The sequence below is a fragment of the Pseudophryne corroboree genome, chromosome 2 (genome assembly GCF_028390025.1).
Source record: "Pseudophryne corroboree isolate aPseCor3 chromosome 2, aPseCor3.hap2, whole genome shotgun sequence".
NCBI classification, from domain to species: Eukaryota; Metazoa; Chordata; class Amphibia; order Anura; family Myobatrachidae; genus Pseudophryne; species Pseudophryne corroboree.
The window spans coordinates 596527525-596599613 of NC_086445.1; positions in this window are offsets into that span (position 1 = coordinate 596527525).

The window sequence follows — 72089 nt, forward strand, 5'->3', positions numbered from 1 at the left end:
TGCTGCGTGTGCATGAGCCCTGCCGTGCGTGCGCATACTCTCAGTTGCGTGCACCCGCAGGCGCACGGTATGCGCATTTACGGTAGAGTTTATGTGCGTCTAGCGGGCGACTCAATCGTAACATATTTTAGTCATATAATGTATTTTGTAGATTATGGTCCCTTTGATAGAAACTGAAAGTTTAGTTAATATAGCATGTTCGGGGACAGAGAGATCCCTCTTTGTTTGATACGAAGGGTCAGACAGGGGTTACACAGTGGTGTTTAGTATCCATCGGAAGAGAATATAATTAGCAATATTCCGGTGTTGGTTTGAAGCGGATTACTCGCTCGTGCGTATAGTTATGGACATAAGAAGTTTATGGACATTTACTATATTTGCACTTTATTACCCATGCGGCGGGAAACCCAGTTTCCCTCCCACCTGAGCAGTTTGAAATAGTCACAGCCCACCTGTATGAACCAACATATGACCTTTTGTTATAATACAGAGACGAATTCCTGTGTCCAATGAACAATAAGAATGTAGGGACCATTGTACTGTACTATGTGTAAGTGTATATAAAGACAAGCCGATCTGGGCCAGCTCTCTACTCTCTTCAACGGTTCTCATTGCTGATATTCGGGAGCTGGATATCCAGAAAGGCGCTCGCGATTGTTTCCACTTGTGCGTAAGTTCTCTGCAACCATATTGTCTCTTATTTAATGTTATAAGCCATTCTCTCTCTCCTTCCCCTCCTTTAAATGTAATTGTATCTTTATTGTATTTTATGTGTAGTTATCCGGTTAGGTATTTTATGTTATCTTGGTAGTGTATAACTTGTATTGTATTATTCTTTTGCAATTGAACGTTCATTCATTTCCTTAAAAGGCGTTAGACCCTTAGACCGGTATTTGAGTGTTTATTATATTGCTAAGGGGTTCTCAGAGCGTCACATACGCTCATACAGCTTTTAAACTAACAAGGTTACACTGTGTTGCATTTACACCTTATCACTGCACAAGGGTTTACAGTATAAGTATATTGTTTATGGTATAGTTATAAAGGTTTAACTCTTTGAGCGTCAGCGCCGCTTGTGATCTCCTCGTGGTCTCGAGCGTCGCTACGCTGATAGCGTATCATTACGTTAGTCGGCAGCCTATAGCGTGCTTGCCTGTACGCTCTAAGCCGTGAGCGAACGTGCCGCTTGTGCGTCTCGTCCACGGCTAAGCGTTCGTTACGCTACGTGCGTACTCTTACGGTATTCCATACGCCAATTGCGTACTGTGTTCTTTAACCTTTTAGAGTGTTTTATACAAGGTATAGAATAGGCATTGTCAATGTTTACCCTCCAATGTCGACTCAGTGAAATTTATCGCTGACTGTAAATTAGACGAAGAGGTACCCCTTACGGATGCGTACAACCAAGATAATGTAAAAAGAATCAATCTGCAATTAGGAGTATATTTCCCAACTATTGTCGAGTGGAACAAAATTTTCTCCATTAGACAAAAAGAAGGTGAAATGGCAGCGGAATATTTCCATCGAGCACTGCAGGAAATATCTAGATACACTGGGATCACGGACATCAAAACAAATGTACATCATAGGGAGGTAGCTGTGTCCGTATTAATGGACGGCTTAAAAGACACACTAAGAATCAGGGTACAGACCTCTCTACCTAACTGGAGAGGTATCTCGGTGGCTGCATTAAGAGAGTCCGCTATCGAGCATGACCGTAATATCCAAAGAACCAGGGAAGCACAGGGAGAGCGGTTGATGGTGATGAGCATCCAAGCACTAGAGGAGGCATCAAATCGACCAAAACCCCAGGCCCCTGGCACATGGAGGAAGCCAAGGGTTTGTTATCTTTGTAAAAGAGAAGGGCATTATGCCAGCAACTGTAACAGCCCACATAAAGTCAGACCCCCTAGACAAGAACACGAGCAGAGTCATGATACACAAAATTGTAATCAGGGATCATATAAGAAGAATTTTGGGCCGCACCTCTAATTTGCAGCCAGTAAATCAGTAGCCTTGATAGTAAGCCTGAGGTTACAGCTAATGATATTGGGAGGTCAGTTCCTTGTAGACACAGGAACGGCCGAGTAAACTTTGTAATTTATCTGTAAATGTTTCTTTTTCCCCATCTCTGACGTTCATCGGCAGAACTCAAACATCACATAGCTACTTGGTCTTTGCAGAAGTCTACCTAACCCCAGTGTGACCTACCGATATCGGTGTGTCCTGGCCAGGCACAAAAGGGTGGAGTGTGGAAATATTGGTGGGGGAGACTGCGCAAAGATACCAATGGATGTGATGGTGTGACAGCCTGATGGTGAACGGAAGATCTGACAATGTTTTTTGTTTGTTGTTTTATGTAACATATATATGAATTGTTCTCTCTCTCGTTTGTTTTTTTTTTTTTCCTCTTCTCTCTCAATGTTCTCATGCTTTACAGATGGTATGTCACACATCAGTTAGACAAATGGTAATGCAAGATTTTTGCAAGATTTTTGCTCCTTACAGAAAGATCGCAGATTTGGAAGGAATATTGTATCACCGGAATGTTTGTTTGGAAGATTGAGAGACAGCACCTTTAAGATGCCAAATCCTGGCATTTTTGGGCCCAAATCCCAGGATCCCGCCGATCCCGGGATTGGCCTCCCTAGTTATAACTGTTACTCCATTTGTCCTGAAATATGCACCACTTGCCACTCACTATGTTTTTTTTATAGACCTAGGGCCAAATGTAAGAGAGTGAGAGTTTCAGAAAGTGAGAGATTTGGTAAGGTTTTTCATTTTTTTTTAAAGTGCCAATCATTTACACTGCAAAACCAGGTTGATCTTGCTGTGTAAATGATTGCCACTAAAAAAAACTGCAAAACCTTACCAAATCTCTCACTTTTTGTAACTCTCACTCTATTACAATTGGCCCACAGTGTTACAACATACTGTGCATTAAAAACATAAAGTATAACCTCATTCAATAAATAATAGTAGTGTGCATCTATCTGCACACACACCACAGTGATCTGACTTTACCAAGGTCAAATCTTTCAACTTCTGACAGCCAGAAGCCGAGGGCTGGGTGTTGTACATGCTGGTGTTAGCTTTGATGGTACTTAATGCATACCTCCCAACTTTCTAAATATTGAAAGAGGGACGCACGCGCGGCGAAGCTGCACGCGCTCCCGAAAAGAGCTGTGGCTTATTGGAAAAGGGGTGTGGCTTCGCGGGAGGACCCGCAATTGCGAGCCACGCCCCGTTTTGGTCACTGAGGGGCAGGGCCGCCATCAAGGGGGGGTGCCCTGTGTACAGTTGTCCCGGGCCCCTGCCACTCTGACAGTGTGGAGGGCCCAGGCTGCTCAAATAGCCAGCCGGTCTCTATTCCCGGCGGCGGCTGCCGCCGGGGGGGAACGGACCGCGGCTGCTACCACCCCTACATATCCAACACCATTGAGACTGTCTGAGGCTGCTGCCGCTCCCTTTCTGCTGAGGCTCTGAGGCTCTTTCTGCTCTGCCCACCGCTGCCCACTGCAGATCAAGTGTGTGTGTGTGTGTGTGTGTGTGTGTGTGTGTGTGTGTGTGTGTGTGTGTGTGTGTGTGTGTGTGTGTGTGAAGGGGGGGTGCCCTGCCTATTTTGTCAGTCCCGGGCCCCACAATTTCTGGTGGCAGCCCTGCTGAGGGGGCATGCCCAGCGCTCCGTGAGCTGCTGGCATGCCCCCTCTCCTCCTGTCTCAAGTGAATTGACGCTTACATAGGACTATGGGGGTAATTCAGAGTTGATTGCAGCAGCAAGTTTGTTAGCAGTTGGGCAAAACCATGGGGGTAATTCAGAGTTGATCGCAGCAGAATTTTTGAGAGCAATTGGGCAAAACCATGTGCACTGCAGGGGAGGCAGATATAACATGTGCAGAAAGAGTTAGATTTGGGTGGGTTATTTTATTTCTGTGCAGGGTAAATACTGGCTGCTTTATTTTTACACTGCAAATTAGATTGCAGATTGAACACACCCTACCCAAATCTAACTCTCTCTGCACATGTTATATCTGCCTCCCCTGCAGTGCACATGGTTTTGCCCAATTGCTAACAAAAATCCTGCTGCGATCAACTTGGAATTACCCCCCATGTGCACTGCAGGTGTGGCAAAGATAACATGTGCAGAGAGAGTTAGATTTGGGTGGGTTATTTTGTTTCTGTGCAGGGTAAAATGGCTGCTGTATTTTTAAACTGCAATTTAGATTTCAGTTTGAACACACCCCACCCAAATCTAACTCTCTCTGCACATGTTATATCTGCCCCCCCCCCCCCCCCCCCCTGCAGTGCACATGGTTTTGCCCAACTGCTAACAAATTTTTTGCTGCGATCAACTCTGAATTAGGTCCTATGGGGGTTATTCAGGTTACATCCAATAACCCCGTCCTCAGCGGCAGTGAGCATGCGCAGGTACCGGGTCATAGCCAGTGCAAACACCTCTGCCTAATTGACAGACAGAGGCGTTCACAGGGTGATCGGGGGGTGGCAACAGAGCATTGCAGGGAAACCAGAGGCAAATCGGCACCGTTTTTTGGGGGCGACTGTGATGTCACATGCAGCCACTGTGACGGGAAAAATGGTGGCTGACCACCTGCATACTCAACCTAGCTGCGGCTGCAGGGAGTCATCTACAATTGCAGCTGATGACCGCCATTTAGCATACTGGGCGGCCTTGCCCTGCGATGGGCAGCCCCAGCATGCAATTTGTACTGAATATACGGAGAGCAGAATTTGCAATCAGTACTGAATATATCCCTATGTGTGTAACTATAGTGGGTGCAAGCAGTGCCTGATCAACCAATAGGCTGATCAGGCTGCAACCTGGAGTGCTGGATCCTGGGGGAGGGGGTGCAGCGGGTGCGTGACATCATGCACATAGATGTGCACCTGGACCCCGCTTTATCTGCTTTTACTAATACCGGTCGCGATGCCACGCTTGGTCCGGGGCGGCACAGTGGGCGCGGACGTCATGTGTATCATGATGTCACATGCATAGGCGTGCGCACGGACCCCTGCGCTGCATCTGCATGATTGGACTTATACGGCAGGATCACAGGATTTATACGGCAGGGTCACTGTAATTATACGCCAGTACCACTGTAATTATATGGCAGGATTACTGGAATTATACGGCAGGATCACTGGAATTAAATGACAAAATCACTGGAATTATACGTCCAAATCACTGGAATTAAATGGCAAAATCACTGGAATTATACTGCAAAATCACTGTAATAATACTGCAAAATCACTGAATTTATACGTCCAAATCACTAGAATTATAAGGCAAAATCACTGGAATTATACTTCAAAATCACTGGAATTATACTGCAAAATCACTGGAATAATACGTCCAAATCACTGGAATGAAATGGCAAAATCACTGGAATTATACGTCCAAATCACTGGAATTAATTGGCAAAATGGAGGTTGAGGGCTTCCATCGTCATGTGAAGCTGAACCACTAGTCATGAACATAGGCCAGGGCCTTAGCCGTACCTTGCCACTCCGTGTCGTAAATAGCATATTGGCAAGTTTACGTTTCTCCTCAGACCATTGAAATTTATTTTTTGGGGTCTTTTTACTGAACTTTGGCTCTTTGAATTTTACATGCCCTCTACTATCACATTGGGCATCAGCCTTGGCAGACGACGTTGATGGCATTTCATCATCTGTGCCATGACTAGTGGCAGCAGCTTCAGCACTAGGAGGAAGTGGTTCTTGATCTTTCCCTATTTTATCCTCCAAATTTTTGTTATCCATTATTTTTCTGGAGCTGTATAACACAATATGCGGCACAGGAGAGCGTACCCCTACACCTCACAGGGCAAGCCCTGTAAAAATTAATAACCCCTTTATTTGGAGTAAACAATATACAGCACAGGACAGCACCACTGAACATATATGGCAGCACCACTGGACTGGATTTATACGGAATTATATGGATTTATATGGAATCATACGGCAGGATAGCTGGAATTATACGGCAGTATCACGGGAATTATATGGCAATATCACTGGAATGATACGGCAATATCACAGGAATTATACAGCAATATCACAGGAATTATACGACAGTATTCCGAGAATTATACGCCAATATCACAGGAATTTATATGCCAGTATCACGGGAATTATATGGCAATATCACTAGAATTATACGCCAATATCACAGGAATTATATGCCAGTATCACAGGAATTATACAGCAATATCACAGGAATTATACGCCAATATAACTAGTATTATACGCCAGTAACACTGGATATATGGGGCAGCAGAGGACACCACCACTGTGACTGGTCACTGGACTGATGCTGCACAAGAGAGACACTACCCCTGGTCTGATGCAAGACAACACAGCAAAACTGCAAGGGACTTATACAACAGCCAGCAGCACTGGGGACATATAGCAGCAGAGGACACCAACACTGTGACTGGCTGGACTAATGCAGCACAAGACAGCACTAGAATCGCCACCCCACTTTCCCGCCCCCACACAGACACTGAGGACGGAGACACGTTCTCTCACTACACTCTCCGAGACTGGAGTGAAAATGGTCGCGACACGCGGCCATTTATATGGAATCCAAATCCTGCGAGAATCCGACAGCGGGATGATGACGTTTTGCCTTGTCAAAGTCGAAAAATATCATGCTGCACGTTGCCATATATTAACCCCATGCGCTTGCCCGCTGCACATGCACATTCTCTCCCGTGCGTGCGCCTATTCGCAGTTGCGTGACGGCGCCTCCACGGTCGTGCGCTCAGGCGCGTGGTATGTGCATTTACGGTAGAGTTTGTGTGCGTCTGGTGGGCGACTCGATCGTTACATAGTTAATCAGAATAGTATGTTTTATAGGTAATGGTCCCCTTAATAATAACTGTAAGTTTGTTTAGTATAACTGGTTCATGAACAAAGGAATTCCTCTTTGCATAATACGAAGGGTCAGACAGGGTCTGAGCGGTGGTGTTTGGTACCTAACCGAAGAGTATTTTATTAGAAACAATCCGGTGCTGGTTAGGTAGAGATTAATCGCTCCTGCGTATAGTTATGTCTATAAGTAGTTTCTGGACATTTACTGTATTTGCGGTTCATTATCCATGTGGTGGAAATCCTGAGATTCCCTCCCACCTGAGAAGTCTGGAATAGTCACAGCCCACCTGTTCAAACAAACCTATGACCTTTTGTTGTAATGTGAAGACAGATTCCTGTGTCCAATGAACAATGAGATTGTAGGGCCCTTTGTAGTATACTGTATGCAGGGTATATAAGAAACAGCCAGGCTGGGCCAGCTTAGTCTACTCTCCACAAAAGGTTTTCATCACTGACTAACTTGAGAGCTGGTGACCAGGACTGCGCAGCGATCATTCCCCAGTGTGTAAGTTTCTCTCTGTGACCACCTTATTCTCTGACTGTATTTTGCCACGTTCTCTCTCTCTCTCTCTCTCTCTCTGTTATTGTTAAGGATTAAGACGCTATTGTATATTTATGTGTAGTTATTCTGTTAGATATTGATGTTAGTCTGTAGTGTATAAGATGTTAACTGTATTTTCCCTTTTTACATAACTAAATCTCGTTAGTAAAGGTGTTGGAACCTCAGCAAGGTGTCTGTGTTTCTCTAGCTAGTACAAAGGGTTTCTAAGTATCTCAATCACTCAAACAGCTTGCTTAAATATCCAGGTTAACCAGTGGTATATCATTACAGTATCTCAATACTAAGACTTACAGTATAATCATACTCTGTGTTTAAGGTTTAAAAGGTTATTATCTGTGTGTACGCTCGCTGTGTGTATTCCATACACTCAGCGCAGCGTTTGTACGTGACTTGCGTGCCACGTGCGAGGTCTTTATACGCAAATAGCGTATGAAGTGCATAGCACGTGCACGTGGTTTAGCGGCCATTACGGCTTGAAGGTATTAGTAAATAGCTTGTGTTAAAAGGTAGAAAACTGACTCTATCAATTGGAGGCTCATAGTCCGGTCCACCTCATATCCGCAGTCAGGCGGAAAAAAAAGCAGACTTTATCGATCACCAAAGGGTGGGTAGGTAGTATCTTGTAGTGCTGATCAGATGAGAGTCTGCGTCTGATTCTCTTGGTTTGTAGGGATGCTGGTGGAATCCGAAGAAGGTAAGAACATTAAGCTATTGTCTTTTTAAATCTGGTTTTAATTTCTATTTGGTGCCAACTGCACACGCAGATTGGATTGCTTGTCCGTTTAAATAGGTTTAAAAGTATTTTTGGTCACTCTGCATGGCTTGATAGTTTTATTTTTAGCTCAGGCCTAGAATAACTTTAGGGGCTGGCATGATGATTTTCTTTGTGACAAAAGAAGCCGCATGGTCTGTCCTCCATTTTGTGTAAACCTCATGGATGTGGAAGGGGGAGGAGCAGCGGCCATTTTGGGAAGGTCAAAAAAAATTTCTGAATGGCTGATTTTCAGTTGACTCTGGAAATAATCAGCCATCCATTGTCAAAAAGAAATCACCATTTAATGAGTTTTTAATGCATTTACTTAATCCATATCATAGTCAATCATAAGTGGTTCAGATAGAGTTTAATATAAGTTAATAGTAAAATGAATATTTGATTTAGGAAATACACAAATAAAACAAAGTTGGTGGTTTTTTTTTTCTCTTTCTCCCTTCTAGAGCCTGTTTAACTCTGCTACTTGTGAGATGGGCCATTGAAATGCAAATGAACCTGTGTAACTGGGTTTTGGTTTTTTTTTTCTCTCCCAGCAGTGAAAGAAATCGCCTTCACAGATAGTTAAAAAGCACATTCATATGCAAATTAGAAGCACTGAATAGGGTCTCATAGATGTAATATCTATATGTGCGTGCTTACATCAATGTATGTTATTAGATTAATTTAGAATTGCATTTTCATCTGTGTATTTTCACATATCTCACTTTCCTGTTTGCCATTTATAATTGATAACGTGCTGAGAAAGATTTGTTGCTATTGGTAGTTAAAAGTAAAAATAATACGTAAGGGAGTAATTTGTAAAACACGCACACGGCTTTGTCTAAGATACAAGGGAGGGCTGTGTGGTGCTCGGTAGATGATTACAGTTAAAAATCATTTGCATTGATATAAACGTGTTACTTGTGTTACTGTGGACGTGTCTGGCCTGTGTACACGTGTCCCTACAAGGGGCGGGACAAGCGTACGCGACGCAAGGGCTTACACACGTAGCGTATATTACGCAACGGAGCGTATGGGTACGCCCACATAATACAAATCACACGATAGTATTGTTTTAGTAGGCGATACGGAAGCAACACGATAATAGCACAAATTGATTTCAGTTTCCAAAATTTAGTTTAAATACCTTACTTTACTGTAATACCTCTGGGGAGAGCTATCAGATTACGGGAAATTATTTTTTTTTTTTCTGATCAGAAAACTATAGAATGATAGTGGGTTGAAAACGGTATGAGTGTATTGAACTCCTCTTGGTGAAGTCTTGGTGAAATCTTGGTGAAGTCTTGGTGAAATCTTGGTGAAGTAAATCTTGGTGAAGTAAGTCTTGGTGAATCACGGTCTAGGTGAATACGTGATGAGCACGGTCTAGGTGAAAACGTGCGTGCACGGTCTTGGTGAACAAGTGCGACGAAGTGTGATAAAGTTTTCGTGGTATTACGCTCCGGCTGTTTTGGAGCACAGTAGGGAGACTCCAATGACCCTACCATTTATAGGCAACAAGTGTCTATAAGTGGTACGATTGGACCGCACGGTTGTATGTGTGACCAATAACGCAACGTGATATGAGGTCGTATATTTAAATTGCCCTCATGCGTGTTGTAGGGAGCACATGCAAGCGTGATTTGTGTAAAATATAAAGGTAAGGAATTTTCGCTGGTAGGGCCTGCAACGATTGCGTGGGTCTGCTAAAAGGGGCGGATTCGTTGTACTCGGAGCAGAAGAAGCTGGTGGAAGAGCTTGGAAAACTTCCACCGTAGACTTCTGTGTTTGGTGCATTTTAGGAAGTTTTTCTGTGTTAAAAAGGTCCACAATGGAAGCCAAGTGCACAACACAGGGACGTTTAGCAGTCAGGGTTCAGACTGAAGAGGCTTGCAGACCCCGAGGGTCTGCTCGGTTAGTAATGTGGGGGAAGTATGGTCCCCACACTGAGACCTTTTGTGATGAATGGACACGAATGACTGTGGGGGATAAAGCACCATTTCCTGGGATAGGTAGTTTTGACTCAGAGGTATTGCATAATTTAAGGAGAAGGATCTGTCTCATAAAATCCGGGAAGCAACTGATTAGACATTATGATTGTTTACAGATATGGCAACAAGAAGGTGAGATACAAAGGGAATTAGCTTACACAGCTGACTCTCACGTTGGTAAGAAAAATATGGCAACAAGAGAGAAAGTGGTTACAGAGAATGGCACACTGGTGTATGATAAACATGCACTTAGCAACTGTATTGATGATAAGAATAATTGTAACAAATGTAATAATGATAAAAGTAAAACTGTTAAATGTACAACTGTTAACCCGTGCAAGTTGCACCCCATGTTAAACTTCCCTCAGGATTACAAGCAAGAAAGTGAGCCCAGCACGATGTCGGCACCTTTTCCACCAGCCATCATACAAGACATCCAGGTGGACGCGACCCAATCGGTAAAGGCAGTAGTCGAACCCCCTAATGGAGGGTCAGGTGAGGTCGTGTCCACAGGTACGTACGGTGTTATATATCACGCACAAACAAATGTACCTCATATTGTAGAGCCAACACAAGATGATGTAGTTGAACTTAACCCTGTCAGGGTGATCACAGTCCCAAATGGACAGACTGACGCTCAGGGAGTCACTCCCGTCAGAGACATTGCTATGCATTGTCCCTGGTCCCGGATGGAATTGAGGACAATTATGTCTGAATTTCCTGATCCCAGGAGAGATCTAGCCGCATGTCAGAGGTTTATTAAAGAATTAGGTAACGCCGCAGAACCCACAAACAAAGATTGGCGGACATTGCTGAGGGCATGTTGTCAAAGTCAGAAAAATATCACGCTACACACTGCCATATATGCACCTCATGCGAGTGCCTGCTGCGTGTGCATGAGCCCTGCCGTGCGTGCGCATACTCTCAGTTGCGTGCACCCGCAGGCGCACGGTATGCGCATTTACGGTAGAGTTTATGTGCGTCTAGCGGGCGACTCAATCGTAACATATTTTAGTCATATAATGTATTTTGTAGATTATGGTCCCTTTGATAGAAACTGAAAGTTTAGTTAATATAGCATGTTCGGGGACAGAGAGATCCCTCTTTGTTTGATACGAAGGGTCAGACAGGGGTTACACAGTGGTGTTTAGTATCCATCGGAAGAGAATATAATTAGCAATATTCCGGTGTTGGTTTGAAGCGGATTACTCGCTCGTGCGTATAGTTATGGACATAAGAAGTTTATGGACATTTACTATATTTGCACTTTATTACCCATGCGGCGGGAAACCCAGTTTCCCTCCCACCTGAGCAGTTTGAAATAGTCACAGCCCACCTGTATGAACCAACATATGACCTTTTGTTATAATACAGAGACGAATTCCTGTGTCCAATGAACAATAAGAATGTAGGGACCATTGTACTGTACTATGTGTAAGTGTATATAAAGACAAGCCGATCTGGGCCAGCTCTCTACTCTCTTCAACGGTTCTCATTGCTGATATTCGGGAGCTGGATATCCAGAAAGGCGCTCGCGATTGTTTCCACTTGTGCGTAAGTTCTCTGCAACCATATTGTCTCTTATTTAATGTTATAAGCCATTCTCTCTCTCCTTCCCCTCCTTTAAATGTAATTGTATCTTTATTGTATTTTATGTGTAGTTATCCGGTTAGGTATTTTATGTTATCTTGGTAGTGTATAACTTGTATTGTATTATTCTTTTGCAATTGAACGTTCATTCATTTCCTTAAAAGGCGTTAGACCCTTAGACCGGTATTTGAGTGTTTATTATATTGCTAAGGGGTTCTCAGAGCGTCACATACGCTCATAGAGCTTTTAAACTAACAAGGTTACACTGTGTTGCATTTACACCTTATCACTGCACAAGGGTTTACAGTATAAGTATATTGTTTATGGTATAGTTATAAAGGTTTAACTCTTTGAGCGTCAGCGCCGCTTGTGATCTCCTCGTGGTCTCGAGCGTCGCTACGCTGATAGCGTATCATTACGTTAGTCGGCAGCCTATAGCGTGCTTGCCTGTACGCTCTAAGCCGTGAGCGAACGTGCCGCTTGTGCGTCTCGTCCACGGCTAAGCGTTCGTTACGCTACGTGCGTACTCTTACGGTATTCCATACGCCAATTGCGTACTGTGTTCTTTAACCTTTTAGAGTGTTTTATACAAGGTATAGAATAGGCATTGTCAATGTTTACCCTCCAATGTCGACTCAGTGAAATTTATCGCTGACTGTAAATTAGACGAAGAGGTACCCCTTACGGATGCGTACAACCAAGATAATGTAAAAAGAATCAATCTGCAATTAGGAGTATATTTCCCAACTATTGTCGAGTGGAACAAAATTTTCTCCATTAGACAAAAAGAAGGTGAAATGGCAGCGGAATATTTCCATCGAGCACTGCAGGAAATATCTAGATACACTGGGATCACGGACATCAAAACAAATGTACATCATAGGGAGGTAGCTGTGTCCGTATTAATGGACGGCTTAAAAGACACACTAAGAATCAGGGTACAGACCTCTCTACCTAACTGGAGAGGTATCTCGGTGGCTGCATTAAGAGAGTCCGCTATCGAGCATGACCGTAATATCCAAAGAACCAGGGAAGCACAGGGAGAGCGGTTGATGGTGATGAGCATCCAAGCACTAGAGGAGGCATCAAATCGACCAAAACCCCAGGCCCCTGGCACATGGAGGAAGCCAAGGGTTTGTTATCTTTGTAAAAGAGAAGGGCATTATGCCAGCAACTGTAACAGCCCACATAAAGTCAGACCCCCTAGACAAGAACACGAGCAGAGTCATGATACACAAAATTGTAATCAGGGATCATATAAGAAGAATTTTGGGCCGCACCTCTAATTTGCAGCCAGTAAATCAGTAGCCTTGATAGTAAGCCTGAGGTTACAGCTAATGATATTGGGAGGTCAGTTCCTTGTAGACACAGGAACGGCCGAGTAAACTTTGTAATTTATCTGTAAATGTTTCTTTTTCCCCATCTCTGACGTTCATCGGCAGAACTCAAACATCACATAGCTACTTGGTCTTTGCAGAAGTCTACCTAACCCCAGTGTGACCTACCGACATCGGTGTGTCCTGGCCAGGCACAAAAGGGTGGAGTGTGGAAATATTGGTGGGGGAGACTGCGCAAAGATACCAATGGATGTGATGGTGTGACAGCCTGATGGTGAACGGAAGATCTGACAATGTTTTTTGTTTGTTGTTTTATGTAACATATATATGAATTGTTCTCTCTCTCGTTTTTTTTTTTTTTTTCCTCTTCTCTCTCAATGTTCTCATGCTTTACAGATGGTATGTCACACATCAGTTAGACAAATGGTAATGCAAGATTTTTGCAAGATTTTTGCTCCTTACAGAAAGATCACAGATTTGGAAGGAATATTGTATCACCGGAATGTTTGTTTGGAAGATTGAGAGACAGCACCTTTAAGATGACAACAGAGCAAGAAGAACAACAAGACTAGAGGACAGAAGCATCGTAACATTTTTCTTTCCCCTCAAATTATTTTTTGTACCCCCATTACAAATTTCTCCTTCTCCTCCTGTAAGATGGACTTGCCCCAAGAGACTGTGATCCGGATTTTCCTGTTGACCATGATGTTGACCAGAGCAGTCTGTTTCGGTGAGAGTACCATGGAGGTCGAGAAAGGATCTGGAATGGGTTCTGATGACCAGGATGGAGGCGTAGATTTCCAAGAGCAACATAATCACTGAGTAAAGGCGAGTATCAGAAAACGATCTGGTAGCATTGACAATAGAAGGAATTGTGAAGGATTGTTAGCTGAAGAGAACTGCATCTGTAGACATTGTGACAATATAGTTAAGGATGGGTGCATCAAGAAATGTCAGTCCAGTTTTAATATCCACATGGACCGGCATCCATTGAGTGACTATCACTCCTTAGTGGGTAAAGTGTTAAACCAGACAGACTGTTGGGTATGCTCTCAAGTACCTCAAGGTCATAGCAAATCAGGACTAGTACCATTCCCTTTAACTGTAGAAGAGGTACTTGAGTTAAGTGGTGGGAGGCCGGTGGACAAGAGGTTTAATATCTCTAGTCCTCCTAGTTTGAAGCTCCACCAGTATCATGTGGATAAGTCCTTAATCAAACCATGACATTTTCACATAGAGCCGATAGAATGCCCATAGATTCAGAGCATATACGCCAGATAGCCAACAGTGGAAAATATTTCCGGTATAGGTACACTCTAGGAAGTAGGACCATGTGAGTTGGAGAAGTATCACCAGGATACTGTGCACATATCGTACAACCGGATACGTGTACTAGACAGATGGGAGAATTAGGGTTAGGAGATTTCACATGGAAAGTTTGTAACATGGTTATGTCATACTCCGTCCCATATGTTCTCCCCGATGATTCATATTTCATATGTGGGAGAAAGGCGTATAGGTTCCTTGCCCCAAACTCAGAGGGATTGTGTTGCATTGGAAAAGTACTGACTGAAGTAATGACTGTATCCCATATCAAAATGAAAGACATTCACCGCGGTGCCCAAGCTCCTTATACTCACACTCATTACGAGTACGTCGTTAAACGGCACCTGATAGAGAGGACAGAGCATCCGGCCTCTGATCTGATCCATGAATCCACCGGGATTCAATTCCTACTCGCGTTAGATATCACTCGTACTGCCAGAGGAGTGATAAATTATAGATATATATCTGCGCTAGCAAACTTGTTAGACAATATCACCGAAATGTATGACGACACGTTCAGGTACACTGGGAGAGAGTTACAAGCCTACAAAACAGAGCTGGTTCAGCATAGGATGATTCTCAATTATCTCACAGCAGTGACAGGCGGTTATTGTGTCACCCTAGCGACTCAGTATGGAGTAAAGTGCTGCACGTATATTACAAACAGCACTGAGGACCCGGCCGAGGTCATAGACCAAAAGATGGATGACATTTTGCAATTGAAGTGGGAGTTCCGAAGGAAACACAATCTCACACTCGCTGCTGTGGGTAATGAGCTGACCAGTTGGGTGTCATGGTTGAACCCACGAAATTGGTTCTCTGGTTTAGGAGAATGGGCCCAAGGTATTATAATGGATGTAGGGAAATTTCTCTTGTGTATTCTGGGAGTCGTCATATTGGTTGGTCTGATATTTAGATGCGTTCGGACTTTAACGAAGTGTAAAGGTAATACCAGAGTGATGAGTCTGAGGAGCGAGGACACTGTAATAACAACAACAAATTTGATTTATGACCCAACGATAGAGACAATGTTGTGATGAAAATGTGATTCCACGGTCCGTTTCTTTCACCCGTTTCTCCTTTGTTTTCCTCCAAGGTACAAAGACATCCGCTTGGAAGAAGAATTTGACAACCTCTTTTATACAGACCATTGATGAACTATGTCACAGACCCCCAATATCCCTAGTGACTTTAACTTTTTACGAAAGCCCAATACTTTAGAGACTGTAATTTTATGGACACTGGAAAAGCTTTTGTCGCCACCTATAGCAAAAGCACCGAGAGACATCAGACAACATGTACATCAAGACAAGACACCAGACAAGACCTCAATCGACGAATGCATAAGACTCACATAGTTTATGACTGCATTTATAACAATTGCTTCTTATCCTCATTTCTACAACCTTCAGGTAATGACACACATAGTCGACAGGGAATATAGACACATATATCAGCATTCACATGTTCCCCCCCATTCATGTATCATCAACTAAATGTGCTCCCCCATTTGTTGCAACCAAAAGCCGAAAAGAGCTCGGTAAAGTTTGACAGCCCATCCACAGACCCTTAATACGGGATAAGAAGGATTCAAATGTATACTTCGCAATACCTCGAAGCTTGATTTAAAACACGTACGGCACGATGATACATGACCCCTCAAACATGGATTTATACACACATGCTTCTACTATCTCACTAGGTCATACCTTTCTCACCTTCTCCTCTCCTCCCTTTACCCAATCATAAAAAGGTATTTACATGATGACATATATTTTTCTGTTTGAACTGTTTTAGGAAGTGGCAGTTATTGATGACTGCCAAAGGGTGGACTGTCAAAATCGAAAAATATCATGCTGCACGTTGCCATATATTAACCCCATGCGCTTGCCCGCTGCCCATGCACATTCTCTCCCGTGCGTGCGCATATTCGCAGTTGCGTGACGGCGCCTCCACGGTCGTGCGCTCAGGCACGTGGTATGTGCATTTACGGTAGAGTTTGTGTGCGTCTGGTGGGCGACTCGATCGTTACATAGTTAATCCGAATAGTATGTTTTATAGGTAATGGTCCCCTTAATAATAACTGTAAGTTTGTTTAGTATAACTGGTTCATGAACAAAGGAATTCCTCTTTGCATAATACGAAGGGTCAGACAGGGTCTGAGCGGTGGTGTTTGGTACCTTTCTGAAGAGTATTTTATTAGAAACAATCCGGTGCTGGTTAGGTAGAGATTAATCGCTCCTGCGTATAGTTATGTTTATAAGTAGTTTCTGGACATTTACTGTATTTGCGGTTCATTATCCATGTGGTTGGAATCCTGAAATTCCCTCCCACCTGAGCAGTCTGGAATAGTGACAGCCCACCTGTTCAAACAAACCTATGACCTTTTGTTGTAATGTGAAGACAGATTCCTGTGTCCAATGAACAATGAGATTGTAGGGCCCTTTGTAGTATACTGTATGCAGGGTATATAAGAAACAGCCAGGCTGGGCCAGCTTAGTCTACTCTCGACAAAAGGTTTTCATCACTGACTAACTTGAGAGCTGGTGACCAGGACTGCGCAGCGATCATTCCCCAGTGTGTAAGTTTCTCTCTGTGACCACCTTATTCTCTGACTGTATTTTGCCACGTTCTCTCTCTCTCTCTGTTATTGTTAAGGATTAAGACGCTATTGTATATTTATGTGTAGTTATTCTGTTAGATATTGATGTTAGTCTGTAGTGTATAAGATGTTAACTGTATTTTCCCTTTTTACATAACTAAATCTCGTTAGTAAAGGTGTTGGAACCTCAGCAAGGTGTCTGTGTTTCTCTAGCTAGTACAAAGGGTTTCTGAGTATCTCAATCACTCAAACAGCTTGCCTAAATATCCAGGTTAACCAGTGGTATATCATTACAGTATCTCAATACTAAGACTTACAGTATAATCATACTCTGTGTTTAAGGTTTAAAAGGTTATTATCTGTGTGTACGCTCGCTGTGTGTATTCCGTACACTCAGCGCAGCGTTTGTACGTGACTTGCGTGCCACGTGCGAGGTCTTTATACGCAAATAGCGTATGAAGTGCGTAGCACGTGCACGTGGTTTAGCGGCCATTACGGCTTGAAGGTATTAGTAAATAGCTTGTGTTAAAAGGTAGAAAACTGACTCTATCAGCCTCGTTCTGGTTTCCGAGTCAGGCGGGAAAACCCGAGCCTGACTTGGAACCGGACTCTAATGATAAAATCCGGTAGGGTCCGGTTCTCAGAGAACCGAACCCGCTCATCTCCATAAAAAAACATATATTTTGACATATATTGTCAATATATTAAAAGATATATATATATATATATATATATATATTTGACTCATAATTACAGATTTCTAACTGTACATGAGCAAAAAATATTTAAGCCAAAAAATTGTGGGTGGGGGCGGCCCCTTCTGTATTAGCCTAGGGCAACTGGAACCCTTAATCAGGCCCTGCAGGTGGGCCTGGCAATACCCGTCCATCTGCTCCATAATATGGTGCTCTGTCCTTCTTTGCATGTGCAGGATTGATGGATTGATGCATTGGCAGTGAAACCATGTGCCATCCCCAATACATGCAAAGAAGTGCAGAATTGGAGATTATGCATTACAAGATGCTTGTTATGCTGCTAGAATTTACTTTCTTTTTCATCCACTAGGGGTCACTGGAGTACTCTTGGGATATGGACAGGGCGTTAGCATGGATAGGCACATTTAAATATTTAAATTAGTAACCCTCCACCCCCTCCATACTCCCAAGGTACCTCAGTGTTTTTTTTTGTGCCTCATGGGACAGCACACGTTGGATTCTTGCCCACACTTCATTTTTTTCTTTTAAAGATTTTTCCCTTTTTTTTTTTTTTTTTTACAAACCCCAATCCCTTCCCAGCTTACCGAGAAGCGTGGGTCCGGGTTTGGGGGTCCTGCTGAGTGCATGGGTCCGGGTTTGGGGGTGCTGCTGAGTGCAGCAAGGCTTGTCGGCGCTCAGGAGAGGAGCCCCGCCATAGACCTCATCAGCTGTAGCTGATTCAGCCTAAGGCTGCTGGAGCTGGATAGCGCTTAACACAGAAGGGGCTCCTCCTGACCCAGGTAGCCTCCGCTCCATTATACTCTGTACATGTACATGCTTTTATGGGGAGTGGGGCGGTCAGACCTTGCTGTCACCCCGCCATGTGGGGGATGTTACTGTACATGCGCTGCCACCGCTGCCCGCACGCTGTGTCCCTGCTCGCCCAGCCGCGGACAGCCATGCTGCCGTGCTGGGCGCCTGCTCAGCCTCTGTCTCTCATCGCCCAGCTGTGGACAGTCATGCTGCCGCCGCTGGGCATCCACTGTGTGTCTGCTCGCCCTGCCACGGACAGCCATGCTGCCGCCGCTGGGCGCCTGCTAAGTCCCGCTTCTCCCGACCACGGACAGTCATCCTGCCGCCGCTGGGCGATGGCTAAGTCCCGCATCTCCCGGCCGCAGACAGCCATGCTGCCGCCGTTGGGTCGTCCGCGATGTCCCGGCTCCCGCATCACGCGTTGGCCATCCGTCCCCTCTTTCATTAGGGAAGTAACTTTCCAGGGCGGCCGCGGTCAGAGTACATGCTGCTGCCGCTGGCCGCAAGCTGTGTCCCTGCTTGCCCTGCCATAGATAACCATGCTGCCATGGTCCGCTCTGATTCCCTATGTTGTTCTAAGGGGAAATGTAGAGGGGGGACAATATACAGATTGCCAGCAGCTGCACATGGTGTGGGTCCCATCCTGGGGTCCCTCATCCAGTGTTGTCCTCACATAAGGGGGGATGGCCATGGATTGTAATTGTCCAGGGGACTATTGGAGGCTGTTGTATATGTGTTTAAAAAAAATAAAAAAATAAAAAGCACATGGCTGATTGCCATTTTACAGAACTTCCTGTTCTTTTTACAGGAATTGGATTAGCCTACAACACACAGCACGTATTTACCTGATTTTAGTGTGTACCAGGTGCACTGCACTTCTCGGTTATACACACTTTAGTTACATTTTTTACTGAGTCGTAGGAACTTGTGTTTCACTGTATACTGTCTGTCTGTCTGTAATGATGAGAAAAGCTAATGCAAAATCAAAAAAGCAGCTTGTCTGCAATGTCTGTGACAGTGTGTTACCTGATGAAACTTCCACTTGTACAGTGTGTCTTGCAAATACAGATCCAAATGCGAACTCTGATCCTCCTTGGGCTATGATGACAGGTGTGATGTCTGAATTAAAATCAGAGCTGCCCGCTGCTCGTAAAGATCATGAGGCGGCTAAGTCTGATTCTAGGCTAATGCAGTCTGAGTTGCCAGAGTGGGCTCAGAATATGTCAAGGACTTTGCAGAGTTTACAAAAGTCCAGGTCTAGCTTAATTCCTAAAAGTAGTCAGAGTTTGGCTCATAATTTACCGGTTTCAGCGGTATTGCATTCTGATGATTCAATGCCAGACCTTATATCTCAGGAGGAGCAAGAGGAAGGTGAATAAGGCCAGGAGTCAGATAGTGAGGATACTGATAGCCCGGCCATTGATAATCTCATCAGGGTGGTACGCTAGGTTCTAAATTTAGCTGAAACTGAGGAACCTCTTTCAAATGATGAAGTTTTACTTGCTAAAAAAACAGAGAACACCTGTGTGTTTTCCTTATTCAGATTCTCTTAATAAACAGTTAACAGAAGCATGGAAGCATCCAGATAAACGCGTTTCGGTGCCTAGAAGGTTTCTGTCTAACTACCCATTCCCGGAGTCTATGACAACGAAATGGGAAAATCCCTCAACAGTGGATTCCTCGGTGTAAAAACTTTCCAAAAAAGTTAACCATTCCAGTCCCAGCTGCAACGGCTCTAAAAGACATGTCAGAGCATAAGCTAGAAGCTATGCTAAAGTCGATGTATACAGCAGAAGGGGTGTTGCTTAGACCTGTTTTAGTGGGAGTTTGGGTTAACAAGGCTGTCGTTGCATGGGTGACACAGCTCAAGTTGGGCCTACAACAGGATCTCCCTTTAGACCAGCTTATACTTCTTGCTGATCATGTCTGTGACTCTGCTGAGTATTTAGGTCCGGCTTCTATGGATGTCGGCCAGGTTTGTTCTAGCCTTTCAGCTTCACTAGTTGCGGCCAGACGGGCACTTTGGCACGTTCTTGGCAGGCAGAGTCAAAACGAGGAATAGAAGAGTTGTCTTATACTGGCGAGATGTTATTTGGTCCCGAATTGGACAAATGGATTTCTCAGGCTACTGTGGGAAAATCTGTTTTCCTGCCATTGCCAGCACCGATTCCTAAATGCAAATACACTGGACCGGCATTCAAATATTTAAGACCTCAGTCTTTTCAAGGCCGTGCTAGAGGAACAACTATCCCAAGTAGACGTGGTAGGGGACGTGGTTTCCAACAAACCAACAACCACCGTCAGGACACAAAGTCTGCTGACAAACTGGTGGCATGACGGGCTTCCAGCCCATCTCAGATCTTCAGTTGTGGGAGCACGTCTTCAGACGTTTCACTTGGCATGGTTTCAGACATCCACAAGTGGGTGGATCCGCAATTTATTGTTCAAAGGTTACAAAATAGAGTACTATTGTCTACCACCAATGCGGTTTTTCAAGACAGGCCTCCCTGTGTCAGAAGACAAAAAGGCGGTTTTGCAGACCGCGATTCAATCTCTCGTAGATTCAGCAGTTTTGATTCAGGTTCCAGTTCACCAACAGGGTCAAGGTTATCATTCCAATCTTTTTGTAGTACCAAAGCCGGACGGCTCGGTCAGGCCGATACTGAACCTAAAGGGGCTCAATCAGTACGTCACTTACTACAGATTCAAAATGGAATCCCTGCGTTCAGTGATTGCAAGTCTAGAACCAAAGGAATTCATGATTTCTCTGGATCTCAAGGATGCGTACTTACACATTCTGATTTGGCCTCCGCATCAGGCATATTTAAGGTTTGCAGTACAACAAAACCACTATCAATTTCAGGCAATACCGTTTGGCCTCTCATCAGCGCCTCGGGTATTCACAAAGGTGATGTCTGTGATGATAGCTCATCTCAGATCCCTGGGAGTGATAATATAATAGTTCCGTAATTAGACGACCTTCTCATCAAGGCTCACAACTGTTACGTTCCTGGTGCTAAGAACAGGAGAGATGTTGCGTAGTGAGTCCAGAGCACCAGGACATGACGCTGAAATAAGGTGTGGTATGGAAATAGCCCCTAGCACCCTACCTCCATTGTTTCACCTGTGTGGTCAGTTCACGCCTGCGTGACTATGGTTTCTTGGGCCCACGGCAGCCGTGTTTGAAGGGCGGATTAGGTCTGCCCAACTCCGATGCCCCCAGGTCTTAGAGTGAGACAAGGCGTGAACCGAGACAGGATAATAACAAGGGGACCTCTAACTAAAGCAAACAGAAGGCTAGGGGATACTAACTACCCTAAAACTAAATATATGTGCGGCACGCTGCCAAAGGAAAAGAACAACAAAAGATACCACTGTCCACACCCCACACGGCACCGTCGTGTACCGGGGAGGACAGTGAAAAGCGGAAACCTCCGCAAAAACACCAGTACAAAACAAACGCTAGGATTAAGCAGCCTAGGCCGCAACACGCGGCAGAAGCCGCTACTCACGGAACCGGGAGAGAACCCCAATCAACGAGAACCCCCAGATGACTGCAACAGGTTCACTTGGACTGGAAGGATTCCCAGGACTGGCTTCAGAACTCCAGGACTCAGGAGCACGGGGAGCAGGATCGACCAGATACAGCAGACCAGGAGCAAACTTTGCAAGGCAGGAGCAGCGTACAGGAAGCTATCACCGGCGAGGCTGCAGTGTGCTGGCTCCCATAAAAAGGCCCTGCTGGCCAATGACAGGAGGGCCAGCAAGACCAGCCCCCAGACACTAATTAATAGTTGTCGTGCAGCTGCCCTGCTGCACGAACAACTAATCAGTGTTATCTGGCAACGGGGAACGCGGTCCGCCAATGGCGTCCTCGTTGCCATGGAGCCGGCGGCTGAGAACGCCCGGCGTCCTAGCGTTGCCAGGGATCCGGCGGCTACAGTACGCACGGCGTCCTGGCGTTGCTAGGCGCCGGGCGGGCAGCGAGGTAGGTGCGGCGGCCATGAGCGTCGCCCGGAAGCAGACCGAGCGGCGCCGTGGACCACGGCACCGAACAACAACATGCCTTACTAACGTACAATGTACTAGTTCAGCACGGTTGGATTGCCAACTTCAAGAAATCAAGCCTAGTTCCGTGTCAAAGAATTCAATTCCTAGGGATGATTCTGTATACGGTGGATCAACGCATTTACCTGCCAGAACAGAAAGCACAAAGTATTCGTCATCTGGTACAGTTAGTGCTCAAGCCACGGACAGTCTCAGTGCACTTGTGCATTCGACTGTTCGGAAAGATGGTGGCGTCTTTCGAAGCACTCCAGTTCGGAAGATTTCATTCACGTCCATTTCAACTGGATCTTCTCGCACAGTGGTCAGGATCTCATCTACAAATTCATCAAATGGTGCGGTTGTCTCCAAAGGCCTGAGTATCACTACTATGGTGGCTCGAAGTACAGCATCTAACTGCTGCAAAATGGTTTGGAGCCTGGAATTGGATAATTCTGATGACGAACGCAAGTCTCGGAGGTTGAGGAGCAGTGGTCCTACATCATCAATTTCACGGTCTGTGGAAAGACAGAGAAAAAATACTGTCAATAGATGCCCTGTAACTCAGGTCAATTTACAATGCGCTGCGACAGGCAGTGCACATACTCCAGTCTCACTCTGTCCGGGTTCAGTCAGACAACGCGACGGCAGTCGCATACATCAACAGACAAGGAGGAACTCGAAGTCGCAGGGCAATGCGAGAAGTTGCTTGAATCCTGAATTGGCCAGAGCATCACCAAGTGATCTTGTCTGCAGTATTCATTCCAGGAGTGGACAACTGGGAAGCGGATTATCTCAACCGTCAGGATTTTAATCCAGGAGAATGGGTGTTAAATCCAGAAGTGTTCCAGATGTTGGTCCAGCGGTGGGGTTACCCACAGGTGGATCTAATGGCATCTCGCAACAATCATCAAACACCCCAGTATGTGTCTAGAACAAGAGATCCAAAGGCAGTGGATGCTCTCACAATCGAATGGCCGTACAGCCTTGTGTATCTATTTCCACCATTTCCGCTGCTTCCTCGGTTGCTAAAACAGGTCAAAAGAGAGTCCACGACAGTTATACTAGTGGCACCTCATTGGCCTCGAAGAGCGTGGTTCTTAGATCTCCGCAGTCTACTCGCAGACGTTCCGTGGTCACTTCCGCTTCGTCCAGACCTACTACTGCAGGGTCCGTTCCTTTACCCCGATTTAGCGCAGCTGTGTTTGACGGGGTGGCTGTTGAAACCGCTCTCTTAAGACGAGAGGGCATTCCAGAGTCGGTTATCCCAACCATGTTACGTGCTAGGAAGCCAGTTACAGTAGCTCATTATCACAGGATTTGGCAAGCTTATATAGGGTGGTGTGAAGCTCAGAAGTTTCCGACATCTTCAAATTATCCCGTCTTTTCATTCTCGTTTCTATAATAGGTGCAATGGGTGCGGTGCACACGGGCCCATGGGGCCAGGGGGGGCTCACACCACACCCATTGCACCCATTTTAATACTTGCCTTTCCGGAGTCCAGCGCCGGGAGCTGTGATTGCGCCGGAAATCGCAGCCAAAATGGCCGCCGCGCACGTGCAATAGCCAAATTGGTCTCCAGATCATGGCAGGCGCCATGTTTCCGGATACCTGCGCATGCGCAGTAGACTCCGGCACGATGCCGGAGTCTACCGCACCGTGCAGAGGAGGGGGCCCACCCGGCGGTGCACACGGGCCCCCTCCTCTGTAGAAACGCCCCTGCGTCTTTTGCTCTTTTTACAGACTGGGTTAGATGGAGGACTACGGTTATCTACACTAAGGTGCAGGTCTCTGCCTTGTCAATTTACTTTCAAAAGCGGTTGGCCCCTTTTGCCACCAGATCACACTTTCCTGCAAGGTGTCCTCAGAGTTCAACCTCCGTTTATACCACCTACAGCTCCATGGCACTTGAATCTGGTTTTAGATTTTTTTACAGTCTTCAATTTTTGAACCCTTACAACAAGTGGATGTTAAGTTTCTAACTTGTAAAAACAGTGTTTCTCCTAGCCTTAGCTTTGGCAAGGCGTGTTTCAGAATTGGGTGCCTTGTCATGCAAGCCACCGTATTTGGTGTTTCATGAGGATAGAGCGGAACTTTGCACGAATCCCGCTTTCCTACCAAAGGTGGTATCTTCTTTTCACATCAATCAACCAGTCATACTTCCTGTGTTATCAGAAGGTGCAGGAATTCCAGCTTCTTTGGATGTGGTATGCGCACTCCGTGTTTATGTAGCCCGAACAGCAGCAGTACGTAAAACAGATACATTGTTTGTTCTCTATGATGCAGTCAAGATAGGTTGGCCAGCTTCCAAACAGATGTTGGCCAGATGGATTAAGCTGACCATTCATCAGGCTTACTTTCATGCTAGTCTACAACCGCCTGCATCCGTTTCAGCCCATTCCACACGTTCTGTGGGAACGTTATGGACAACAGGTCGTGGAGCTTCTACGACACAGCTTTGTGATGCAGCTACATGGTCGTCAGTGCACACGTTTGTGCGCTTTTACAAGTTTGATACTTTTGCGGCATCAGCATCTAGCTTTGGCCGTCTATTGTATTTGTTGCAGGTGCCAACCAGCTCTCCCGCCCAAGGGGGAAACTTTGGTACGTCTCAAGAGTACTCCAGTGACCCCTAGTGGATGAAAAATAAAATAGGATTTTGGTACTTACCAGATAAATCCTTTCTTTGAATCCACAGGGGGCACTGGACGCCCACCCAGAGCAGTTTCACCTGGCTTGTGGTAAGTTCAGTGGACCTTATGGTAACACATTCTCACCGACTTGTTCAAATGTTAAGATGATTGTTATCTATTGTCGGATCAACTTTTTAGTTGTCCGTTATGTTATGTGTCTACTTTATAGTTGACCGTTATGTTATAATGTTATATGTAATTCTCCGTTGTTCATCATCTTTAGCTCCTATTCGGCTCAGTAAAAAACACTGAGGTACCTTGGGAGTATGGAGGGGGTGGAGGGTTACTAATTTAAATATTTAAATGTGCCTATCCCTGCTAACGCCCCGTCCATATCCCAAGAGTACTCCAGTGCCCCCTGTGGATTCAAAGAAAAGGATTTATCTGGTACCAAAATCCTATTTTTGCTCTAGTGCTTATCACTAGCATATTCCTATGTAAGAGTCCAATCATTCCTTACTAGAAACCCTTGCTACACAGTTGGCAACTTTTAAAACTAATTTTCAGGTACACAGTGTTTATCAGCAGACAGCAGGTGTACAGTATATTAGCATGTTATGAACATAACCAATGCAAAATAACCAAGACCATCGTTAAGAGTACATTTAGCTACAAGTTTTACTCAGTTTTATAAAACTGGAAGTAGGGCATTATGAATGGTTTGATTCCCACCATGACCCTTGCTGTGTGGAGTTTATATATTCTCCCTGTACTTGCGTTTCCTTCGGGTACTCCAGGTTTCCTCCCACAATCCAAAAATATAATGGTAGGTTAATTAGCTCCCAACAAAAATGATCCCTAGTGTGTGTAAGTGTGTGCATGTACATGTACATGGGCAGACTAGATGGGCCAGGGGGTTATTATCTGTCATCTATGTTTCTAGATAGAGAGAAATGCATGCAGAATAAGACAAACTGGTGATAAAGAAAAGCAGGGAGATGTAGCTCACATCTATAAAACCTGGAAATTAGGGACAATTGGAAACTATGTTGCTGGCACAGATATCTGTGCCATTTGCTTAGGTCTTTAGAGCTATGCTCACATCACAGCAGAAGATAGTGTGTTTATGACTATACACCCTACCCCAAACAATCATTGTCCTTGCAACAAATATTTTATATATCTTGTTTAAGTAGAAAAGCATTTAACCACTATGTACAGCAGACTATGTAATATATCTTATTTGCGAAACGTATTTATACAGCAGCCAGTAATATAGCATGACAGATGCACATGTGAAACATTGCATCATGGAATGAAAAAAAAAAATAGGGACTTACTCCTCCAAAAAATATATAAAAATGACTAGAAACAGTGCTGGATGTAGGGTGGTATGGGGTGGTACGGAGTACCATTAAGAAATATGGTTGCGGAGATGTCCCTGGGGCAGCTGAGGGAGATAGACATCCCTCTGAAGAAACGACCAGCTTATAACGGTCGAGAAACGCGTTAGGGTGTTTTAGGATCCAAACACTCTTCACGGATTTGGTTGCCACCGATTACAGCATCAATCACTTTATTGGACAGTCTGGTCCTGGGTCTGGAGCCACCTGCATTGGTCCCTTTGCAAAGCAGGGACCGTGGCTGCCGATCACGTGCCTGGAGCCAGCGGTCCAGTCGGGCACTGAGAGGTGAACACAGGCGCCGCAGCTACAATCACCTTGGACACGCCAGGCGGTGCGTGCAATCCCAGCGCCGTGGACCAAAACGCTCGGGAAGCGGTAAGCCTAACCGCTCTGAACACAATAAGTGATTAAGGTAGAGAGCGGCAGACGGAGACGCTCTAGAGAGGCTGCAATATGAGATAAAGCCTGCTTTACAAACTGACTTTTAGCTACCTGAAGCATCAGTATATTTGCTACATTAACTGTTTCAATTCTTTCTTAAAAGAAACAATAACCATGATTACGGTATAAATACTAGTGATGAGCGGATTCGGTTTTACTCGGTTTTACTCGGTTCTCAAAACCGAATCTTATTGGCTATCCAAAACACGTGACATCAGTGAGCCAATAAGATTCGGTTTTGAGAACCGAGTAAAACCGAGTAAAACCGAATCCGCTCATCACTAATAAATACATGTATTATCACACAGGACGTGACTGGTGGATATAAATAAGGGTCTTTCACCATTCTTGGACTCTTTCTACATTGATTTCACTAAAGGACACCTGTGAAAATTATCTGGTAATCAGTAGGGTATTACTTGAGTGGAACCATAAGGATATTCGAGTGTTAGGGATCCTATGCTATGAAATATATTTTTAAAGTACTAAGTTGTTTTAAATCCAGTTGCCAATTGGTATAGTTTAAACTAATTTTGGTGTATGTGCAATTTTAGATATAATAAATATGGAATAATTCAAGTCTATTTGCGCTCTCTTTCCTTTTTTGCTTGTGTACATCACAGGAGCTCCTGCAAAACGGGGCTTTTATAAGATTAATTAGCCCACCTCTGGGCCTCACAACGACCCTTATCAGCCCCCCTGTCTCTCTCACTACCACTACAACACCCCTATTCGAGCCGCGGAGTCGGGGAGCAGTTCTAACTGCTCCCGCGGATTGCAGCCTACGAGGCAGACAAAAGCCGGGGCCTCGATTTATACCTTGCGCCGGTGGTGGCTTCGGGGACTCCCGGACCGGGCCGAGAGAGACACAGGGACATCGGACGCCTACGCTGCCGCTGACCGCGGCTGGGGGACCCGCCTCGCCACCCGCTATTAACCTGCACTGCCCAGGGACGCTGGGCCTCCTGACGTGGGACGGGACCGCGGGACGCCCAGCGGCTGCACAGGTCACACAAGTGCGGCTCCCTGCTGCTCCGTCTCTACCCGCGCTGCCGCTGACCGCGGCTGGAGACCCGCCTCGACACCCGCTATCTGCCTGCACTGCCTGGGGACGCTGGGCCTCCTGGCGCGGGATGGGGCCGCGGGACGGCTGCACTAAACACACATCTGCAGCTCCCTGCTAATCCATCTCTGCCACGTCGCTCCCGCTGGGCCCTGTAAGTACACAAGCAGATCTGCAATCTGGGGGGTCCCAGCGGGGTGAGACGACTATAGTGCCTTCCTTACAATAATCAAGGGGTACACAGGACAACAGCACCTACAGCCTCAGCATAGGCCTAAAAATCACCCACTGGAGGGCCTTCCATATTGGGACCTAGTGTGCTGATCAGCTAGATACTAGTGCACCAGCAGCTACACACACCCTCCCTCACCCGACCCCCCCCCCCCCCTGATATTACACATCCCTATACCTACATATATCAAAGGGAAAGGGGAAAGAGGGGAGAGAAGAGGAAAAGAGAGGAGAAGGAGAGGAACACTTAGAGGAAGCACCCCCTACAGCTTGAGGGCTAGAAGTACGTATTGGAGTGAGTCTGTTATTGCTATGGACAAATTCATGTCTAAATCATTACGTAACCCACGGGGTGCCTAGTCGGGTAAAGGCAAAAATCGTGAGAATCCCGCTAACAGTGCCCCTGTCTCCCCGACGTATAGTCAAGGGTCTAGTCCTCGGGGGCAATCCGCACCAATTATGGATCCCTCCAAATCCTTCAACACGACTGAAATTACAAATGTACTCTTATCTTTGCTAGATCAAAAACTAGCACCCCTGAAAACCTCTCTAGATTCAGCACTTGCACAACTCACAGCCCATGATCAACGTATCTCCGAGGCAGAGCAACGAATTTCGGATCTAGAGGACGATTTGTCAGCAGCTAAAACAACCCAGATAGAACACGACAAGCTGATGGTGTCTCTACAAGACAAATTAGAAGATTTGGAAAATCGGAATAGAAGAAACAATGTACGCCTAGTGGGTTTGCCAGAAGCGGTGAAATTCTCTGAACTCATGGCTCTGGTCTCCCAGTGGTTACCCAGAGAGCTGGGATGCGTCTCTGCCACGGGTTCCATCCTAGTGGAACGTGTTCATCGGATCGGTCCTGATCGCCAGTCCGGCAGAGATAGACCCAGGCCGGTCATCATGAGAATTCTCAACTATGCCGATAAAGTCCGATTGCTGGAGGCTTATAGGAAATACACTGATCTCAGGTACCAAGACTCCAGACTTCTATTGTTTCAAGACTTTTCATATGTAGTTGCAGCAAGAAGACGAGAATTCTCACCTATTTGCAAACGTCTCTTCGAGATGGGCCACAGATTTGCGTTGCTGTATCCGGCCAAGCTGAGAATCACCTATGGTGGGAAAATCAATTTTTTTGAAACTGCACAAGAGGCCAGAAATTTTGTGAACTCTTAAGATGCAGCTCTTCTTTCGGGTACAGACGATGCTGATTGACTTCACATATCCTTCCTAAGTGGGTTGATCGTCCCCAATGCTTGACCCATTCATGTTTAAGTTCAGTAACACCTTCTTGTTTGATAAGTTGAATAGAATGTATCTTCTATTTTTCTCTTTGTGCATCTTTTCCCCCCTAGAATTGTCTCTGACAATCTTTTGTCTGTTTTCTTCCTTTCCCCTCACCCTCTATTCTCATCTTTTGCCATATTATTCTGAAATATGGTGCCCTCAGCTACTAGGTTGGAGGACACCCTCCTCAAATGTTTTCTTGCTCTCCATTTGGAGATTGCCATTGTTTAATAGGGCGCCCACATGGGTTCACAAAAAGTTAAAATGGTTTTGTAACTTGGTTCATAATGTTGATACTGTACACACACATGGTTTACGTATAGTGATAAGAATGTATGCGTTGATTTCCACTTATCATCTATCATTAATGATCCATATCGGTCTGCTCGCTGGGACGGACTGGGATCGACAGTTATGGTATAATATTCCCCGTGGTTGGCCTAGGGTTGGTATCGGCTAAATGCTGTCGGCCCAGGACCCTCCCACAATAGTGCAATCACGATTTCGGTTAGTATCTTGGAATGTAGATGGGCTTAATACTCCCATCAAACGGAAAAAGGTCCTTACCTATTTGAAACGATTGAAGCCTGATATAGTATTATTGCAGGAAACTCATTGGCGAAACACAGATCCTAATGTACTGCGGGATGTGTGGGTGGGAGAGTATAGAACAGCTTCTTTCACATCCAAACGTAGAGGAGTACTAACTATTCTCAATAGATCACTCCCTGCCACTATCTTAGATAGTTTGGTCGACCAAGAGGGAAGATTCTTGTTCTTGAAAATAAAAATACTAAATACGCTCTACACGATAGCCAATATATATGCCCCTAATGGCCCTAACGCATCTTTTTTTTCCGATATTTACAAAAATTTGCAAGGTTGGGCAGAGGGAGAAATTATTATGGGAGGAGATTTCAACTGTGTACAGTCAGCTGGTCTAGATAAAACATCTATATCCGGGACACCTGCGATAACCACACCACCCTCACTCACATTACTCACCTCTTCCTTACGACTGTCCGACCCCTGGAGAATTCGCAACCCTGACGCTCGTGAATTTACATTCTACTCCCACCCACACCATTCCTCTTCTAGAATAGACTATTGGCTAATCACTGACTCTCTTTTACATCATACAGTGGATACTAAAATTTAACCAATCTCACTCTCGGATCATGCCCCGATTTGGTTGTCAATCACACTAGATACCCCCCTGCCTAGATCTTATAATTGGCGTTTCCCCGATTATCTGGAAACTTCCGAGGATTTTAACCAATTTCTTACCAGAGCCTTCCTTAATTACACGGAGGATAATAAGATTCATGAGAATGACATTAATTTATTTTGGTCGGCTTCCAAACCAGTAGTCCGTGGACAAATAATAGAATACGTTTCCAGAAAGCGCAAACAATTGAATAACCAGCTGTGTGACCTGAGCAAGGCTTTAACTGCAGCGTATAATACAATGACATTAAATGATTCCCCAGAAAACAGACAAAATTACACTGATGCGAAACATCTGTATGACGCGCTTTGCACCGAGAGAGCCAGTTTCTCTTATGATATACAGAGAAACAAACTCTTCCGGGGGGGTAATAAGTCGGGTAAACTATTAGCCAATTTAGTGAGATCATCTACTGCCCCTTCCCGTATAACTAGTCTACACACCGACCCAACTTCCTCAACTATGGACACACAAATTATGTCAAACACCTTCCTACAATACTATACAAATCTATACGCGGCACCTTTGGATAGCCCCACGGAGGGTATGAAGTTTCTGGAAAAAACTGATTTACCTACACTAACGGAGGAAGAACGAGAATCACTGACATGCCCTGTAACAGACACAGAGCTACTGTTCTTGATTAAATCACTTCATAATGGGAAATCGCCAGGCCCGGATGGGTTTGGAGCAGTATATTATAAAATGCTAGCTCCCCACATAACACCATACTTATTGACGTTGTTTAATGCACTATTGAACGGATCCCCTCCACCCCCGAGATTCACTGAAGCTAGAATAGTAGTATTCCCTAAGCCGGGTAAAGACCCTTCATATGTCCAATCCTATAGACCCATATCCCTTCTCAACCAAGACCTAAAACTATTCACCAAATTACTGGCCACTCGTCTCCAACCGATACTAATGCGTATACTACATCCAGCTCAAACGGGGTTTGTTAAAACTAGAACATCAGTAAATAATGTACGAACCCTGATAGCAGCAATACATAGTGTCAAGGACTCCACAACATCCAAAGCACTTGTGGTCAGCTGTGACGCCGATAAAGCGTTTGACCGTGTGTCATGGGCACACCTACTTAGAATTTTCCACACTCAACAATTCGGTGAGGAATTCACTAAAGTCTTCAGTATGCTTTACTCTAATCCACAAGCCCACCTAACCATTAATGGATTGAACACACCAGCCTTCTCTTTACATAGAGGCACGCGCCAAGGATGCCCCCTATCTCCCTTACTTTTTAACCTAGCTCTAGACCCACTGATACGCACCTGTATGCACAATATTGCATGGGAAAGAATAAAAATTGGTACACAACCAGTGAAGGTTTCGGCCTTTGCAGATGACCTATTATTGTATTTTAGTGACCCCATAAAGGCGTTTCCTTCTTTACTGACCACGCTCCATGATTTCCACTTGATCTCGGGCTTTTTAATCAATTTTGATAAAACAGAAGCTCTAGCTCTTGGACCCAAGGCCGCACAAAATTGGGGCTCCAGATTCCCCTTTAAATGGGCGACAGGTTTTATAACATACTTGGGCTTGCGCTTTTCACCTACCCTAGCCGAACTATATCCACTGAACTTTTCCCGCGCCATTAACAGAATGATTGAAGACTTTACACGCTGGCAAAACTTACCAATCTCATACATAGGTAGATGCCACTTATATAAAATTATCTCCTTCCCTCGTTTATTATACCCGATCCAAATGCTCCCATTCCTTCTGACCAAACGAGATGTCAAAACAATTAATAAGGCCCTTAACACCTTCATTTGGACAAATAAGCGCCCACGTATAGCCCTTCTCAAATTGAAACAACAGACTACGCTGGGTGGTGTGAATTTACCGTGCCCAGAAGACTATTCTTTAGCCGCTAATTACAGATATGCCCTGGACTGGGTAAGAGGTTCCTCAAGCTACACTAATACATCCCTGGAACAGCTTATGCTACCCCATGGTACTTTGTCTACTATATTGCACTTTCCAGACCCCTCCACGCTGACATACATCCGTTCGAACCCCTTGCTGCTCGCTCCGTATAGAGCGTGGCAACAACTTCGAAAACGCAAAGGACTAACAACCACCTGCTCCCTATTCCAACCACTCCTACATAACCCAAACTTTCAAGGCGGAGACACAGATGTAATTATCAAGACTTGGTACTCTCAAGGTTTACGACTAGTATACCAATTCCTAAATGTTACTTGTACTAAAGTACTCACCCTATCACAATTAAAACTTAAATTCCCGAACTTACATATTCCACTGTTCGCATACTTTCAAATCCGCAGCTTTGCAACACAACTGATAACACGCTTACGACCAGTAGATTATAACTTTCCCCTGGACACTCAAATACGCTTGAACCTTCAGTCTACCTATCCTACATCCATTATCTATGCACACACCAGACGCCAGATTGACTTAGATGATCAAACCACAGGCCTGGCTAAATGGTCGACCACTCTACCAGGCATCCCTTTACAGACCATAATACGCTGGCACTTGTTGCTTAATAAATATTTAGTATCCTCTTCCTATGCTGAAATGCATTTAAAAATTTTACACAGGGCGTATTATACTCTTCGTCTCAGATACCTCACAGGCATCTCTGATAACTCCAACTGCTTCAAATGCTCCTCACCTGATGCAGACATCATTCATTGCCTTTGGTCATGTCCTATAATACAACTATTTTGGAAAGATGTCTGTAACTACATTACAACAATTTTAAATATACCTCTCTCACCAACTCTACTTTGGGTTTTCTGGAATCAATATGATTCTGATCATTATTCATTACCCACAGGCAATAAATTGCTACTAGCTAGGATAGCAGCAGCTTCAAAAAAGACCATACTATCTCAATGGATACACAAAATGAAAATGTGATGGATACTATTGTCACTATTCAGATATTATGTATAATGTGTGTGTTACACTTGTATTTTTCTCTTTCCTAATAAACATGTTTAAAAAAAAAAAAAAAAGAAATATGGTTGCCCACCACCACTGGGACATAATTTATAAGGGGCATTTTTGTGTGTGGGACATAAAATGGTGTCAGTGATATAACTGTGTGTGGCATAATATGTAATAGGCATTACGGTGTGTGGTAAAATATGTAAGGCATTACGGTGTGTGGCATTATGTGTAATGAGCATTATGGTGTGTGGCATAATGTGTACTGGGCATTATGGTGTGTGGCATAATATGTAATGGGCATTACGATGTCTGGCATAATGTATAATGGGCATTTTGGTGTGTGGCATAATGTGTAAAAAGTATTACGGTGTGTGGCTTAGGGGTGTATTCAATAAGTGTCATATCCATTCTATCATGCATTTGTAGGATTGGTTCCGACAAGGGCTATTCAATGAACGGCCAATTCCGACTGTCAGATTTGGCCGTTCCTGGTGTCCTGTCCTGCTGTTGCTGTCAGCGGCTGCAGGGTGCGCTGACAGTGGCGGCAGGGGGAGCTGGCAGCGGTGGCGGGGGGAGCTGGTGGCGGGGGACATGTCTGCAGCGGCGGGGGGAGGCGCTGCCGGGAGTGAAGAGCCTGGCCGGGGGGACGCCCTGCTCAATCCAACTTTTTTTAAAGTCAAATTGAGATTGTCGGAAAGGGGGCCAAAACCTGTCGGATTTGGCCCCGATTCCGACAGAAGCATGCAGATCGGTGCCTAATCCGCCGATCCACGCGTTTTCTGACAAGTCAAGAATTCCCGACTTGTCAGAAAAAAAACTGCCCAAACTGAATAGGTCGGAACTCCTTCCGACAGAAATCTGTCGTAAGTTGCCATCTTTTCAACAAGACGGTAGCTTCCGACAGCTATTGAATACGGCCCATAGTGTGTAATACGCATTATGGTGTGGCATAATGTGTAATGGGCATTACGGTATGTGGCATAATGTGGCCATGCCCCTATTGTCATGTAGCCACTCCCCTAGTTTCGTGTGACCACGACCTTTCATGACACCATGGCCACCATGGCCATTTTTAAAATTCTACTTGCACCACTGACTAGAAACAACCACTTGCATGGTTAATGCTTGCTCTGCACAGTAAATCTAATAGCTGCAAAACCTTGTTTGACTCCTTCAGTAGCAATCCCTTTGATAAAAAGCTCTCTCGGGCCTTGACTTTGATGGTAATAAGGACAGAGTCTCCAGATATGAGTGTAAAACTCTGAAATCAGAGGGAACTGTGTGTGGCAGGGGTTGGTGACAGATAGAATCAGAGCCGGATTAAGGGGGGGGGGGGGCGGGGATACGTACCCCGGGCCCCTCTTTCCAAAAGGGCCTCCTGCCTCACCACAGATCGGATCTCTCTTCAATCCGATCTGCGGTGCTGCACTTACGAGCCCCGGCTCCTCGCTGCCCTGTCCCTCCTCCTTCAGTTCAGCGTGCGGCGCACCAGTGACTGAGCCGCAGGCTTGCTGAGCCGGACAGCAATTGGACAGCTGAGCCGTCGCTCAGCTGCGCTGACTACAGCTCTAAGAAGAGTGCTCTAACAGTTGTAGCCAGGGCAGCTGAGCGACGGCTCAGCTGTCCAATTGCTGTCCGGCTCAGCAAGCCTGCGGCTCAGTCATTGGTGTGCCGCACGCTGAACTGAAGGAGGAGGATTCTTAGCGATGTGGATATATATATATATATATATATATAAACAAATATGATATAGCGCTGATTAATACGTGACAGAGAAAATATATGATGTGTATATATAAATACACTTAGCGTGTGTCCATATATTTGAATCACAGCAACTTCCTGTGGATGCTGCCAGTGTGCACTAGATCCTCGTTATATTAGTGGGACCGCAGCTCCCCTTCCAGCAATCCGAACTCCTCCGGAGAAAAGATATCTGTCAATAGAACATATATAGGGGGCGCTCCATAGTTCATAAAAACTTTTTATTTTTAAAATTATACACAAGGTATTTAAAACCAACTGTAAGTATTCGTACCAGAAGGCAACCAGTGTGGGCTGGTTACCACGTGATTCAAATCAATATGATCAATTGGAAAGGCAGAAACAAGTGTCAGGCGATCATACCGGATACCTCCACCCGCCGACGGCTGGTCTCCCCAGACTCTCGGGCAGGAATCACACACGTCCCCGACTCCTCGCTCAGCAATGCCAACGATCGTGTACGTCACCAGACTCCGCCCCAACGCGTTTCGTCATAGACTTCGTCAGAGGGCTGGAGTCTGTGACGGTCAGATCCATTATGAAGTGTTCAGTGTCTAATTTACATGAATATTGAAGTGACTGCACCTGAGCTGCAGGCTGTTGTTTAGAACTATGGTGGGCGTATACCATGTCAGTATTACATGGTGTTAGTTAGGAACTTGTTTAATTAATGTACTAAAAATAAAAATAAAAATATATTATGTCTCATTAGCATTAAGACCCACCTCATAAATAAAGGTGTAAAAGTTAACGGAGCTTATACTGCCTCCATAATTATGTAGAGCAATTTAGACAATTTAAAAACCACAGTGTGCAGCTGGGTTTACAAAGCATTGAATGTCCAAATTACATAGATATTAAATCTGCAAAGTCTAAACCGCAAGCTGTCGTATAGCCAAATAACAGATAAATACCTGATATTTGTTCTAGGATGTTACACTGAAGACAAGTGTTAGTTAAATTTAAATGAATAAACAACAATAAATACGACTAGGCATTAGTGGTATATATACATATATATATATATACATACACACACATATATATATATATTGCAGGAGAAGTATTACTTCCTTATTTTAACCAGTTTCTAAGATTTAGCAAACCACAGCGTGCGGTCAGATCCCGCAGTGTGTCAAATATGACGAGGATAATGTCCGGCGGCCCTAATAGCACAATATATGAGTAATACATACATCAAAAGTTGTTAATTGACATCCGATTAATCAATTCAAATATAGATAGATTTTATACATATAACGGTACATACCCATTATACTAATATATGACTGAAAAAATAATATATCAAAAATACATATCAAAAATACATTGAAGCAGGAATAGAAGGTTGATTATATAGGTTTAACAATACAAGGAAGTAATCAGGAAAATGTTCAGTAAATTATAGACTGGAACTATCACTTGAGGAACGGGGTGATCTCAAACCCTTCATTTAGCCCCTCTGGTTTTAATGTTTTGAGGGTAAGTATCCAGAATGTTTCTCTTCGTTCCAATTCTAGGTCCCGGTCTCCCCCATTTTTATTCACACTTATGTGTTCGATGCCTTTAAATCGGAGCTTCATAGGGTCACTGTGATGGTGTTCCCTGAAGTGCCGTGGAACACTATGATTTGTGACCTGATTTTTTATGTTTCTTGTATGTTCCAGTATACGTACTTTTAGCATTCTTTTTGTTTTACCTATATATCTATATCCGCAGGGACATATGAGCATGTATATTACATGGGTGAAATTACAATTAATAAAACTGTTAATTTGATATATTTTAGTTTTATTTTTGTCATAGAAAACTGTTTTCTCCTTATCAAGGAGTTTGCACACCTTGCAGCTACCACAAGCATGGCTACCTTTGAGATCATCCAAAAAATGTTTATCTTTATTTTCTCTAATGGGTTCTAATCGGCTTCTTGATACCATTGTTTTGACATTTTTGGCTTTCCTGTAGAAAATCCCTGGGTGATTGGGAAGATGTTCCCCTAGTACAGGGTCTAATTGTAAAATATGCCAGTTCTTTTTAAGTATCATTTTTATGTCTCCTGCTTCGTTGTTATAATCTGTAACAAATGGACATATATTTTTATTTTTCTCTAACTCCATACTTCCTACTTTGTCCATGTATACAAGCAGGTCTTGTCTATCCTTATCCCTTGCTCGTTTTTTGGACTGTTCAATTAGGTCTATTGGGTAACCTCGATCCAAAAACCTCTCTGTGTAAATTGAAGCCTGTTCATCAAATTTGTCCAGAGTGGCACAGTTTCTTCTTAGTCTCGTGAACTGAGAAAAAGGAATATTTCTTTTCCAGCTGGGTAAATGACAGCTGGCAAAATCAAGGTAGCTGTTACAGTCCACTTTTTTGAAGAATGTACATGTACTAATTTTACCCATGGTTATAGATTCAGTGCTATCAAGAATTAAATCTAAAAATTCAATTTTGAACTTATCCGCCTTATGTGTGAACTTTAAGTTATATTCATTGATATTAATATTATCAATGAAGATCTTAAGCAGTTCCTCACCACCCTTCCATATTATCAGAATATCATCTATGAATCTTTTGAATAGGACTATGTGATCCGCAAATTGCCCTATAGATGAGTTTTCCCATTCACCCATATAAATATTCGCTAGGCTCGGTGCACAAATCGTGCCCATCGCTGTCCCGCATGACTGGATATACCAGTCATCCAGGAATGTAAAGTAATTGTGCACCAGTACATAGTGGAGGCAGTCACAAATGAAATTGACCATAGGGTCGTTTAGTTCGGGATCCTCTGATAGTACATTCCTCACACTATTGATGCCTTTTACGTGGGGGATGGCCGTATACAGAGCCTGTACATCCAAAGTGCACCACATATAATTACTTTCCCATTTTACATTTTCTAAAATCTGCAGGACATGGGTGGAATCACGAATGTAGGATGGAAGAAAGGTGGCATATTTGTTTATATGAGTGTCCACAAATTCAGACACATTAGACGTCAGAGAACCTATGCCGGCTACTATTGGCCGGCCTGGTGGCCTAATAGGATTTTTGTGCATCTTGGGCATGTGGTAGAACGTTGCTATCTTAGGATGTAAATTGAGTAGATATTTATATTCCTCTTGGGATATGCATTTGTTCCCTATACCCTGATCAAGGAGAATTTTTAGTTCATTGATAAAGCCAGCTGTGGGGTCCTCACTAAGTTTGTGGTAAGATGAATTATCTTTAAGCAGATTATATGCTTCCTCTATATAGTGAGTTCTGTCAAAAATCACTATACCCCCCCCCCCCCTTTATCAGCACTTTTAATGACGATATCAGAGTTCTCAGATAGACTTTTAAGTGCTCTGATTTAGTGAGATTGGATGACTGACTCTTTGTATTTCTCTGTAGTTTTTCTATGTCTTTCCTACATGTTTGGGCAAACATTTCTATATGGGGTCCCTTCGATTCTAATGGGAAGTATGTAGATTTACACTTAAGACCGGACCTATTTATTTCCTTAGTATCATTCTGCCAATTTCTAACAGGAGCATCATTCTTTCTCAAAAAATGCCGTTTGAGGGTGAGGTTTCTTACATACAGACTAAGGTCTATCTGGAGATTGGTTTTGTTAACATGGCAAGATGGAGCAAATGACAGGCCCTTTTTTAGGACATTTTTCTGTGTGTCATTAAGTTCTACTTTAGATAAATTAAATATGCCTACATCATGTTTGTCTAATCCATGTTCCTTTTCTTTGAATCGTTTGTTAATGGTTCCAGCTCCTCTCCTTCCTCTAGACGTCTTTTTCGACCTATCGGAGACTGGGCCCTCGTGTAATGGTATCTCACTACTTGTTCTTTTAACCTTGGGGGTCTTTGCTGCTCCTTTTGAAAATCCAGCTGGTCATTAGTCTGATTATCCTTCATGAATGCCAGACGTTCATATCGATTTTTATGAACAAATCCGTTGTTATTAGATTTGTATCTATAGTTCCCTTGGCTACGATCATGGTGGCTATTAGTATCATATTGCCTCTGTTTATATCTGACTTGTTGCCAGCCTGCATCCCTTCGTACAGTGTATGAATCATGCCTATCCCTATTGTACCCTATATTATTATTTTTATTTATCTTTTGTCCATGGGGGCCCCCTGCCCTTTAGTGCCCCAGGCCTCCCGGGGCCTTAATCCGGCTCTGGATAGAATGCATTTGGTCACACACAAGCAGGGGCGCAGGAATGGTTTGTGGTGGGGGGCAGAGCTGGCCCTAACCAATATGATGCCCTAGGCAAGATTTTGGCTTGTGCCCTCTAGCACCGCCACTAGTTCTGCAGGAGATGCCTGGCATGAGTCAGCTGGCAGCTCTGCTAACGTCGGGCACCTTTTGTTTATGAAAATGCTTATTTGCATTACTATGTGGCTAGGGTGCACAAGCAGCTTCTGTTGATTAAAATGATATGCAGCATGCCTATATTCTGTGTGCGACTGCGGCTGTATCTGCATACGAAATGCTACATTACAGTGATTTCCAGAAATACACTGCAATGTAGCATTTCGTATGCAGATACAGCCACAGTCACACACAGAATATAGGCATGCCACATATCATTTTAATCAGCAGAAGCTGCTGGTGCCCATAAGCATACCAAATGCCCTAGGCATTTGCCTAGTTTGCCTATGCCTAAGGCCGGCTCTGGTGGGGGGCATAGTAAAATATCCTTTTTGGCGCTCCCCCCTGATTCACCGCCCAAACTACCTCCTTCCCCCCACCGTGCGGGGAGAGCTTACCTCCGGCTCCCTGCGGATACTCCTACTGTAAAAAAGCTGCTGCCACCGACGCCGCATCCTGCTGCCACATGTCCTGTCCGGTCGACACTGCGCACAAGCTTCTGGCATGTGACCTTGAGCAATCTTTTATCTGGACGGTGGTAGAGCAGGGGTCATTGTGGAACTACCTGTCCCCCCTGCTTGAGCTCTGCTTCTCTTTCCTTCAGTCATTATGAACAAAACTTGAAAGAAGAAATGCAATAGAAAGCAGATCATTCTATTCCTCCCACTGTATGTGCTTAGAGCTGCACTTGTGCTCACTTAAAGCACAAGTGCCCTGCTATTATACACTGCTCAAAAAAATAAAGGGAACACTTAATCAACACAATGTAACTCCAAGTCAATCACACTTCTGTGAAATCAAACGGTCCACTTAGGAAGCAACACTGATTGACAATCAATTTCACATGCTGTTGTGCAAATGGAATAGACAACAGGTGGAAATTATAGGCAATTAGCAAGACACCCCCAATAAAGGCGTTGTTCTGCAGGTGGTGACCACAGACCACTTCTCAGCTCCTATGCTTTCCGGCTGATGTTTTGGTCACTTTTGAAAACTGGCGGTGCTTTCACTCTAGTGGTAGCAGGAGACGGAGTCTACAACCCCCACAAGTGGCTCAGGTAGTGCAGCTCATCCAGGATGGCACATCAATGCGAGCTATGGCAAGAAGGTTTGCTGTGTCTGTCAGCGTAGTGTCCAGAGCATGGAGGCGCTACAAGGAGACAGGCCAGTATATCAGGAGACGTGGAGGAGGGCAACAACCCAGCAGCAAGACCGCTACCTCCGCCTTTGTGCAAGGAGGAACAGGAGGAGCACTGCCAGAGCCCTGCAAAATTACCTCCAGCAAGCCACAAATGTGCATGTGTCTACTCAAACGATAAGAAACAGACTCCATGAGGGTGGTATGAGGGCCCGTGGTCCACAGGTGGGGGTTGTGCTTACAGCCCAACACCGTGCAGGACTTTTGGCATTTGCCAGAGAACACCAAGATTGGCAAATTCGCCACTGGTGCCCTGTGCTCTTCACAGATGAAAGCAGGTTCTCACTGAGAACATGTGACAGACGTGACAGAGTCTGGAGACGCCAAGGAGAACGTTCTGCTTCCTGCAACATCCTCCAGCATGACCGGTTTGGCAGTGGGTCAGTAATAGTGTGAGGTGGCATTTCTTTGCGGGGCTGCACAGCCCTCCATGTGCTCGCCAGAGGTAGCCTGACTGCCATTAGGTACCAGGATGAGATCCTCAGACCCCTTGTGAGACCATATGCTGGTGCGGTTGGCCCTGGGTTCCTCCTAATGCAAGACAATGCTAGACCTCATGTGGCTGGAGTGTGTCAGCAGTTCCTGCAAGACGAAGGCGTTGATGCTATGAACTGGCCCGCCCGTTCCCCAGACCTGAATCCAATTGAGCACATCTGGGACATCATGTCTCGCTCCATCCACCAACGCCACGTTGCACCACAGACTGTCCAGGAGTTGGCGGATGCTTTAGTCCAGGTCTGGGAGGAGATCCCTCAGGAGACCACCTCATCAGGAGCATGCCCAGGCGTTGTAGGGAGGTCATACAGGCACGTGGAGGCCACACACACTACTGAGCCTCATTTTGACTTGTTTTAAGGACATTACATCAAAGTTGGATCAGCCTGTAGTGTGTTTTTCCACTTTCATTTTGAGGGTGACTCCAAATCCAGACCTCCATGGGTTAATAAATTTGATTTCCATTGATAATTTTTGTGTGATTTTGTTGTCAGCACATTCAACAATGTAAAGAACAAAGTATTTAATAAGAATATTTCATTCATTCAGATCTAGGATGTGTTATTTTAGTGTTCCCTTTATTTTTTTGAGCAGTGTATATTCACAATATACAGTATTTGCCTTGCATACTTGTTCACAATTTAATGTGGTGGGGATAATGCTAGACACTGTGCTTTATACCCAGGGCCGGAGCTTCCACTAGGCAGCTTTAGGCAGTTGCCTAGGGGCATCGGGACCTGAGGGGGCGGCCTGCTACAGCTACCTGAAAAAGGTACCGTGGTCCTACCTCTTATAAGCTGCCGCAATCCCCCAGCACTCATCTGACAGTAGCCGCGACTGACACGCTCCGCCTTCACCCGCCACAGGCAGTAACTTTGACATCTCCTGGAGACCTGGCGAGGGGTGACATACGGTACTACTCTTCATTTCAGGCTCTTTCACAGACTACTCTGCAATGCAGCCTGCAGGTAAAGGTGGCTGCACAGTGCACTCTCTGCATTTGATGAGGAAAGAGGGGGAGAGCAGCAGTCTGGGTGTGTGTGTGTGCGGCGGGGGGGTTGGGAGATGAGCAGCAGGTATGCACACAGTCTTAGGGGATAAGCAGCAGCATGCACACAGATGGTGGGGGATAGAACAGGAGACATTTAACGGGGGGAGAGCAGCAGGCTCCCTCAGAGACTGGGGAGATGGGGAGAAGGGAGCAGCCATGCAACAGACTGGGGGTGGGGGAGAGCAGCAGCATACCTTTCACCTGAAGGGTGGGTATGGGGAAGGGGCAGTAGGCAGAAGTTTTGCCTAGGGTGCCAAGAAACCTTGCACCGGCCCTGTTTATACCACCAGAGAGCCCTGGGACCTGAGGAAAAGGAACAAAGTACATTCTCTTCTTTCAAATTTCCAATACTGCTTTTAAATTAAGTAAAGTCGGAATCAAGAGGATGGCTAGAACAGCAAACACACACCACCTAACTTGGCAGTTTGACAAAAAGAAAAATTAAAAAATAAATGTGTGTGTGTATCACACTCCCAGGCAACAGTCTTTAATGCTGATTATACAGGATCCACTGCACTGTCTATTAAGAGGATCTTGTAAAGCTCCCAGTGAAGGAGCCGCACTTACTATGAAATGTGCTGGGCTGAGTGGTTCCTCAAATATGACTCCTTACACAGGGATACCTTTACAAATAATCAAAACTTAGGGCCTAGTTCAGACCTGATCGCTAGCAAGCGATTTTAGTCGCTGTCTACTGGGGGAGTGTACTTTAGCTGTGCAAGTTTGCGAACGCATGTGTAGCAGAGCTGTACAAACAGATCTTGTGCAGTCTCTGCGCAGTCCAGGACTTACCCAGCCACTGTGATCACATAAGCCTGTCCGGGACCGAAATTGACGTCAGGAACCCTCCCTGCAAACGCATGGACACGCCTGCATTTTTCAAGACACTCCCTTCAATTTCCTTGCGATCGCCAGTGAGAAAGGATCCATCGCACAAACCCATCATTGAGCAGCAATCCGATTTGTACCCGTGTGACACGCCTGCGCATTGCGGTGCATACGCATGCGCAGTTTGGACCTGATCGCCCACTGTGCGAAAACACACAGCAGCGATCAGGTCTGAATTACCCCCAATGTCGGCATTCTGTCAGTGCCAACATGACAAACATATAACCTCACCTGTTTGCCATCTCCTCGCCGCTGCCCTGTGCACCCCATGTCTCACAGGTCAGAATCTTACCCCGCTGCATAAGTGTACTTACCAGTAACAGTAAGTGACAGGGTCACAGCAGTATGGTGACTGTATGCTGGATCACTGATACCAGTAATATCTCATATGCACAGTTATACACATGTCTGTGACCACACTTCCCCTATCCATATGCTCAGTAGCACAACCAGGGGTGCCGACAGGTCTGCCGGGCCCTGGTACAAGAAGGGGGCATGGTCAAATGATGAAGAGGCATAGCCAGACCCCTCCTTTAAAAAAATAAAATGATACTCTCCCTGCGGCCACAAAGCGGATTGACTGCTGCTGCAACTGCCTCTTAGATTTGGGTGGGTTATTTTGTTTCTGTGCAGAGTAAATACTGACTGCTTTATTTTTACACTGCAATTTAGATTTCAGTTTGAACACACCCCACCCAAATCTAACTCTCTCTGCACATGTTATATCTGCCCCCCTGCAGTGCACATGGTTTTGCCCAACTGCTAACAAATTTGCTGCTGCGATCAACTCCGAATTACCCCCATTGACTGCAGCCGCTAGAGGGGGGAAATCCTGCTGTGCTGACCGATCAGCAGTGATCGGCAGCACGGCAATCAGTGGGGGAGAGTGTGGGGAGACAGAGGGACCTTCCGGTCCCTCTGACAGCACCAGCGGACGGAAGTTTATCTTTCCCACCGCTGCTAACACTCTCTATCTGACTGGTTCCATCCTGTGCGACCAGGTCAGATAGAGCACTTGCAGGCATGGTCACATCTGATGCGACCATGCCAGGCAATGGTTAAGAATTTTATTATGTGCGCTGGCTCCTCCCTCTATGCCCCTCCAGACTTAGTCTAGGAAATTGTGCCCGAGGAGATCGGACATACTTTGAGAGAAGGATAGATAAGGAAAGTGGTGTGATTACGAACCAGCACACACAAAACAATAGGAAAGTCATGCTAAGCAAACATGAAACCAGGAACAGCAACAGCTGAACCAACCAGAATACTTAACCAAGTAACAGTGCAGGAAGAACGAAGCACTGGGTGGGTGCCCAGTATCCCCTACAGACTACGAGAAAAGGATTTACCGGTAGGTAATTAAAATCCTATTTTCTCTTACATCCTTGGGGGATACTGGGAATCTATTTAGTACCATGGAGAAGTACCAAAGCCCCCAAACCGGGTGGGAGAGTGATGAGGTTCCTGCAGAACTGATTGACCAAATTGAAGGTCCTCAGAGGCCAAAGTATCGAACTTGTAAAACTTTGCAAATATATTTGAACCTGACCAAGTAGCAGCTCAGCAGAGCTGTAAAGCCGAGACACCCAAGAAGAACCCACCGACCTAGTAGAGTGGGTCTGTACAGATTTTGGAACCGGCAATCCTGCCGTGGAATAAGCATGCTGGATAGTAAGCATGATCCAGTGTGCAATCGACTGCTTTGAAGCAGGACACCCAATTTTATTGGGATCATAGAGAACGAACAACGAGTCGGATTTCCTGTGATGAGCTGTTCTCTTTACATACACCTTCAAGGCCCTCACAACATCCAAAGGCTTTGAAGTAGCAGAGGTGTCCGTAACAGCCGGAACCACAAAAGGTTGGTTGATGTGAAACGCGGACACCACCTTAGGAAGAAATTGCTGACGAGTTCTGAGTTCAGCTCTGTCCTCATGGAAAATTAAGTAGGGACTTTTGTGAGACAACGCCCCTAGTTCTGACACACATCTTGCTGAAGCCAAGGTCAACAGTGTGACGGTCTTCCACGTAAGGTACTTTACATCAGCCTCCAGTAACGGTTCAAACCAGTCCGATTGGAGGAACTGCAGCACCAAATTGAGATCCCAAGGTGCTGTGGGATGCAAAAAGAGAGACTGGATGTGTAGAACACCTTTCAAGAATGTTTGGACCTCAGGGAGAGAAGCCAATTGTTTCTGAAAGTAAATAAACAAGGCTGAAATCTGGACTTTAATGGAGCCTAGGCGTAGGCCCACATTCACTCCCGACTGCTGAAAAAGCAGGAGACGTCCCAGATGAAATAACACTGCAGAATATTGTTTGCTCTCACACCAAGAGAGATACTACTTCCATATACGGTGGAAATGTTTAGACTTTACCCCCTTCCTGGCTTGGATCATAGTCGGGATGACCTTTTCAGGAATCCCTCTCCTGGTTAGAATCAGCCATTCAACTTCCATGCCGTTAAACGTAGCAGCGATAAGTCTTGATAGACGAATGGGTCCTGTTGCATAAGATCCTTGCGAAGAGGTAGAGGCTACGGATCTTCAATCAGCATCTCGTGAAGATCTGCGTACCAGGCCCTTTGAGGCAAGTCCGGAGCAATGAGGATTGCTTGAACCTTTTCCCTTTTTATTCTCTTTAGAATTCTTGGGATCAGAGGAAGTGGAGGAAACATGTACACCAGCTGGTAGACCCAAGGAGTTGTCAGAGCGTCTACCGCCACTGCTTGTGGGTCCTTCTACCTGGAACTGTACCGCTTGAGCTTCTTGTTGAGTCGAGAGGCCATCATGTCGATCTGTGGATATCCCCACCGACGTGTCAACCACCGGAACACCTCTGGGTGGAGGCCCCACTCCCCCGGGCGCAGGTCGTGTCTGCTGAGGAAGTCTGCTTCCCAGTTGAACGCCGACAATGCCACGGTGTGTTTTTCTACCCAGAAGAGAATTCTTGACACCTCTGACATTGCTGCTGTACTTTTAGTTCCGCCCTGTCGGTTTATGTACGTTACTGCCGTTACATTGTCCAACTGGACCTGAATGTCCTGATTCCGAAGTAGAAATGAGGCCTGCAGAAGGGTGTTGTAGACTGCCTTGAGTTCCAGGATGTTTATTGGAAGGGCGACTTCCTGAATTGACCATCTTCCTTGAAACTGCACCCCTTGAGTGACTGCTCCCCAACCTCTGAGGCTTATGTCTGTGGTTAGCAGAATCCAATTCTGAATCCCAAACCTATGACCCTCGACGAGGTGAGAAGTCTGTAGCCACCACAGAAGGGAGATTCTGGCTCTTAGCGACAGACAGATCCTCTGGTGCATGTGAAGATGCAATCCAGACCATTTGTCCCACAGATCCAGCTGGAAGAGTCTCGCATGAAACCTTCCATACTGAAGCGCCTCGTAAGAGGCCACCACTTTCCCCAGAAGGCGAATGCACAGATGCACTGAGATCCGGGTTGGCTTCAGGACAGCCCAAACCATCGACTGGATTACCATAGCCTTCTCCAAGGGAAGCAACACTCTCTGAGACTCTGGGTCCAGTATCATTTCCAGGAAAGGAAGCCTCTGCGTCGGTTCCAGGTGAGATTTTGGTAAGTTCGGAATCCACCAGTGATCCAGGAGTAGTCTGGTTGAGAGGCCAATGCTGTCCAACAACCGCTCTCTGGACGGTGCCTTTATCAGAAGATCGTCCAGGCATAGAATTATGTTCACCCCCTGTCTGCGGAATAGAAACATCATCTCTGCCATCACTTTGGTGAACACTCTCGGTGCCGTGGAGAGACCAAATGGCAGGGCCTGGAACTGGTAGTGGCAGTCCTGCAGTGCAAACTGTAGATAAGCCTGATGAGGTGGCCAAATCAGAATGTGAAGGTACTATACGCATCCTTGATATCTAGAGACACTAGGAATTCCCCCTCCTCCAGACCTGAGATCACCGCTCTCAGACACTCCATCTTGAATTTGAACACTCGTAAGTACGGGTTCAACGACTTGATGTTCAAAATAAGTCTTACCGAAAAGTCCAGTTTCGGTACTACAAAAAAGTTGGAATAATATCCCTTGTTTTGCAGATGAGGTGGAACTGGAACAATGACCTGAGTCTGTACCAGTTTTTGAATGGCATACTGTAAGGTTATACTTGCCTCTTGTGAAACTGGTAAGCCTGATTTGAAGAATTTGTGATCTATGACCCAGGGATCCTGGCACGAACTTGTCCAGATGTGACTGAAAAATTTTAGTCGGGATCCCACTCGCCAGTCTTCCAGGCATCGCGGTCCACCGTCATGCTGAAGGCTTTGAGGAAACAGAGCTTGAGCTCTGTTCCTGTGAACAGGCAGTTGCAGGTTTGCGTGGTTTACCTCTAGTGCCTCTGGTGGCTGTAGAAGAACCTCTGGTTTTGCCCTTAAACTTGGCAGTCCAAAAGGACTGTAGATTAGGTCCTGAGTAGGCCTTCCTGGCTGGGGGAGCTTCAGAAGGAAGATATGTGGACTTACCCGCTGTAGCTTTGGAGATCCATTTGTCTAGTTCATCTCCAAATAAGGCCTCTCCTGTGAAGGGTAGGCCTTCCATGCCTTTCCTGAAGTCCGAGTCAGTAATCCACTGGCGTAGCTGACACTGCCATAGCAGTGGTGCGTGCATTAAGCAACCCTATTTCTTTTATGGCTTCCACCATAAAATTCGCAGAGTCCTGTATATGTTGCAGGAGTAAAATAATTTCCCCCTGAGGCAAGGTATCTAACCCCTCAAGTAGTTTACCCGATCATTTGGGGATGGCCTTAGTAATCCACCCACATGCTATAGTGGGTCTCTGGGCCACCCCAGCAGCTGTATACAAGGATTTGAGTGTAGTCTTAATTCTACAATCAGCCGTGTCTTTTAGGATGGCTGCACCTGGGACAGGCAATACAATTTTCCGTGACAGCATGGATACTGATGCATCCACTGTCGGCGGATTTTCCCATTTTTTCCTATCCTCTGGAGGAAAAGGAAAAGATTATAACAACCTTTTAGGGATTTGAAATTTCGAATCAGGATTAACCCATGGTTCTTCAAACAGGGTATTTAGTTTCTTTGACACAGGAAAAGTGGCTGAGGATTTCTTTTTTATATTAAAAAAAGATTCCTCAGTCTCTTCTGTCACCTTATCAGGGATATGCAGAACTTCTCTGATTGCTTCTATGAGAGCCTCTATTCCCTGTGACAGAGTAGCCTCCCCGAACTCTGAGTCCACCTCCACCTCCTCCATTTGTGACCCTTCATCATGAGAGTCAAACTGCAGGGTATGGGCCAAAGGACGTTTTTGCGGACAAATGGTAGGGGAATGAGACGCTGGTTTGGGTACTGAGTCTCTTTTCATAAACTCAGTCATCGATTGTCTTTAGTATTGCATCTCTTTCTCATTGCAGGACAATTTAGTAGAAATATTGGAAATCATTCCCCTAGTGGAGTCCAGCCAAGCTGGCTCTGCCCCGCTAGTCCGGGAAGGTATACTCCACTGAGTACACTGTAGTGAACCGCCTGGAGAAGAGGAACACTGTACCTTACATGAAACACACTCTTTGTCTGACATACTGTGACAGTGACAGCACACACAGGAACAGGGTAAATGCACAATTAACCCACAAAGAGCCATTCCAGGGAGACACAGAGATAGAATGAAGCCAGCACACAGTGCCCTTACTGCTAATGCCAAGTTTATCCGGGTCACAGATTAAGAACCTAGATTAGGGATTCAGTACACTAATAATTGCTCCCCCACTGTTATGACCCCCTGGTACCGCTGAGGTAATCTGGAGTTTCTCCGGAGGAGCTGCGCGCCCCTGTCAGTCAGTGTCTGTGTCCACTGCAGAGGGAAAATGGTGCTGGTGAGCTGCTGGATTTGTTCATAGTAAAGCCCCGCCCCTTCAATGGCACGCGGTCTTCCTGCTCTTTTTTATACTGGCTGAGGTAATTTTTTGCCTAAAATGAAGTCAGCCCCCTTTTAAGTCTGTAATGTCAGTCTGGGTACTGTGTAAACATTTAGTGTACTGAGACTCAGTTCGCCCCCTCAGAAGTTGTGCGTCTGCACTGTGCACTGAGTCTGGAGACCAAGCCACCCCATGTAGAAGCTGTGCGTCTCTGTACCCTCATGCCGCCATAATGGCCGGCGACCCGCTAACCGGGATGCTGGCTTAGTACTCACCACTCTTCTTCTGGCTCTGTTAGGTGTGGTGGCGTGCTGCGGGAATGTACGCGTGCCGTGGTGGGGCTTGCGAATAGTTCCCTGAGGAGCTAGTGTCCTGTCAGCGGGGAACGGGACCATTAACCCTTTAAGAGGTTGGGCCGTTCCTCCCCCTAAGTCCCACGAAGCAGGCAGGCTGATGCCATCCAGTCCTGCCTGAAAATAAACAGATAAAATAAATGCAGAAAAATCTTCAGGAGCTTCCAGCGACGTGACCGGCTCCTCCGGGCACATTTTCTAAACTGAGTCTGGTAGGAGGGGCATAGAGGGAGGAGCCAGCACACACTATCAAATTCTTAAAGTCCCCAAGACTCCTAGTGGACCCGTCTACACCCTATGGTACTAAATGGAATCCCAGTATCCCCTACGGACTACGAGAAAAAGATTTACCGGTAGGTAATTAAAATCCTATTTTCTCTTACATCCTACTTAGGGGGTCATTCCGACCCGTTCGCACGCAGTGGTTCATCGCTGCGGTATGAACGGGTCAGAAATGCGCATGCGCGGCACCCGCAATGCGCGCGTGCGTCGTTGCCCAGCGACAGCCGTCGTCGGGCAACAACCAGAAGAAAGAAGAAAGTGATCGCTGGCACGATCGCAAGAAGATTGACAGCGGGGAGGCGTTCCGGGGTGGACACTCACCATTTTCTGGGCATGGAGATCCGAATGCAGGCGTGTCCAGGCGTTTGGAGGGCGGTTGTCTGACATCAATTTCGGGACCTTCATCGCTGGATCCATCGCACAGGCTAATTAACTGCAGGACTGGTCTTGTTCTGCACAAAACTTTTTTAGCATAGCAGGGCTGCACGAGCGATCGCAGCCCTGCTATGCTAAAATACACTCCCCCATAGGCGGTGTCTAGTTGATCGCATGAGCAGCAAAAATTTTCTACGTGCGATCAACTCGGAATGACCCACACTGTGCCTTACATGAAACACACTCTTCTGCAGCTCCCCCAGCCAGGAAGGCTTACTCAGGACCTAATCTACAGTCCTTTTGGACTGCCAAGTTTAAGGGCAAAACCAGAGATTCTTCTACAGCCACCAGAGGCGCTAGAGGTAAACCATGCAAACCAGCAACTGCCGGTTCACAGGAACAGAGCTCAAGCTCTGTTTCCTCAAAGCCTTCAGCATGACGGTGGACCGCGATGCCTGGAAGACTGGCGAGTGGGATCCCGACTAAAATTTTTCAGTCACATCTGGACAAGTTCGTGCCAGGATCCCTGGGTCATAGATCTTATTTCCCAGGGCTACATACTGGAGTTTCAGGAGCTCCCACCTCACAGATTCTTCAAATCAGGCTTACCAGTTTCGCAAGAGGCAAGTATGCCATTCAAAAACTGGTACAGACTCAGGTAATTGTTCCAGTTCCACCTCATCTGCAAAACAAGGGATATTATTCCAACTTTTTTGTAGTATCGAAACCGGATGGTGCGGTAAGACCGATTTTGAACATCAAGTCGTTGAACCCGTACTTACGAGTGTTCAAATTCAAGATGGAGTCTCTGAGAGCGGTGATCTCAGGTCTGGAGGAGGGGAAATTCCTAGTGTCTCTGGATATCAAGGATGCGTACCTTCACATTCCGATCTGGCCACCTCATCAGGCTTATCTTGCACTGCAGGACTGCCACTACCAGTTCCAGGCCCTGCCATTTGGTCTCTCCACGGCACCGAGAGTGTTCACCAAAGTGATGGCAGAGATGATGTTTCTACTCCGCAAACAGGGGGTGAACACAATTCCGTACCTGGACAATCTTCTGATAAAAGCACCATCCAGGGAGCGGTTGTTGGATAGCATTGGCCTCTGAATCCAGACTACTCCTGGATCATGGATGGACTCTGAACTTACCAAAATCTCACCTGGAACCGATGCAGAGGCTTCCTTTCCTGTGAATGGTACTGGACACAGAGTCTCAGAGAGTGTTCCTTCCCTTGGAGAAGGCTATGGTAATCCAGTCAATGGTTCGGGCTGTCCTGAAGCCAACCCGGATCTTGGTGCATCTGTGCATTCGCCTTCTGGGGGAAATGGTGGCCTCTTACGAGGCGTTTCAGTACGGAAGGCATCATGCAAGGCCCTTCCAGCTGGATCTGTTGGACGAATGGTCCGGATTGCATCTTCACATGCACCAGAGGATCTGTCTGTTGCCAAGGGCCAGAATCTCCCTTCTGTGGTGGCTACAGACTTCTCACCTCGTCGAGGGTCGGGATTCAGAATTAGATTCTGCTAACCACAGACGCAAGCCTCAGAGGTTGGGGAGCAGTCACCCAGGGGGTGCAGTTTTAAGGAAGATAGTCAAGTCGGGAAATTGTCCTTCCAAGAAACCTCCTGGAACTCAGGGCAATCTACAACGCCCTTCTGCAGGCCTCATCTCTACTTCGGAATCAGGCCATTCAAGTGCAGTCGGACAATGTAACGGCATTAACATATATAAACCGACAGGGCGGAACGAAAAGCAGAGGTAGCAATGTCAGAGGTGTCAGAATTCTCCTGTGTGCGGAAAAACATGCCGTGGCATTGTCGGCGGTCTTCATTCCGGGAGTAGACAACTGGGAAGCAGACTTCCCCAGCAGACACGACCTGCACCCGGGGGAGTGGGGCCTCCACCCGGAGGTGTTCCAGTGGTTAACACGTCGGTGGGGATATCCACAGATCGACATAATGGTCTCTCGACTCAACAAAAAGCTCAAGCGGTACTGTTCCAGGTCGAGGAACCCACAAGCAGTAGCAGTAGACGCTCTGACAACTTCGTGGGTCTACCATATGGTGTACGTGTTTCCTCCACTTCCTCTGATCCCAATAATTCTAAAGAGAATAAAAAGGGAAAAGGTTCAAGCAATCCTCATTGCTCCAGACTGGCCTCGAAGGGCTTAGTACGCGGATCTTCTCGAGAAGCTGAACGAAGATCTGTGGCCTCTACCTCTTCGCGAGGATCTTCTGAAACAGGGTCCATTCATCTATCAAGACTTACCGCTGCTACGTTTAATGGCATGGAAGTTGAACGGCTCATTCTAGCCAGTAGAGGGATTCCTGACAAGGTCATCCCGACTATAATCCAAGCCAGGAAGGGGGTAAATGCACAAAGAAATTTTGATTGGGTATTAGAACTGTGCGCAGGTCAGCTCTAACAGATCAAGTTTCCCAAATTGTATCACCGCACCAGAAACAATGTATTCAAAATGAAAATCGGGAAACGCGTTCTGTATAAGCTCCCTATTAATATAATTCAAACAGGTAAATTATCATATACTATATACATTCCTTATATTCTCCTCTAAAGTCTTCTTTTCCAGACGCTCTTCTGATATCTTGATCAGGTGTATTTCATTCTCAAGAGGTTTATATAGAACAACATAAAAAAAGGAATAATGTGTAGTAATGTTTTGGAGAAAAGTAATCTCTACTTCCACCAATTCAAACCAGACATGTGCATCTGACTAGATGACTAATTTGCATCGGAAGGGAGCGTACCCCAACTCACAATAAAGTCCCAATTCTGACGTGTGTAAAGGTATCTTTTATTCTTCTATTCCTTATGTGACCACCACCAGCATAACGAGAAAACAAGAGGCGTACCAAGGACAGGATGCGTACCCAACTCACTTTAGAAACTCTATAGGTAGTGCCTAGCAAGGTACCTTTATCTTAACATCTGTGGTTCTTATAGGAATATGCGTACCACACTCACAAGTTCGGCAAGAACAGGACTCCTATCTGGGTTTCTTTCAGTCCACCGTTTGGACAAGAATTAATCCACACCATAGAATGAATATGCACTACCGCACAATTAATCCACAGTGTGTAAAAAATATATGTCCATATGGGATCAAAGAAACAGATAAAGGAACAATAATCAGTCCCCAAAAAAGTTTTTTTCCAAGAGAAAGGATTTTCATTTCATACAAATCTCCATAGCTGGGGTGTATATAACGTAAACAAAAAATAAAAATATATAAAAAAGTTAAAAAGACCGGGTCCAAGTCATAAAATCACATCCAACGGAACAGATTGTTTAAAAAAAAAAATTTTAAATCCTGAACCAACAAAAAGTGCCAAGTAGGAATGGATTACCTTAGCATGTCAGGACAGGAGAATGTCATAGTGCCCAAAGCATGTCTTGAAAAAGGCTCCTAAAGAGCTGAAACGCGTCGACACGCTTTGGGCACTGTGACATTCTCCTATCCTGACTGGTTTGATGTAAAGCACCTTACATGGAAGACCATCACACTGTTGGCCTTGGCTTCAGCAAGACGTGTGTCGGAGCTAGGGGCGTTGTCTCACAAGAGTCCCTACTTAATTTTCTCAGAGATGAGTGGGGTCCCTGGGGCAGCAGTGAGGAGATGGCACACACATTCCAGAGGTGAGTGGGGTCCCTCGGGCAGCAGTGAGGAGATGGCATACATGTACCAGAAGTGAGTGGAGTCCTTGGGGTAGCAGTGAGGAGATGGCACACACATCTAAGAGGTGAGTGGGGTCCCCAGGGCAGCAGTGAGGAGACTTCACACAAGCCCCAGAGGTGAGTGGGGTCCTGGGGTAGCAGTGAAAAGATGGCACATGGGTCTCAGAGGTGAGTGGGGTCCCCAGGGCAGCAGTGAGGGGATTTCACACAGGTCCTAGAGGTGAGTGTGGTTCCTCGGGCAGCAGTGAAGAGATTTATCCAACGCGAGTCAGGAGACTGAACACTGATTGCTTTTGAGATTGTCCTTTGAAAAGGGCAATAGACCATAAAAATCAAGTTTCTAAGTGGCCTAAAGGGGGATACACATGGAGAGATCAGTGCTTAAATTCTAAGTAATCTGACTAGATTGCTTAGAAGTTAAGCACTGATCTCTCCGTGTGTACCCCCCCCCCCCCCCCCCCTCATGCAGGTTCAATCAGGCACATCGCTAATTTCACCCGCTGGGTGAAATGAGCGCCCCCCGTCTGTCCCCCTCGCTCAGCACACATCTCGCTGTGCGGAGCGGGGGAAAGAGATGTGTGCTGAGCGGTCTGTGTTAAGATCACTCAGCACACATCTCTCTGGTCAGTGCTGGCCTTAACATTTGAGCCTCAGCTGGTGGCGGAAAGAATGTTAAAAAGTATCTTAACTGAATTACACTCTATCAAAATATCTGAAGTTTCTAGGGACCTGTATAGACCTCTGGCCTCCAGCTGCTTACTTAAAACTTTAATTCCGCAAGATGGGTGTATGTGGTATTCAACCCCCCTGCCCCCCATCCTTGATAATGTGGTTGGTCCCCCTTCTGTTTTTAGGGGTCGATCCTATTAGCCACAATGATAATAGGGTCATAGGACTGACCCCTTAGTCTCCGCTTCTGATCCAAACCTCCTGTGTCTCCCTTTCTTATTCCACAGTCTAGGTTACCAAAAGTGATCAGATGTACAATATTGTTATTGAATATATTCCCTGTCCCCCTCCTCTCCTTTAGTATGTGTGTATGTGTGTGTGACTGTGAGTGTGTGTTGGTATTAAAATTAGTGATGTGCACTGGAAATTTTTCGGGTTTTGTGTTTTGGTTTTGGATTCGGTTCCGCGGCCTTGTTTTGGATTTGGACGCATTTTGGCAAAACCTCCCTTAAAATTTTTTGTCGGATTCGGGTGTGTTTTGGATTTGGGTGGGTTTTTTTTAAAAAAAACCCTCAAAAACAGCTTAAATCATAGAATTTGGTGGTAATTTTGATCCTATAGTATTATTAACCTCAATAACCATAATTTCCACTCATTTCCAGTCTATTCTGAACACCTCACACCTCACAATATTATTTTTAGTCCTAAAATTTGCACCGAGGTCGCTGGATGACTAAGCTAAGTGACCCAAGTGGGCGGCACAAACACCTGGCCCATCTAGGAGTGGCACTGCAGTGTCAGACAGGATGGCACTTTAAAAAAATTGTCCCCAAACAGCACATGATGCAAAGAAAAGAGAAAAAGAGGTGCACTGTGGTCGCTGGATGGTTAAGCTAAGCGACACAAACACCTCAATATCACAGGAATTATTTGTTCTAATCAATGGTATTATTGGTCCAAATCACTGGAAGAAAATGACAAAATCACAGGAATTATTCGTTATAATCAATGGTATTATTGGTCCAAATCACTGGAAGAAAATGACAAAATCACTGGAATTAAATGGCAGTAATGTCGGGAATTATATCAAATGGCAGTACCACTGGACATATACGGAACTGTCAGACAGGATGGCACTTAAAAAAATAGTCCCCAAACAGCACATGATGCAAAGAAAAGAGAAAAAGAGGTGCACTGTGGTCGCTGGATGGCTAAGCTAAGCGACACAAACACCTCAATATCACAGGAATTATTCGTTCTAATCAATGGTATTATTGGTCCAAATCACTGGAAGAAAATGACAAAATCACTGGAATTAAATGGCAGTAATGTCGGGAATTATATCAAATGGCAGTACCACTGGACATACTGTATACAGAAGTGTCAGACAGGATGGCACTTAAAAAAATAGTCCCCAAACAGCACATGATGCAAAGAAAAGAGAAAAAGAGGTGCACTGTGGTCGCTGGATCGCTAAGCTAAGCGACACAAACACCTCAATATCACAGGAATTATTCGTTCTAATCAATGGTAATATTGGTCCAAATCACTGGAAGAAAATAACAAAATCACTGGAATTATTTGGCAAGATCACTGTAATTAATATTATAAATCACTGATATTAATTGGTAAAATCTCGCTATCGCCTGCCTAGTGAAGTGGAATCTAGATGGGATTTTGTATCGGGGAAACAATAACTTCATCAATTGTCTAAATCCCAATGCACTAATGGCGGAAAACGGGCGCACGTCTAACAGCGCACTGATTATACTGAGAACTGATTATACTGATCACTGATGATACTACGGAGAACTGACACTGAGCAGCGAGAACAGAACTGGACTTTCTCTGACGTCCTAGTGGATGCTGGGAACTCCGTAAGGACCATGGGGAATAGCGGCTCCGCAGGAGACTGGGCACAAAAGTAAAACTTTAGGACTACCTGGTGTGCACTGGCTCCTCCCCCTATGACCCTCCTCCAAGCCTCAGTTAGATTTTTGTGCCCGAACGAGAAGGGTGCACACTAGGGGCTCTCCTGAGCTGCTTAGTGAAAAGTTTAGTTTTAGGTTTTTTATTTTCAGTGAGACCTGCTGGCAACAGGCTCACTGCATCGAGGGACTAAGGGGAGAAGAAGCGAACTCACCTGCGTGCAGAGTGGATTGGGCTTCTTAGGCTACTGGACACCATTAGCTCCAGAGGGATCGAACACAGGCCCAGCCATGGAGTCCGGTCCCAGAGCCGCGCCGCCGGCCCCCTTACAGAGCCAGAAGCAAGAAGAGGTCCGGAAAATCGGCGGCAGAAGACATCCTGTCTTCACCAAGGTAGCGCACAGCACTGCAGCTGTGCGCCATTGCTCCTCAGCACACTTCACACTTCGGTCACTGAGGGTGCAGGGCGCTAGGGGGGGGCGCCCTGAGCAGCAATAAAAACACCTTGGCTGGCGAAAATACATCACATATAGCCCCCAGGGCTATATGGATGAATTTTAACCCCTGCCAGATTACACTGAAAAACGGGAGAAAAGGCCGCCGAGAAGGGGGCGGAGCCTATCTCCTCAGCACACTGGCGCCATTTTCCCTCACAGCTCCGTTGGAGGGAAGCTCCCTGGCTCTCCCCTGCAGTCACTACACTACAGAAAGGGTTAAAAAAGAGAGGGGGGCACTAATTAGGCGCAGTATAAACAATACAGAAGCTATAAGGGGAAAAACACTTATATAAGGTTATCCCTGTATATATATAGCGCTCTGGTGTGTGCTGGCAAACTCTCCCTCTGTCTCCCCAAAGGGCTAGTGGGGTCCTGTCCTCTATCAGAGCATTCCCTGTGTGTGTGCTGTGTGTCGGTACGTTTGTGTCGACATGTATGAGGAGGAAAATGATGTGGAGGCGGAGCAAATTGCCTGTAATAGGGATGTCACCCCCTAGGGGGTCGACACCTGAGTGGATGAACTGCTGGAAGGAATTACATGACAGTGTCAGCTCTTTACAAAAGACAGTGATTGACATGAGACAGCCGGCTACTCAGCTTGTGCCTGTCCAGGCGTCTCATAGGCCGTCAGGGGCTCTAAAGCGCCCGTTACCTCAGATGGCAAATACAGACGCCGACACGGATACTGACTCCAGTGTCGACGTTGAAGAGACAAATATGACTTCCAGTAGGGCCACACGTTACATGATTGAGGCGATGAAAAATGTTTTACACATTTCTGATAATACGAGTACCACCAATAGGGGTATTATGTTCGGTGAGGAAAAACTACCTGTAGTTTTCCTGAATCTGAGAAATTAAATGAGGTGTGTGATGAAGCGTGGGTTTCCCCCGATAAAAAACTGATAATTTCTAAAAAGTTATTGGCATTATATCCTTTCCCGCCAGAGGTTAGGGTGCGTTGGGAAACACCCCCTAGGGTGGATAAAGCGCTCACACGCTTGTCAAAACAAGGGCTCTACCCTCTCCTGAGATGGCCGCCCTTAAGGATCCTGCTGATAGAAAGCAGGAGGGTATCCTAAAATGTATTTACACACATACTGGTGTTATACTGCGACCAGCAATCGCCTCAGCCTGGATGTGCAGTGCTGGGTTGGCGTGGTCGGATTCCCTGACTGAAAATATTGATACCCTAGATAGGGACAGTATATTATTGCCTGTAGAGCATTTAAAAGATGCATTTCTATATATGTGTGATGCACAGCGGGATATTTGCCGACTGGCATCAAGAGTAAGTGCGCTGTCCATTTCTGCCAGAAGAGGGTTATGGACACGACAGTGGTCAGGTGATGCGGATTCCAAATGGCATATGGAAGTATTGCCTTATAAAGGGGAGGAGTTATTTGGGGTCGGTCTTTCAGACCTGGTGGCCACGGCAACAGCTGGGAAATCCACGTTTTTACCCCAGGTCGCATCTCAACATAAGAAGACGCCGTATTATCAGGCGCAGTCCTTTCGTTCCCATAAGGGCACGTGGGCAAAAGGTTCCTCATTTCTGCCCCGTGACAGAGGGAGAGGAAAACGGCTGCAGAAATCAGCCAGTTCCCAGGAACAGAAGCCCTCTCCCGCCTCTGCCAAGCCCTCAGCATGACGCTGGGGCTTTACAAGCAGACAGGGAGGCAGTTTTGGAAGCCATTCACAAGCTGTATTCCCAGCAGGTGATAATCAAGGTACCCCTCCTGCAACAGGGAAAGGGGTATTACTCCACACTGTTGTGGTACCGAAGCCGGACGGCTCGGTGAGACCGATTTTAAATCTAAAATCTTTGAACACTTACGTACAGAGGTTCAAATTCAAGAGAAGGGGACTACATGGTGTCTCTGGACATCAAGGATGCTTACCTTCATGTCCAAATTTACCCTTCTCACCAAGGGTACCTCAGGTTTGTGGTACAGAACTGTCACTATCAGTTTCAGACGCTGCCGTTTGGATGGTCCACGGCACCCCGGGTCTTTACCAAGGTAATGGCCGAAATGATGATACTCCTTCGAAGGAAGGGAGTTTTAGTTATCCCTTACTTGGACGATCTCTTGATAAGGGTAAGATCCTGGGAACAGTTGGAGATCGGTGTAGCACTATCTCAGGTAGTGTTGCGACAGCACGGTTGGATTCTCATTATTCCAAAATCGCAGCTGGTTCCGACGACTCGTCTTCTGTTCCTAGGGATGATTCTGGACACAGTTCAGAAAAAGGTGTTTCTCCCGGAGGAGAGAGCCAGGGAGTTATCCGAGCTAGTCAGGAACCTCCTAAAACCGAGCCAAGTCTCAGTGCATCAATGCACAAGGGTTCTGGGAAAAATGGTGGCTTCCTACGAAGCAAAGCCATTCGGCAGATTCCACGCAAGAACTTTCCAGTGGGACCTGCTGGACAAATGGTCCGGGTCGCATCTTAAGATGCATCAGCGGATAACCCGGTCACCAAGGACAAGGGTGTCCCTCCTGTGGTGGTTGCAGAGTGCTCATCTTCTAGAGGGCCGCAGATTCGGCATTCAGGACTGGGTCCTGGTGACCACGGATGCCAGCCTGCGAGGCTGGGGAGCAGTCACACAGGGAAGAAATTTCCAGGGCTTATGGTCAAGCCTGGAGACATCATTTCACATAAATATCCTGGAGCTAAGGGCCATTTACAATGCTCTCAGCTTAGCAAGACCTCTGCTTCAAGGTCAGCCGGTGTTGATCCAGTCGGACAACATCATGGCAGTCACCCACGTAAACAGACAGGGTGGCACAAGAAGCAGTCAATGGCAGAAGCTGCAAGGATTCTTCGCTGGGCGGAAAATCATGTGATAGCACTGTCAGCAGTATTCATTCCGGGAGTGGACAACTGGGAAGCAGACTTCCTCAGCAGGCACGGCCTCCACCCGGGAGAGTGGGGACTTCACCCAGAAGTCTTCCACATGATTGTAAACCATTGGGAAAAACCAAAGGTGGACATGATGGCGTCCCGCCTAAACACAAAATTGGACAGGTATTGCGCCAGGTCAAGGGACCCTCAGGCAATAGCTGTGGACGCTCTGGTAACACCGTGGGTGTACCAGTCAGTGTATGTGTTCCCTCCTCTTCCTCTCATACCAAAAGTACTGAGAATTATAAGACGGAGGGGAGTAAGAACTATACTCGTGGCTCCGGATTGGCCAAGAAGGACTTGGTACCCGGAACTTCAAGAGATGCTCACGGAGGACCCGTGGCCTCTACCTCTAAGAAGGGACCTGCTCCAGCAAGGACCCTGTCTATTCCAAGACTTACCGCGGCTGCGTTTAACGGCAGGGCGGTTGAACGCCGGATCCTGAAGGAAAAAGGCATTCCGGATGAAGTCATCCCTACCCTGATCAAGCCAGGAAGGATGTAACCGCAAAGCATTATCACCACATTTGGCGAAAATATGTTGCGGGGTGCGAGGCCAGTAAGGCCCCGATGGAGGAATTTTCAACTAGGTCGATTCCTGCATTTCCTGTAAACAGGAGTGTCTATGTGCCAAAAATTGGGGTCCATTAAGGTTCAAATTTCGGCCCTGTCAATTTTCTTCCAGAAAGAACTAGCTTCAGTTCCTGAAGTTCAGACGTTTGTAAAAGGGGCACTGCATATACAGCCTCCTTTTGTGCCTCCAGTGGCACCTTGGGATCTCAATGTAGTTTTGGGGTTCCTAAAGTCACATTGGTTTGAACCACTTGAATCTGTGGAGTTAAAATATCTCACATGGAAAGTGGTCATGTTGTTGGCCCTGGCCTCGGCCAGGCGCGTGTCAAAATTGGCGGGCTTTATCCTGTAAAGGCCCTTATCTGATCTTCCATTCAGACAGGGCGGAATTGAGGACTCATCCTCAATTTCTCCCTAAGGTGGTTTCAGCGTTTCACTTGAACCAGCCTATTGTGGTACCTGCGGCTACTAGGGACTTGGAGGACTCCAAGTTGCTGGACGTAGTCAGGGCCCTGAAAATATATGTTTCCAGGACGGCTGGAGTCAGAAAATCTGACTCGCTGTTTATCCTGTATGCACCCAACAAGCTGGGTGCTCCTGCTTCTAAGCAGACTATTGCTCGTTGGATTTGTAGCACAATTCAGCCTGCACATTCTGTGGCAGGCCTGCCACAGCCAAAATCTGTAAAAGCCCATTCCACACGGAAAGTGGGCTCATCTTGGGCGGCTGCCCGAGGGGTCTCGGCTTTACAACTTTGCCGAGCAGCTACTTGGTCAGGGGCAAACACGTTTGCTAAATTCTACAAATTTGATACCCTGGCTGAGGAGGACCTGGAGTTCTCTCATTCGGTGCTGCAGAGTCATCCGCACTCTCCCGCCCGTTTGGGAGCTTTGGTATAATCCCCATGGTCCTTACGGAGTTCCCAGCATCCACTAGGACGTCAGAGAAAATAAGAATTTACTTACCGATAATTCTATTTCTCATAGTCCGTAGTGGATGCTGGGCGCCCATCCCAAGTGCGGATTGTCTGCAATACTTGTACATAGTTATTGTTACAAAAATCGGGTTATTGTGGTTGTGAGCCATCTTTCCAGAGGCTCCTCTGTTATCATGCTGTTAACTGGGTTCAGATCACAGGTTGTACGGTGTGATTGGTGTGGCTGGTATGAGTCTTACCCGGGATTCATAAATCCTTCCTTATTGTGTACGCTCGTCCGGGCACAGTATCCTAACTGAGGCTTGGAGGAGGGTCATAGGGGGAGGAGCCAGTGCACACCAGGTAGTCCTAAAGCTTTACTTTTGTGCCCAGTCTCCTGCGGAGCCGCTATTCTCCATGGTCCTTACGGAGTTCCCAGCATCCACTACGGACTATGAGAAATAGAATTATCGGTAAGTAAATTCTTATTATTGTACTGTAGTTACTGGTCCCCATAATGCAGCACAGATATTGAGCACTGATGCGGAGAATAGAACTGAGTCTGACACGGAGCTGCAAGATACAGCAATGGACAACTGTACTGTACTACTATATACTGGTGGTCACCACAATGCAGCACTGTACTACTATATACTGGTCCCCACAATGCAGCACAGATATTGAGCGCTGATCCGGAGAATATAACTGAGTCTGACACGGAGCTGCAAGATACAGCAATGGACAACTGTACTGTACTACTATATACTGGTGGTCACCACAATGCAGCACTGTATTACTATATACTGGTCCCCACAATGCAACACAGATATTGAGCACTGATTCAGAGAATAGAACTGAATCTGACATGGAGCTGCAAGATACAGCAATGGACAACTGTACTGTACTACTATATACTGGTGGTCACCACAATGCAGCACTGTACTACTATATACTGGTCCCCACAATGCAGCACAGATATTGAGCACTGATCCGGAGAATAGAACTGAGTCTGACACGGAGCTGCAAGATACAGCAATGGACAACTGTACTGTACTACTATATACTGGTGGTCACCACAATGCAGCACTGTACTACTATATACTGGTCCCCACAATGCAGCACACTGAGCACAGATATTGAGCTTTTCAGGCAGAGAACATAACCACGTCCTCTCCGCTCAATCGACAATGCACGAGTGAAAATGGCGGAGACGCGCGGCTCTTTATATGGAATCCGAATTTCGCGAGAATCCGACAGCGGGATGATGACGTTTTCCCCCGTTCAGGTTTTGCGTCTTAGGCGGGAAGAACCAAGGCTGCCTCGCACCCGTATAAACCACGTGAAGTTCGGGGGGGTTCGGATCTCGACGAACCGAACCCGCTCATCTCTAATTAAAATATTGTGTGTTTTTGTACTAACACTAGGTAGATGAAAGCAGTAGAGTCTGCCACCTGTCCTGAATCTGGGAAACATTCCTGCATGTGGGAAGCTGTATCCTGACTGTAGGGACTACTATGAGTAATATCCTACTTTACCCTGCTCTGTCAATCCACCCCTACCAGCAGCAGATAACACTGCATTACACAGCAGCATCACACTACTCCTCCATTATGTGGGAGGCCTGTGTATAGCATTGGAGCTGCCATTAGTGGGCAGTCAGTGGTACTGACCATTCCTTTCCATGTGGAGCAGCAGGGGATGCAGCTGCTGTGAAGGACACAGCTTCCCTCTACCAATCATGCAGCTGGCAGGAACCTGGTGTATGGGGGGTGGGCCTGGGTTACAGGTGATAATGGTGGAATGGTGGGGAGCGTATGTGACAAGGTGTGTGTGAGGAGGGCATATGGCACAGCATTCTCATCTTGTCACATATGATGGTGCTGAGGTCCAAGCACTTCTCATACACAGTTACAGTACATTAATAGAACATCCATGCACCTCTAGCATAGAAGTGACCTAGAAAGTACAGTTATGGATAGTCATTTTTTGTTATATCTAAACAATCATACTGTGATAAACATCATACTTACCACTAGAGGGTGAGGATGAATTTGGATGGCCTGGGTTGTCCTCCTTAAAATAAAAATATGGTCTTTATACTAGAGATGAGCGCCGGAAATTTTTCGGGTTTTGTGTTTTGGTTTTGGGTTCGGTTCCGCGGCCGTGTTTTGGGTTCGACCGCGTTTTGGCAAAACCTCACCGAATTTTTTTTGTCGGATTCGGGTGTGTTTTGGATTCGGGTGTTTTTTTCAAAAAACCCTAAAAAACAGCTTAAATCATAGAATTTGGGGGTCATTTTGATCCCAAAGTATTATTAACCTCAAAACCCATAATTTCCACTCATTTTCAGTCTATTCTGAATACCTCACACCTCACAATATTATTTTTAGTCCTAAAATTTGCACCGAGGTCGCTGTGTGAGTAAGATAAGCGACCCTAGTGGCCGACACAAACACCGGGCCCATCTAGGAGTGGCACTGCAGTGTCACGCAGGATGTCCCTTCCAAAAAACCCTCCCCAAACAGCACATGACGCAAAGAAAAAAAGAGGCGCAATGAGGTAGCTGTGTGAGTAAGATAAGTGACCCTAGTGGCCGACACAAACACCGGGCCCATCTAGGAGTGGCACTGCAGTGTCACGCAGGATGTCCCTTCCAAAAAACCCTCCCCAAACAGCACATGACGCAAAGAAAAAAAGAGGCGCAATGAGGTAGCTGACTGTGTGAGTAAGATAAGCGACCCTAGTGGCCGACACAAACACCGGGCCCATCTAGGAGTGGCACTGCAGTGTCACGCAGGATGTCCCTTCCAAAAAACCCTCCCCAAACAGCACATGACGCAAAGAAAAAAAGAGGCGCAATGAGGTAGCTGACTGTGTGAGTAAGATAAGCGACCCTAGTGGCCGACACAAACACCGGGCCCATCTAGGAGTGGCACTGCAGTGTCACGCAGGATGGCCCTTCCAAAAAACCCTCCCCAAACAGCACATGACGCAAAGAAAAATAAAAGAAAAAAGAGGTGCAAGATGGAATTGTCCTTGGGCCCTCCCACCCACCCTTATGTTGTATAAACAAAACAGGACATGCACACTTTAACCAACCCATCATTTCAGTGACAGGGTCTGCCACACGACTGTGACTGATATGACGGGTTGGTTTGGACCCCCCCCCCAAAAAAGAAGCAATTAATCTCTCCTTGCACAAACTGGCTCTACAGAGGCAAGATGTCCACCTCATCATCATCCTCCGATATATCACCGTGTACATCCCCCTCCTCACAGATTATCAATTCGTCCCCACTGGAATCCACCATCTCAGCTCCCTGTGTACTTTGTGGAGGCAATTGCTGCTGGTCAATGTCTCCGCGGAGGAATTGATTATAATTCATTTTAATGAACATCATCTTCTCCAAATTTTCTGGATGTAACCTCGTACGCCGATTGCTGACAAGGTGAGCGGCGGCACTAAACACTCTTTCGGAGTACACACTTGTGGGAGGGCAACTTAGGTAGAATAAAGCCAGTTTGTGCAAGGGCCTCCAAATTGCCTCTTTTTCCTGCCAGTATAAGTACGGACTGTGTGACGTGCCTACTTGGATGCGGTCACTCATATAATCCTCCACCATTCTTTCAATGTTGAGAGAATCATATGCAGTGACAGTAGACGACATGTCCGTAATCGTTGTCAGGTCCTTCAGTCCGGACCAGATGTCAGCATCAGCAGTCGCTCCAGACTGCCCTGCATCACCGCCAGCGGGTGGGCTCGGAATTCTGAGCCTTTTCCTCGCACCCCCAGTTGCGGGAGAATGTGAAGGAGGAGATGTTGACAGGTCGCGTTCCGCTTGACTTGACAATTTTCTCACCAGCAGGTCTTTCAACCCCAGCAGACTTGTGTCTGCCGGAAAGAGAGATCCAAGGTAGGCTTTAAATCTAGGATCGAGCACGGTGGCCAAAATGTAGTGCTCTGATTTCAACAGATTGACCACCCGTGAATCCTTGTTAAGCGAATTAAGGGCTCCATCCACAAGTCCCACATGCCTAGCGGAATCGCTCCGTGTTAGCTCCTCCTTCAATGTCTCCAGCTTCTTCTGCAAAAGCCTGATGAGGGGAATGACCTGACTCCGGCTGGCAGTGTCTGAACTGACTTCACGTGTGGCAAGTTCAAAGGGCATCAGAACCTTGCACAACGTTGAAATCATTCTCCACTGCGCTTGAGACAGGTGCATTCCACCTCCTATATCGTGCTCAATTGTATAGGCTTGAATGGCCTTTTGCTGCTCCTCCAACCTCTGAAGCATATAGAGGGTTGAATTCCACCTCGTTACCACTTCTTGCTTCAGATGATGGCAGGGCAGGTTCAGTAGTTTTTGGTGGTGCTCCAGTCTTCTGTACGTGGTGCCTGTACGCCGAAAGTGTCCCGCAATTCTTCTGGCCACCGACAGCATCTCTTGCACGCCCCTGTCGTTTTTTAAAAAATTCTGCACCACCAAATTCAAGGTATGTGCAAAACATGGGACGTGCTGGAATTTGCCCAGATTTAATGCACACACAATATTGCTGGCGTTGTCCGATGCCACAAATCCACAGGAGAGTCCAATTGGGGTAAGCCATTCCGCGATGATCTTCCTCAGTTGCCGTAAGAGGTTTTCAGCTGTGTGCGTATTCTGGAAAGCGGTGATACAAAGCGTAGCCTGCCTAGGAAAGAGTTGGCGTTTGCGAGATGCTGCTACTGGTGCCGCCGCTGCTGTTCTTGCGGCGGGAGTCCATACATCTACCCAGTGGGCTGTCACAGTCATATAGTCCTGACCCTGCCCTGCTCCACTTGTCCAAATGTCCGTGGTTAAGTGGACATTGGGTACAACTGCATTTTTTAGGACACTGGTGAGTCTTTTTCTGACGTCCGTGTACATTCTCGGTATCGCCTGCCTAGAGAAGTGGAACCTAGATGGTATTTGGTAACGGGGGCACACTGCCTCAATAAATTGTCTAGTTCCCTGTGAACTAACGGCGGATACCGGACGCACGTCTAACACCAACATAGTTGTCAAGGCCTCAGTTATCTGCTTTGCAGCAGGATGACTGCTGTGATATTTCATCTTCCTCGCAAAGGACTGTTGAACAGTCAATTGCTTACTGGAAGTAGTACAAGTGGGCTTACGACTTCCCCTCTGGGATGACCATCGACTCCCAGCAGCAACAACAGCAGCGCCAGCAGCAGTAGGCGTTACACGCAAGGATGCATCGGAGGAATCCCAGGCAGGAGAGGAATCATCAGAATTGCCAGTGACATGGCCTGCAGGACTATTGGCATTCCTGGGGAAGGAGGAAATTGACACTGAGGGAGTTGGTGGGGTGGTTTGCGTGAGCTTGGTTACAAGAGGAAGGGATTTACTGGTCAGTGGACTGCTTCCGCTGTCGGCCAAAGTTTTTGAACTTGTCACTGACTTATTATGAATGCGCTGCAGGTGACGTATAAGGGAGGATGTTCCGAGGTGGTTAACGTCCTTACCCCTACTTATTACAGCTTGACAAAGGGAACACACGTCTTGACAAATGTTGTCCGCATTTCTGGTGAAATACTTCCACACCGAAGAGCTGATTTTTTTGGTATTTTCACCAGGCATGTCAACGACCATATTCCTCCCACGGACAACAGGTGTCTCCCCGGGTGCCTGACTTAAACAAACCACCTCACCATCAGAATCCTCCTGGTCAATTTCCTCCCCAGCGCCAGCAACACCCATATCCTCCTCATCCTGGTGTACTTCAAAACTGACATCTTCAATCTGACTATCAGGAACTGGACTGCGGGTGCTCCTTCCAGCACTTGCAGGGGGCGTGCAAATGGTGGAAGGCGCATGCTCTTCACGTCCAGTGTTGGGAAGGTCAGGCATCGCAACCGACACAATTGGACTCTCCTTGTGGATTTGGGATTTCGAAGAACGCACAGTTCTTTGCTGTGCTTTTTCCAGCTTGAGTCTTTTCATTTTTCTAGCGAGAGGCTGAGTGCTTCCATCCTCATGTGAAGCTGAACCACTAGCCATGAACATAGGCCAGGGCCTCAGCCGTTCCTTGCCACTCCGTGTGGTAAATGGCATATTGGCAAGTTTACGCTTCTCCTCCGACAATTTTATTTTAGGTTTTGGAGTCCTTTTTTTACTGATATTTGGTGTTTTGGATTTGACATGCTCTGTACTATGACATTGGGCATCGGCCTTGGCAGACGACGTTGCTGGCATTTCATCGTCTCGGCCATGACTAGTGGCAGCAGCTTCAGCACGAGGTGGAAGTGGATCTTGATCTTTCCCTAATTTTGGAACCTCAACATTTTTGTTCTCCATATTTTAATAGGCACAACTAAAAGGCACCTCAGGTAAACAATGGAGATGGATGGATACTAGTATACAATTATGGATGGACTGCCGAGTGCCGACACAGAGGTAGCTACAGCCGTGGACTACCGTACTGTACTGTGTCTGCTGCTAATATAGACTGGTTGATAAAGAGATGTAGTATGTATGTATAAAGAAGAAAGAAAAAAAAACCACGGGTAGGTGGTATACAATTATGGACGGACTGCCGAGTGCCGACACAGAGGTAGCTACAGCCGTGGACTACCGTACTGTGTCTGCTGCTAATATAGACTGGTTGATAAAGAGATGTAGTATGTATGTATAAAGAAGAAAGAAAAAAAAACCACGGGTAGGTGGTATACAATTATGGACGGACTGCCGAGTGCCGACACAGAGGTAGCTACAGCCGTGGACTACCGTACTGTACTGTGTCTGCTGCTAATATAGACTGGATGATAATGAGATGTAGTATGTATAAAGAAGAAAGAAAAAAAAACCACGGGTAGGTGGTATACAATTATGGATGGACTGCCGAGTGCCGACACAGAGGTAGCTACAGCCGTGGACTACCGTACTGTACTGTGTCTGCTGCTAATATAGACTGGATGATAATGAGATGTAGTATGTATAAAGAAGAAAGAAAAAAAAACCACGGGTAGGTGGTATACAATTATGGATGGACTGCCGAGTGCCGACACAGAGGTAGCTACAGCCGTGGACTACCGTACTGTACTGTGTCTGCTGCTAATATAGACTGGATGATAATGAGATGTAGTATGTATAAAGAAGAAAAAAAAAACCACGGGTAGGTGGTATACAATTATGGACGGACTGCCGAGTGCCGACACAGAGGTAGCTACAGCCGTGGACTACCGTACTGTACTGTGTCTGCTGATAATATAGACTGGATGATAATGAGATGTAGTATGTATAAAGAAGAAAGAAAAAAAAAACACGGGTAGGTGGTATACAATTATGGATGGACTGCCGAGTGCCGACACAGAGGTAGCTACAGCCGTGGACTACCGTACTGTACTGTGTCTGCTGCTAATATAGACTGGATGATAATGAGATGTAGTATGTATAAAGAAGAAAAAAAACCACGGGTAGGTTATATACAATTATGGATGGACTGCCGAGTGCCGACACAGAGGTAGCTACAGCCGTGGACTACCGTACTGTACTGTGTCTGCTGCTAATATAGACTGGATGATAATGAGATGTAGTATGTATAAAGAAGAAAAAAAAAACACGGGTAGGTGGTATACAATTATGGACGGACTGCCGAGTGCCGACACAGAGGTAGCTACAGCCGTGGACTACCGTACTGTACTGTGTCTGCTGCTAATATATACTGGATGATAATGAGATGTAGTATGTATAAAGAAGAAAGAAAAAAAAAACCACGGGTAGGTGGTATACAATTATGGATGGACTGCCGAGTGCCGACACAGAGGTAGCTACAGCCGTGAACTACCGTACTGTGTCTGCTGCGACTGGATGATAAATAATGATATAAAAAATATATATATATCACTACTGCAGCCGGACAGGTATATATTATATAATGACGGATTTGCTGGACACTGTCTGTCAGCAGAATGAGTTTTTTATAGAATAAAAAAACACCACACAAGTCACACGATGAGTGTTTAACTTTTTCAGGCAATCACAATATAGTATACTATACTGGTGGTCAGTGTGGTCAGGTCACTGGTCAGTCACACTGGCAGTGGCACTCCTGCAGCAAAAGTGTGCACTGTTTAATTTTAATAATATGTACTCCTGGCTCCTGCTATAACCTATAACTGCTCCCCAGTCTCCCCCACAATTAAGCTGTGTGAGCACAGTCAGATATTATACATAGATGATGCAGCACACTGGGCTGAGCACAGATATGGTATGTGACTGAGTCACTGGCCCTCATTCCGAGTTGTTCGCTCGGAGATTTTCATCGCATCGCAGTGAGAATTCTCTTAGTGCGCATGCGCAATGTTCGCACTGCGACTGCGCCAAGTAACTTTACTATGATGAAAGTAAGTTTACTCACGGCATTTTCATCGCTCCGACGTTCGCATTGTGATTGACAGGAAATGGGTGTTACTGGGCGGATGCACGGCGTTTTAGGGGCGTGTGGCTGGAAACGCTACCGTTTCCGGAAAAAACGCAGGAGTGGCCGGAGAAACGGTGGGAGTGCCTGGGCGAACGCTGGGTGTGTTTATGACGTCAGCCAGGAACGAAAAGCACTGAACTGATCGCACAGGCAGAGTAAGTCTGAAGCTACTCAGAAACTGCTAACTCGTTTGTAATCGCAATATTGCGCGTACGTCGGTCGCAATTTTAAGAAGCTAAGATTCACTCCCAGTAGGCGGCGGCTTAGCGTGTGTAACTCTGCTACATTCGCCTTGCGAGCGAACAACTCGGAATGAGGGCCACTGTGTATCGTTTTTTTCAGGCAGAGAACGGATTATATTAAATAAAACTGCACTGGTGGTCACTGGTCAGTGGTCAGTCACTAGTAAACTCTGCACTCTCTAGTACTCCTAAGCTCCAGTAAATCAAGTGTCTCTGTCTCAATCTCACTCTCTCTCTTCTAATCTAAATGGAGAGGACGCCAGCCACGTCCTCTCCCTATGAATCTCAATGCACGTGTGAAAATGGCGGCGACGCGCGGCTCCTTATATAGAATCCGAGTCTCGCGATAGAATCCGAGCCTCGCGAGAATCCGACAGCGTCATGATGACGTTCGGGCGCGCTCGGGTTAACCGAGCAAGGCGGGAAGATCCGAGTCGCTCGGATCCGTGTAAAAAAAGCTGAAGTTCGGGCGGGTTCGGATTCCGAGGAACCGAACCCGCTCATCTCTACTTTATACAAGATCAGATTAATAGTCTCATTAAAAAAGATCATTATAATAGATTTAAAAAAATATTTTGTAATAGTCTGATTTGTTGCTGCCACTCCCCGTTATCTCCCACGTACGGTCTCTTCCTATGAATCTGTGATAAAAATCTCAGTGTGAGCACAATCGCAACAAAGCCTTGGCACATGCGCAGTGCAATCATGGCAGACATGCGCAGTGCGCCAATAATCGCTCGGATGCGTGAACATCAGCATGGCATACAGACATGAACTAATAATAATTACACAAGGGTAAGGTGACAGGCGGAATCTTACTGCATACTTTTGTCGATGGAAAAAAGGTGTCTGTGGGGTTTATTTAATAGAGGGCAATTTATGTCATGGGATTAAAGCTGAGTTTTACATAAAAGCGGAACTTGGAATTTTGTGCTTGAAACCGCCGGAAATATCTGCTTTACATCCCATAGCAAAATGCTCAAATATCAGTAAGTTTGCCAAACTGCATATGATCAGATTTACTAGCCAGAGAAGTACAATCCATGATTTATGTTCCATGGTGGGCACACTTATTACTACAAGTGTATTCCTAACTACACACATTCCCCCATTGTAGTGTATCTCTGGAAGAAACTGAGAGATAAGTTGGGTGGTGTTATATATGGTGTAGATAGCGAAGGGCCTAATATACCATTTATATAGATTGGAAAAGCCGTTATACTATATATGTACTAAGTACCTCTAATAATGAGCCATCAGGCATAGGTTCCTTTACTAAACATTAAATATAATAACTGCCATTTACACTGAAGACTTAAGTCTCCTCTATGAGAAAATAATTTACTACTAGGAAAAGAAATCTCTCTATTACCATATCTGTATAATTCTAGGTACAATTACAGTACGGTATCTATACATGATACAGTGATATGATCTAACACTAAGGGCTGTATTCAATAACTGTCGGAAGCTGCCGTCTTGTCAGAAAGACGGCAGCTTCTGACAGAAATAGGTCGGAAGGGGTTCCGACCTATTCAATAGGGCTGATTTTTTCCGATAAGTCAGGAATTCCCGACTTGGCAGAAACACTTGAATCGGCGGAATAGCCACCGATCCATGTGCTTCTGTCGGAAATGGGGCCAAATCTGACAGGTTT